Source organism: Helianthus annuus, chromosome 7, assembly GCF_002127325.2.
Source record: "Helianthus annuus cultivar XRQ/B chromosome 7, HanXRQr2.0-SUNRISE, whole genome shotgun sequence".
NCBI classification, from domain to species: Eukaryota; Viridiplantae; Streptophyta; class Magnoliopsida; order Asterales; family Asteraceae; genus Helianthus; species Helianthus annuus.
Genome location: NC_035439.2, coordinates 132,850,849 through 132,922,937, shown reverse-complemented (window position 1 = coordinate 132,922,937; position 72,089 = coordinate 132,850,849). Strand labels below are relative to the sequence as shown.

The 72,089-nt window shown below is 39.4% G+C and overlaps 2 protein-coding genes, 1 long non-coding RNA gene and 1 other non-coding gene across 5 annotated transcripts; 2 read left to right on the top strand and 2 right to left on the bottom strand.

Moving 5' to 3' along the window:
• Positions 1–28,010: 28,010 nt before the first annotated feature.
• LOC110867340 lies at positions 28,011–29,593 on the top strand. Its single transcript, XR_002551532.2, has 2 exons — positions 28,011–28,237; positions 29,296–29,593. It is a non-coding gene; the product is annotated as an uncharacterized LOC110867340 (long non-coding RNA).
• Positions 29,594–34,195: 4,602 nt separating this feature from the next.
• LOC110868655 lies at positions 34,196–39,835 on the top strand. Of its 2 annotated transcripts, none has more exons than XM_022117884.2 (9): positions 34,196–34,449; positions 35,249–35,559; positions 35,663–35,696; positions 36,630–36,830; positions 37,393–37,482; positions 37,590–37,655; positions 38,494–38,585; positions 38,908–38,955; positions 39,550–39,835. In XM_022117884.2, exons 2-9 carry the CDS (start codon positions 35,249–35,251, stop codon positions 39,665–39,667), a joined length of 960 nt encoding a protein of 319 aa, XP_021973576.1. In that variant the 5' UTR covers positions 34,196–34,449; the 3' UTR covers positions 39,668–39,835. The 2 variants fall into 2 exon arrangements, with proteins under 2 accessions (XP_021973576.1, XP_021973577.1); XM_022117885.2 differs by having other exon boundaries at positions 34,196–34,454.
• A 6,208-nt stretch (positions 39,836–46,043) lies between these two features.
• On the bottom strand, positions 46,044–46,116 carry TRNAE-CUC. The gene has a single exon. It is a non-coding gene; the product is annotated as a tRNA-Glu (tRNA).
• Positions 46,117–46,554: 438 nt separating this feature from the next.
• On the bottom strand, positions 46,555–49,356 carry LOC110868656 (phosphoenolpyruvate/phosphate translocator 2, chloroplastic). Its single transcript, XM_022117886.2, has 9 exons — positions 48,975–49,356; positions 48,282–48,404; positions 48,044–48,196; positions 47,890–47,975; positions 47,719–47,803; positions 47,523–47,642; positions 47,372–47,449; positions 46,907–47,036; positions 46,555–46,828 (listed from the first exon to the last, which is right to left on the bottom strand). The coding sequence occupies exons 1-9, from the start codon at positions 49,323–49,325 to the stop codon at positions 46,746–46,748; spliced, it is 1,209 nt and encodes a 402-aa protein (XP_021973578.1). The 5' UTR covers positions 49,326–49,356; the 3' UTR covers positions 46,555–46,745.
• Between the last annotated feature and the right edge of the window lie 22,733 nt (positions 49,357–72,089).

The window sequence follows — 72,089 nt, the reverse complement described above, 5'->3', positions numbered from 1 at the left end:
ATTCCTTAAAGTGGGATACCAGTTTTGACATAATGCATCTGTCAGGTGTACGCCTACACCCCGTGCTTAGGTCGTGGCCATTTCTTCGAATGATGCCAAGGATATCCGGGACATGGTCATTTAACCCCCAAAGGCCATACACCAAATAATACATATCAAACGGGTCATGCAAATACATTAATCACAGTTCGATTTAAATGACTACACACACCCGACCAAGCGGTACTTTTATAGTACCGTATCCCAAGCCCGTATAGAGAAAATAAGTTAAGAGTATTTACCTGAGCAAAGTATAAATCAAATACAGCAAGTGCACGTAGCTTTTACTGGGCTCCTAATCTGGAACGAAGGTTTTTAATAACCTATTAGAATCCTAACGGGTCTTTAATTAAGCTTAGACTTAGACCGGTTAGTTTTCAAAAGGAAGACATGGTTCAAACGCATGATAAAGCGAAGACCGGTTTAGAATGTGGTTTTGACCCTACAAGCTTGAATACTTGTTTAATATGGGTAACTTAATCACATTCTGGATTTTGAGACAAAAATGATATGGTTTGACCCGTTTCGGCTAATGTATGCAAACTAGTTACATAGGCCGATCCGAACGCAAAACATGCGTAACGGGTAACCATAAGAGTCATGAACATGTTCCATAAGTTAATATGCCTTAAATAAGTTGTGACATCAGTAGGATATCTTCTATTATGCCCCAAATGAATTTAAATTCAAATTACGCCTCGTAAGGGCATTTTGGTCATTTAAAAGGTTATAAAAGAGTTTAAATATAATTCTGAGTTTCGGGTCTGATGTAATCAGTAGAAATACTTAATCTACTTAGTTATATCAGTAGGGTATAACTTATATGTGAAATTTATCCTTTATAACCAAACTATGCATCTTAAGGGCATTTTGGTAATTTCACATAAGCCCAAAAGGTCGAAATCGGAAATCTGAGCTTAAGACCTTTGCTTACTATTAGAATGTAAATATTTACTAAAAATATCAGTAAGCATCAAACCTCATAATTATAAAATGGTTTTAATACATACTACGCATTAAAAACGCTTAAAAAGGCGATTTGGAGCCATTTCCGGGTTGTCAAAGGAAAGCTGATATCTTTATTATTCCAGAAGGCTCAAAATACTTTTTTTATCATATTAGATCAGTAGAAAAAGGTTTGGGGTCAAAAGGATTTGTAAAACTCATTTTATAGCCCAAAAGGGGCAAAACCGGCAATTACCGAAATAAGCTTAGAACTCTATGTTATGCTCATCCTAAAAATAAATAAAAATCTTCAAAAATCCCGAAATATTATATTACATCAGTGGGTAATAAGTTTGGTATCAAAAATTAGGTTTAGATAGGCTATATGCTAATTATTCGGTTTAATTACTAAAAAGCTTTCTAATTACGCTAATGAGCATAACTCCTAATCTAAACCTCAAACTGATGTCAAATTTTAGGGACAAGTCTATAAATCAGTAATGAAGGTTTTTATTCTTTCACTTTATCAAAAATCACATTTTAGAGTGATAAGGGCATAATAGTCAACATTTAAGCATTTAACGGAATCATGCATATGAATCGGATAACTAATGAACCAAGTTGTATAATCTCAGAGGGTTATACTTATAGGTAACTTGGTCCTATCAAAGCTCTAAGGATATCCGGGACATGGTCATTTAACCCCCAAAGGCCATACACCAAATAATACATATCAAACGGGTCATGCAAATACATTAATCACAGTTCGATTTAAATGACTACACACACCCGACCAAGCGGTACTTTTATAGTACCGTATCCCAAGCCCGTATAGGGAAAATAAGTTAAGAGTATTTACCTGAGCAAAGTATAAATCAAATACAGCAAGTGCACATAGCTTTTACTGGGCTCCTAATCTGGAATGAAGGTTTTTAATAACCTATTAGAATCCTAACGGGTCTTTAATTAAGCTTAGACTTAGACCGGTTAGTTTTCAAAAGGAAGACACGGTTCAAACGCATGATAAAGCGAAGACCGGTTTAGAATGTGGTTTTGACTCGACAAGCTTGAATACTTGTTTAATATGGGTAACTTAATCACATTCTGGATTTTGAGACAAAAATGATATGGTTTGACCCTTTTCGGCTAATATATGCAAACTAGTTACATAGGCCGATCCGAACGCGAAACATGCGTAACGGGTAACCATAAGAGTCATCAACATGTTCCATAAGTTAATATGCCTTAAATATGTTGTGACATCAGTAGGATATCTTCTATTATGCCCCAAATGAATTTAAATTCAAATTACGCCTCGTAAGGGCATTTTAGTCATTTAAAAGGTTATAAAAGAGTTTAAATATAATTCTAAGTTTCGGGTCTGATGTAATCAGTAGAAATACTTAATCTACTAAGTGATATCAGTAGGGTATAACTTATATGTGAAATTTATCCTTTATAACCAAACTATGCATCTTAAGGGCATTTTGGTAATTTCACATAAGCCTAAAAGGTCGAAATCGGAAATCTGAGCTTAAGACCTTTGCTTACTGTTAGAGTGTAAATATTTACTAAAAATATCAGTAAGCATCAAACCTTATAATTATAAAATGGTTTTAATACATACTACGCGTTAAAAACGCTTAAAAAGGCGATTTGGAGCCATTTTCGGGTTTTCAAAGGAAAGCTGATAATTTTATTATTCCAGAAGGCTCAAAATACTTTATTTATCATATTAGATCAGTAGAAAAAGGTTTGGGGTCAAAAGGATTTGTAAAACTCATTTTAGAGCCCAAAAGGGGCAAAACCGGCAATTACCGAAATAAGCTTAGAACTCTATGTTATGCTCAGCCTAAAAATAAATAAAAATATTCAAAAATCCCAAAATATTATATTACATCAGTGGGTAATAAGTTTGGTATCAAAAATTAGGTTTAGATAGGCTATATGCTAATTATTCGGTTTAATTACTAAAAAGCTTTCTAATTACGCTAATGAGCATAACTCCTAATCTAAACCTCAAACTGATGTCAAATTTTAGGGACAAGTCTATAAATCAATAGTGAAGGTTTCTATTCTTTCACTTTATCAAAAATCACATTTTTGAGTGATAAGGGCATAATAGTCAACATTTAAGCATTTAACGGAATCATGCATATGAATCGGATAACTAATGAACCAAGTTGTATAATCTCAGAGGGTTATACTTATAGGTAACTTGGTCCTATCAAAGCTCTAAGGAATTCCTAAATCATGCTCAAACGGGTCAGAACTGAAAGTCAAAGCATAAGTCGAACTATGCGACTTTCGGTCCCGAACCAAGCTTAAACTAAAACTTGTCGAGTTGAACATGTTTAGACATGTTCTTACATTAATTACCAAGTTATATTAATGTCAAAACAGGTTGCATAGCTTCTACATTGCTAATTATGCATTTATTTGAAAATTAGCTTTCTGTTGACTTTTTGTAATCAAGTTTGACTCGACAATTGACCCAATTAGAGTGGGAATCAGAGGGTGACCTTTTAAGGGTTTAATGCCCACATAATTACCAACTCATAGGTACTTTCAAAATGAAATTTGACTGGAGCAATTAAGATTAATGACGAAGTCAAACCTTAATTACGACGCTTTGACTAAATGCTAATAAACTAAGCAAAACTGAATTAAAGGAGGTTAAGTATACTTACAATAGTCCTAAGCACGACTAATGATCACTAGGAAAGGTGCTTGAGCTCCAGGAACCTCCAAGAAGTGAGTTGTGAAGTTTCAAATGAAAAACCCAACTTATGGCCTTTATATAGGTTTCTAAATTCAATTTGATCATGCCAAACAAGTCTATGAATGAATCCAGATGATTACAAGTGTCCCTAGACCTTTTAAAACCATCAAACAAGCTCCAGGTATTGAAAACAACCTTCATAAGTCGGTTAAATGGACTGAACTGGCAGCTGTGATGAAAATCTGATACTAGGGGACTCTGGCGGCCCATGTAAGGATCCATAGGGATCTTACGCGCCCCGTGTGGGGGTCTGATCCGGTTACAAAGTTTCAAATATTGCACATTTGGTCCGTGGTCCTTCCAAACTTGATTTTAAGCTCATTTCTTGCACTTTAAACCCCCAAACTTGACTTTTAAGAACTCCAAGTTATAAACCAACTTTATTTAGTCCCCGGTTATTCATACGTTCACCGAAAAGTCTTAAATTTCAACGTTGACGCTTTTAACCCCCCGTATACGAATATTGTCATAACTTTCTCATACTTAATCGAAACCTTGTGAAATTTTTATCACACATTCTTGTGAGTATAATTAATAATTACAAAGTTTCGGGTTTGCTAAAAAGATCCCTCAGAGGTATACTTTAAACATGTTGACACATTTAGCCCATGTAGTTTGTAATTCCTCACTTTCTTTCACAATTAGCTTCGTATGATCCATGATTTATTCGTTTAAGGGTATAAACATCATGTAGGGTTATTGAAAGATATATTTATTCATTGTTGACATTTTGAATCCTTTTACACACATAGATTCCTTGTTTGTCAACTTTAGTCCTTCTAAATCAATCCTTTACACGTTTTAAGTCCATGACACGTGTCGATATAATATTGGACATGAATTTTTGAGGTGTTACACAAGCTCGTCTGTAATTATTACTTTGGTATTTTCATACTATTGAATTTGTAATAATATTTTCTATTCCAAGACTTCCGCTGTGCTATTTTGTGTATGATTGACCATGATGATACCAATCTTGTGTCACGATACTCCCCACCGGGCCCACCAGATTATGTGGAAATATTGGGGTGTGACAACTTGCTTTCGTAGGTAGTAGCTTAGAAGTCTTGGATACAACAGAAAAGCATTATTACGAACACTTTTTTTCAATTTTTTCACATTTTTCACATTAGTCAACAAATCAGAAACTAGTGCTTGTGATAATTTGTAATCAGATTTTGTTAAAATAGCATAACCCAAATACTGAATGTTTAAAGGTATCTCATTAAATGCGGTGGTCTTAGCTGAGAGACAAGTTAAAAAAGTATGAAACAAAAATTTCATTGGCGGAGGGAAGTTTGGTTTGTACATAGTAACTTCCTTTAATTGTGCATCATACCCTCTTTCAATGAACTCTGTATGAAGTTAACGTTTTTCAAAGTTGGTCTTACCTCCCAAGTCATCCAAATCGAATGTAGTGGAAATTGTAGATGGAGAAATTCGTATCACACTTTTCCCGACCTTAGATGTGATGGCAACTGGATTATTATCTTCAGACTCTATTTCAGCATTAAACCAAAATTGTCGGAGTGTTTCCGTATGAAGCGGAGCATCAGCAGTAAGGATTGATTTATATTTTGATGACGTTAAAAGGTCAATTATTGAGTGAAAGCTGGTATTTCTGTTGGTTTTCTCGAAGATGGGGAGGTAGTTGTGAGGGTTTTTGATGTTCAGAGACATGATCGGAGAAGAAGGTGATTTGGGGATGAAACAGGGTTTAAGTTGGAGGGTTTTTAATATGTTGGAAACTGCTTTTGAGAATTTTGATTTCGAGACGGTAGTGGAAGAAGCTCGATTTAGGGATGAAGCAGCGTTTATATAGAGAGAAAAAATGAAGGCTGACGTGGCAATACTTACAAATATTTGATGGCTAAGATCTGTCCACGTCAGAACCTCTCTTGTGACAACCGATGACAGTTGTTTGGAAACCTCTGTTGGCCGACTACAGAAGTTGGGAACAATGTGAGTCAAACAGTCGTTAGATAAACAGAAGTTATGAGAACAAATGATAACTTTCGGCAGTGATTTTATTTTTAGCTAACATCTGTCCACGTCAGAACCTCTCTTGTGATAATGGATGACAGTCAGTAGTGTAGTAAATCAACAGTCATTAGGATACACAGAAGTTATAATAACAAACGATACCTTTCAGCAGTGGATGTATTTTTAGGCAAACAAAGGTTTCAAAAACAGTTATTTTCAACAGTTGTAACTCAACAGTCGTTAGTCTAATATCTGCTATTAGCCTAACCACTGTTAGTATCAAAACCTCTGCTGAGCATTTTAAGATTGAATATCATATGTTGTTCGTTAACATCTGTTGGCCCATAGCAGACCTTTGCATCTTCAGACATTTATTCATTAGCAGATGCTCTCTTTTGTCAGACTTTAGCTACAACAGACATTTTACAACAACAAATATTGACTCTTTGTAATTTGGTCTTACCGCAAATTCTTCCAAAAAATTGTTATTGATGAACAAATATTCTAGTTTATTTTGTCTTTACAATCATCTATTCAGCCTTAAACCAACCTTTAATCCTTTTAAACCTCTGTTGACTAACAAACATCTGTTCAGACACAATTCAACATCAACATAATCTAAACCAAACCCGGAGACAATTACACATCAACATCAATATCAGTCTGCAATCCTTAGATGTTATTCAAAATTATATAATAATACTTAGGAATGACTGAAATAATTAAAATGAAGATGCGACAAAAAAGATTAATAGTATTAAAATTTATTCATTTATTCAGTAGTAGTAAATCAACAATCGTTAGGATACACAGTTGTTTCATAAGAATGTTCGAATATATGATAAAAACAGCATGCTTATACAAAGGTCTACAATTACAATGTTCACATACTGTGCAACATCTAATCTAATGGACTAACAAACTCCCAACATCTGCTATTAACCTAACCACTGTTACTATAAAAACCTTTTGTTGGCTCAACATATTTTGAATATCATCTGTTGTTCTTTAACATCTGGTCTCCCATACAGACCTTTCCTTCTTCAATCTTTCATCATCAGCAGATGTTCTCTTTTACCAGACTTTAACTACAACAGACCTTTTACAACTCCAAATATTGACTCTCTGTAATTTGCAGGAGCAAATTCTTCAAAAATCTGCTATTAATGATCAAATTTTATACCTTGTTTTATCTTTGCACTCATTTGTTCACCCTTAAACCAACCCTTGATCCTATTAAACCTCTGTTGACTTACCAAACATCTATTCACACACAATTCAACATCAACATAATCTAAATCAAACTCAAACACTAAATAAGTAAAAGTAAAATGCAACAACAAAGATTCATAAGATTAAAATTTATTCATTTATTCATGACATTAAAAGACTAATAATTACATAACATACTGAACAACGAAACTTTCAAATCTAACAATAAAATCAAGAATTAAGAAAGTTTAGCTTCAACTCCACCGATTGCTGAACCTCTCGATGCATGTCCTTCAGCATCGCCATGAACTCCACGCCTCTATCACCACACTCTATATTACTGACGACACAAAGCTCACGAACGGAAGTTGAAGGCATCCGCATCAGATTTCTGGAAACCTACTCTCTCGTGAACAGGCCAACTTGCAGTCCATCAAAACATCTCTTCAGCTCTCGAAGAGTAGCCCTATCCTCATACGCCTGTTCCTCAATTTGCCTGATAAAACATTGCTTTAAATCATATGTTTTGCAGAAGTGTATGATGCCATTTCAATAAACTATATTACTCAAGTGATGTGAAAGTATGATATCTTCGTAGGAAAACGTGATGAAAAATAGGTGAAGTGGCAATGAGTCTATATACTGAAATATCTAACAGTGAAAGAAATCACACTTAAACTCATTTTACGTTTAATAATCTAATCAATCAAAACGTGTAGATTTAATATTAACATATTAATTTATATTTCAAAACTGCAGTCTTTTAATGCAAAAACTTTTTCAAACCCCAACTTTTATGGGAAAACTATAAAATTAAATATCAAGAAACCGAAGGGACAAATTTTAGAACTTCAAAGAAAAAAACAGATTATCATAATTACAATTAACCTCTTCATTTACCATATAGACGCGTTTTTCAACTCTATAAAAGACCGATGATTACTTTTGATTCAAAACATCAACAAATTGTCTTACAAATCACTGTCTGTCAAAAACCAATCAAAATCAGAAAATCTAACAAAAATCTATATGGCAAACTTCAGCTTCTACCACTGGTCAGACACCAACGATGTTAAAATACAATTCTCGATGTGGTCACTCAAAGAAAAAAGAACAGACGCAGAACAAAACAGGAAAGTCGACATAATCAATGACACTAATTACAACAAAACCTGGAACAGCATAACATTGCTCGATGAAGTCCTCCACCTGTTTGAATGTCACTGTCAATAAAAACTATCAACATTATCAACACTTGTTTCTTCATAATCAAATTAAACTACAGGTAATCAAAATAAGAAACAAACCTAAAATGCAAAGGTCTCCTCTCAACGAAGGTAGCACATATAACTTTTCACGATACTGCACCAATCTACACTTTGTATAAAAGAAGAAAATTTTACTGACATAAGAAAAGCTGAGTTTTGATTTAACGATGTTGGAACAATGCAACTCTCCCATCAAAGAAGGTAGCACATGCAACTTTTCACGATGTTGCAACAATGATACTGCAACATCGATGTTGAAAGGTTGATGTGTGAAGGGAAGCTTCATTGGGACGACGATGTTGGAAAAATGATGCTGGAACGATAATGTGTAAACAGAAGTTCAAACACATGATATTGGAACGATGATGTGTAAACATAATCAACAAATGTTCGAACAAAGAAGTGTAATCAGAGATTAGCCGGCTGAATCATGAGAGCTATGCATTTGAGAGAGATACGCTCGCAGATATGAGCGAGAGAGATAGAGTTGAAATTTGAATGTGGAGCCAGATTCATATATCTTATTTATAGGGTTCGAATATTTGGTTTGAATTTTGAATTTTGAATCTGGAGCCAGAATTTTGAATCTGGCCAGAGCTTTACTTTGGTTACGATGAGCAGAGGTTTGAATGTAAAGTGAAGAGCAGATGTTTTAATTGTGAATGAAGTATAGATGTTATTGGCAGAGGTTTGATTGAATTTCAAAATGATTTTATATATTAGGCTTTATGACGCAGTAATGACATAAGAAAAACATCGTTGGACAGCCTCTCTGGCTGCCTCATCAGCTTTTCTTATGTCACTCAGATTTCTCCTTTTATAGAAAGTATAGATAATTAATTCAGCTGCTTCACTCATTTATTGTTTATAACTTCTAAAATATGATGTTTTATAAAACGATGAATATGTCATTAGAACGAGCATATTTTTATCTACATTTTGACCTAAGTTTCGTTAAAACGGAGTAAGGTCAATTATAATTTATTTTTATTATTTAATTATTAAACGGTTCCTATGTTCGTCTAGATACCTCATATTTCTAATTGTCAACTTACTCGTAATCTACCCGTTTAATAATATAAGTTTTATATACTTTATTTTAATATAAAAAATGGAAATGTTACAGATTACACGCCTCTCTGATCATCCGGTTTTCTAAAAATTCCCCAACAACATGTTGAGAGTGAAAACTAGCACAATGCAAAGAAACCCATAAGCAGTAAAGATGTGAAATTGACATTCTGTGATTATCTAGCGTTGATTATAACCTTATTGTGAATATATAGCTCATAGGCCTTGCAACCTCATGAATCTGAAAACTTGATGCTTGAAATTTAATATGTAAATAAACCTATAGGAAGATGATTTGTGTCGAAGGTTTTGCGAATGTACGTTTTAGGATCGATTCCGATGCACTTGAATACTCCGTTGATTGTGTAGATCTCGTATCGTGTGCGGAATCCAAGTACGAGAGTGGATTGAACAATAACAAGCTAATTATAATATGTTTTCAATTGATTGATGAACAATACAAAACCGTGAAAACAAACCGACAGAGTAACAGCTCTCAAGTCCTCAAAGATACAAATGAAATAACAAGACAACCTATTTATAGACACACTTGATCCACACATACCAACTACCTACGGATGGACACTTTAGCGCGGACCAATATTCCATGCGGACCTACTTCTAATTGCAGACGGACTCATAAGTGCGGATGAACTCTTTTGGTGCGCACGGATCAACAACAATATGAAACCCCAATTTCACGCCAGTTCGTGCGGACCTACTAACTCCATCCGTGCGGACCTAGATTGACTTATATGTTCTTCAGATTAAATCCCGTATTGTCTCATCTGTTTGCTACGATACGTGATTGACAGAAGCGATAGATGTGACAATCCAAACTTTAAGGTCAGAATCTCTTAATCACGCGATCCTGTTTCTCGTTATTCTTCTTTCACATTCCTTACGATGATGAAGATTAGTAAAAAAACTTGTGACTGTAACGATATTGCTAAATGTTTAATACGTACGAGTATGTGGATATAGTTGGCCGATTAGTTGGATTAGTTGTTACGTAAACACATGGGCCGATTACTTAAATTTTAATTATCAACATACCAAAACCATATTGGGCCGAGTGAAGCCCAAAGAAAACCGATGGATTGTTATGTTTTTGGGGTCGGTCATTAGGAGATATAAACACATAAGGGATACGTAGATTATTAGCACAATACATCCAAATCTTATATCTTTCAAGAAAACAAACCCTACCCCCCTCTATTCCCTGATTTGCGACGCACGGCAACAGTAGAACGCCCCCCCTGTCGTGATCATCATCACCATATTCTCATCAGTCTTTCGGTTAGTACTTCTTATGATTGTTGAACTTGGTTGGTTGTTTTGGTTATTGTGTATCTAGGAGAAATTTACGTGCAATATAACATGCATATTGTGTGATCAGGAACTAGTGGCATCAGTATTATTGTTTTGATAAATATATACTTGAATAGGGTTGTATGTTGTGGTAGCCATTTGAGTTGAGTTGAGTAGACATATACATGTGGTAACATGTGTAGGCACTGTATGCATGGGATTGTGGATCGATGATCAATGATAGTATATGACCTTGGTATGTTGATTGTGTAATTATTATGTATGACTAAAGACCACTCATATAGATTTAATTGGACCGCACCATATTAGGCATGTATCATTTAATCTTGTCTTATATATTAATCTTATTCTATGTGTGTTGGTTGATTGTGATGTGTGCCTTTTTGTCAAGCAAACCGATTGTGACATTCATAGCTTTTGGTGGTCCAATGCATGTAAGGAAAAGTGGTTTGACAAACTTGTCAACTTTGAATGAAAGTGGCTGCCATGTGTGTGCCTAGATCTAATCAAGAAATAGCATGATTATCAATTGTTATTTTGATTTAAGTTAGATAATCACTGTTGATTAATGGAGATGATGTAGAATGATGTATAACAAAGTATGATCATAATAATTGTTTTGTATGGAATAATACTTCTTTTGTATTAAATGATAGTGTTGAACCCGTGATTAATTTCATGATTATTGTTCGTGATTATAGCCTATTTTATATCGTAGCACATGATAACTATAACGATGATGAAAACACGATTATAGTTTATTGTTACTTGTTCCTGGTCACGAGTAGATTGTTATGATTGGTTAGACTAATCTCAGGTTTAGTATGATTCAGACTTTCCAGGTGTAGTAATTGATGAATAGGTTATGTATGTGGATGGATAAATGATTTAGAGATCATGCTGGGATTAGTTATGTGTGAAGAAACGTATGTGATAGTTCTGATGTTTGTGACTCAACCTTAATATCAATAGTTTAGGCACTTCACATCCAGACTGCAACCACACGAGCCCACTAGCGGGTTGGGGAGTATTTTTGGGTAGTTCAGTCCTTGGTCTGGAACACTTCGGGCCGCACCCCAAATGCCGGGCCGCAAGCCAGCTGGTTGCACGGTTAAAATCAGGCCACACATTTAAACGGGTGAGTAGGATGGGACTCCTTCTTGGTCAGTGGGCCAATCGTGTTGGGCCACACGTATCCTACGCGGTGATGGGCCGCGCAGCTGAAGATACTATCAGGTGGGCCCGAAACCAACTAGGCCACGAACTGTTTTGGATTAGGGTTACAGTGAATTACATTAATCCTAAGTGAATTCTTAACATGATTTGTTACATACTTGTGTGTTGAAGGACTTAATATTGGATGTCCTGCATGCATGAAATCATGAATCGAACTTATCTATTAACAGAATACGTGTCAAGTGGTTATTTGCTAATATTGGGGTTGATGGATTAACTAGTATGATTTGAACTATATGTGTGTACTACGTGTATCTTGGCTGTGTGATATATGCGCAATGAATACATAAATTGATTGTACGTGAAATATGTGGAATATGTTCACCAAAGACTGATTGTTGTCAGTAACTATTCTAGGACGTGTTTGAACAGTTGATAAACGAGTACTTAATCTTACCGAGCAATCTAAGGTGAGTTCATCTCTTGAGCATGCGTCCCGGTGGTTTGGGACAGTCAGTGGGTATCCCAGGAAGGGATAAGTCTTTTGGGTAAAAAACGGGAATGTTGGATAATATACTCTTCCTATCACCTTTAAAGTCCCTCCGTGTTGTTTGGTTACCTGGGAGGTAACATGGTATTAGTTAGTAGCGCTATTTAGGTTTGGCAACCTCACCCCGTACCTGGGAGGACGGGTGTTGAACTAATGACCTAGTCATGACCAATGCTTTGATAGGAGCATTGGAGAAAGGGCAAAATAATCAGAAGCCGTCTTGTATTGGGGTATTATCAACATTGTTTTCAACATTACTTTCGGAAATTAAATTCAATGGATTAACTAAACACTTGGTAACCAACGTTTTCGTAAAACTATGAACTCACCAGCGTTGTCTGATACACTTCTTGCATGCTCGCAGGTCGTTAGATTATATGGATTTGGAACTTGCTGTCTGAAGTAGCTGGAGTGGTCATGGGTCATGCTGATTGGATACGAATGATGGGTTTATTGATTACATACATTTAATTTGAAACAGTTAAACTATGATTTCTTTTATTTGCTTCCGCTGAACATGTTGGTTTTCATTTAAACTTATTGACGGTACTTTTCAGTAATAACTGATGATTTTAATTATCAACTTGTGATTGGTTCAATATGATTAGTGGCTCGTTATTGGTTTGTCACACGCTTAGTAGGGTTTCCCATGGGTGGTATCTTGGGGGTGTGACAGTTTGGTATCAGAGCCACTGGTTATAGTGAACTTGGTTTTAAAACGTTTTTATAAAACCAGACTATAACCGAACCGTACCGAAATCGACCATGACACTCTGCTCCAGACTGCAAGGTTCGTTTCTCATTTACTATTGCATTGTATATCTAGTGTACACTTATGTATAACATTATATGTGAATGCATACTTGGCACAACAGTATGAGCCCTTATGTTACCAACCCCTGTTATGTGAACTGTTAGTGTGAGACTACCCTTCGACTATTGTGATTCTTGATCCTGTAAAACCTTTCGTTTGCTATTTGAATGTGGGGAACCTTTTAGCGCAAGTTAAGAGGCACCGAGATAAGCATGCAAATCACCTTATTATTATGGGTGCACACATAATAATAACGTGAGGTGCATGCAAGTCCCAGTGAGGCTTAACAAGCGTGAGAAGGGTTCTGCCCTATTATGTGTAAACTTGGTAGTTTGTAGATTTCAACGTGATACTTGACTTGTACCTCATTTCGACTCTTTAAATTTGTTCCCTCTCCTTATATATATAGAATCATGAGTGGACGAGGACATGGATGTGGTCACATCGCGATGACCCAAGCTGAGCTGACAAACTTAATTAACACACGTGTAGCTGAAGCCCTAGCGGCTTACCAGGCTGGTCAACCTGCGAATCAAAACAATCCACCTGCTCCACCTGCTTGTACGTACAAGATGTTCATGGACTGTAAGCCACAGACCTTTAGTGGGACTGAAGGGGCTGTAGGACTCCTGCGATGGTTCGAGAAGGCAGAATCGGTATTTGCAATGTGTAACTGTCCTGCTGGGGACAGAGTGAAGTATGCTACGGGCACACTCGAGGATGGTGCCCTGACATGGTGGAATACCCAGGTTCAGATGTTGGGTATTGAGATGGCGAATGCCACCACTTGGGATGATTTCAAATAGTTGATGCGAGAGGAGTATTGTCCTCGTGATGAGGTTCAGAAACTGGAGAACGAGTACTACAATCTGAAGATGGAGGGATCTGAGATTGAAGCATTCACTAGGAGGTCTAATGATTTAGCAACTTTGTGCCCTAACATGTCTCGACCTCCACATCGGCGAATTGAGTTGTATCTCAAGGGCTTGGCACCAGCTGTTAAGGGGTACCTTACTGCTGCAAACCTAGACAATCTGCCCAGTATCGTCCGTTTGGCACATAAGATTACTGACCAAGAGGTCGAACGTGGCAACTTGCCGCCACGTGTTTCTGCTACTAACTCGACTGCTACAGCTACCACACCTGCTAGTGATCACAAGCGAAAATGGAATGATACTGACAAAGCAACCAGTGCCAGCCAATCTCAGAAAAGGGCAGACAACAGCATCCACCGTAGTTTTAGTCAGTCGTCTTCTATGAATCAGAATCAGAGCAACAATTCAAATCAGGGTTCTTACGCGGGAAAGCTACCAAAGTGTGATTAGTGTATGTTCCACCATCGCGGGCCATGCACCCGGGTATGTCATAGGTGCAACAAGGTGGGCCACATGGCTAAAGATTGTAGGGTCTGGCTCCCAAAGCCGCCGCAGCAACAGGAGAGGCAGCAGCCCCAACAGAATCGGGGAAATCAAAAGGGGTGCTTTCAGTGTGGTGATGAGGGTCATTTTAAGAGGAATTGCCCTCAGCTTAATCAAAATGCTAGCAACAACAACAATATTGGGAATGACAACAATGAGAACAATGGTGGGAACGGAGCACGTGGAAGAGTATTTACTATTGGCGCTGGGGGAAGCTCGCAATGATGGCAATGCTGAGACCGGTACGTCTTGTTTGAACGATCTTTTTGCTTCTGTTTTATTCGATTCTTGTGCCGATTGGAGTTATGTGTCTTTGGGGTTCAGTCTCCAGTTAGGACTGACTCCCACCCCTCTAGTAAAATAAGCATGTAGTAGAATTAGCTGATAGTACATCGATAGTAGCTTCTCATGTTCTTTTTGGTTGCAAACTTGATCTCATGGGTCAAGTGTCCGACATTGACCTACTTCCCGATACCCTTGTAAGTTTTGACGTGGTCATTGGCATGGACTTGGTTATCTATGCGTCAAGCGGAAATTCTCTGTAAAGAGAAAATCGTGCGTATCCCTCTCCCAGTGGGGAATTCTTATCAGTTCAAGATCATCGTGGTGGTGCCATTGTTGGCATCGTCTGAGTCATGAAAGCCCAGAAGTGTCTACGAAAGGGCTACTCTGCTATTCTAGCTCCCGTCACCAATTCGCAACCTGGAGAAAGGAAGATCGAGGATCTTCCAGTTGTTCGTGAATTTCCTGACGTGATTTCTGAAGAGTTACCTGGTTTACCTCCACACCGTCAGGTGGAATTTCAGATTGACCTTATGCCATTTCAGATTCCTTCTGGGATACAGCAATCCCTTGGGTTTGCTGGATACTATCGCAGATTCATCATGGGATTTTCGAATATGGCGCAACTTCAACCTCCTTAGCATAGCGGGGAGCTGTGAATTCATGGGAAATAAAACAGGGGAACGTTTCTTCAGCTTTTGAAACCCAACCCTGCAACGCATTGAACATCACTTCTATCCGAGGGTACTGATGATCTGGCGGTATACCATGATGGTTCGAATCAGAGTCCCAGTTACACATCGATGCAACATGAGAAGGAGATGGCTCACGTGGTGGACTTATAGGAAGAACTGCATGAGTCACGACCTACGGTGGAAGCCATGGTCTTTGGATTTAAGTTGGAGGCATTACTTGGACGGTACCAACTGCACTACCTAGACCGATCACAAGGGCCTCCTGTATACCCTTGTTTCGAATGAGCTAAACATGTAACAACATCGCTGGATGGAGATATTGGACGAATTCGATCGTGAAACCTGGACGTGCACGAGCTTTGCAGCCTGCTATCGACTCTAACATACCTGATCAGACCCGACTTGCCCAAACTGAAGAACAGAAGGAAGAGAGTTTTCAGGATTAACCCATGCGGGGCATGGGGAAGCAACCTTTGGCAGGTCGGACGATATATGCTACTTCATGGAACGAATATGGACCTCACTATACAGCAACCTTAGGGAACTGGTGCAGGCGAAGCACACGGGCCTCGATACCCTATTCATCTGAGATTCGATAGGATGTATTAAAGCCTGAAGACCATGTACGAATGACCGGGCCTAGAGGCCCACGTAGCCACGCATGGGAATGATGTTTGACTTGTGGGAAAGTCAAGGTGAGATATTAGCAATTAGAAACACATATATGGAAAATGAAAACAAACTGCCATGGATTTTGTCACTAGTCTACTTACAACTCGAAACGGAAACATTATCACCTGGGTGATCATTGATGGACTCAAGTTACCAGCACACTTTCTTGCAATCAAGAAAACTGACGAGACTTCACGGTTGTCAATGTTCCTCTGAGAGAGGCGGCTTTTAGGTATGAGGTGCCAACTCCTGTTATCTCTGAATTTGATCGATGCATGAATTATGTCAGGCAATACACAACACCATTGGCTCACCCTAGGAGGGTGTGGAATGCTTGGGAAGCATGGCGAGCTTAACTGACGTCACGATGGACCATTCGACAGTCTGGAAGAATCGGTAGCGTAACCTACAAACGCGAGTTACCTGACGAATTAGATAAAGAAGTGTCTGTTCGACGCAACACTTGTGATACCCTTGTTGAGAAACCCACTGTTAACACAGTTGAATTTCAATCGTGAGAGTTCGTTGGAACTCAAGTCGTGGACCGGAGTTCTCGCGGGAGCGTGAGGATCAGATGAAGCTCAAGTATCCTTAACTTTTTCCTGTCGATTAATCTAAATCTGATGCAACCAGTGAATTTCGGGGCGAAATTCCTTTCAAGTTGGGGATGATGTGGCACCTGAGCAAAATCCGCAACAATCTTGATTTATCACTTCATTCCTTCATGCTTACTTGTCAAATTTCGGGACGAATTTTCTTTCAAGTTGGGGATGATGTGACAATCCAAACTTTTAAGGTCAGAATCTCTTAATCACGCGATCCTGTTTCTCGTTATTCTTCTTTCACATTCCTTACGACGATGAAGATTAGTAAAAAAACTTGTGACTGTAACGATATTGCTAAATGTTTAATACGTACGAGTATGTGGATATAGTTGGCCGATTAGTTGGATTAGTTGTTACGTAAACACATGGGCCGATTACTTAAATTTTAATTATCAACATACCAAAACCATATTGGGCCGAGTGAAGCCCAAATAAAACTGATGGATTGTTATGTTTTTGGGGTCGGTCATTAGGAGATATAAACACATAAGGGATACGTAGATTATTAGCACAATACATCCAAATCTTATATCTTTCAAGAAAACAAACCCTACCCCCCTCTATTCCCTGATTTGCGACGCACGGCAACAGTGGAACGCCCCCCCCCCTGTCGTGATCATCATCACCATATTCTCATCAGTCTTTCGGTTAGTACTTCTTATGATTGTTGAACTTGGTTGGTTGTTTTGGTTATTGTGTATCTAGGAGAAATTTACGTGCAATATAACATGCATATTGTGTGATCAGGAACTAGTGGCATCAGTATTATTGTTTTGATAAATATATACTTGAATAGGGTTGTATGTTGTGGTAGCCATTTGAGTTGAGTTGAGTAGACATATACATGTGGTAACATGTGTAGGCACTGTATGCATGGGATTGTGGATCGATGATCAATGATAGTATATGACCTTGGTATGTTGATTGTGTAATGATTATGTATGACTAAAGACCACTCATATAGATTTAATTGGACCGCACCATATTAGGCATGTGACTGTCTCATCATTTAATCTTGTCTTATATATTAATCTTATTCTATGTGTGTTGGTTGATTGTGATGTGTGCCTTTTTGTCAAGCAAACCGATTGTGACATTCATAGCTTTTGGTGGTCCAATGCATGTAAGGAAAAGTGGTTTGACAAACTTGTCAACTTTGAATGAAAGTGGCTGCCATGTGTGTGCCTAGATCTAATCAAGAAATAGCATGATTATCAATTGTTATTTTGATTTAAGTTAGATAATCACTGTTGATTAATGGAGATGATGTAGAATGATGTATAACAAAGTATGATCATAATAATTGTTTTGTATGGAATAATACTTCTTTTGTATTAAATGATAGTGTTGAACCCGTGATTAATTTAATGATTATTGTTCGTGATTATAGCCTATTTTATATCGTAGCACATGATAACTGTAACGATGATGAAAACACGATTATAGTTTATTGTTACTTGTTCCTGGTCATGAGTAGATTGTTACGATTGGTTAGACTAATCTCAGGTTTAATATGATTCAGACTTTCCAGGTGTAGTAATTGATGAATAGGTTATGTATGTGGATGGATAAATGATTTAGAGATCATGCTGGGATTAGTTATGTGTGAAGAAACGTATCTGATAGTTCTGATGTTTGTGACTCAACCTTAATATCAATAGTTTAGGCACTTCACATCCAGACTGCAACCACACGAGCCCACTAGCGGGTTGGGGAGTATTTTTGGGTAGTTCAGTCCTTGGTCTGGAACACTTTGGGCCGCACCCCAAATGCCGGGCCGCAAGCCAGCTGGTTGCACAGTTAAAATCAGGCCACACATTTAAACGGGTGAGTAGGATGGGACTCCTTGCTGGGTCAATGGGCCAATCGTGTTGGGCCACATGTATCCTACGCGGTGATGGGCCGCGCAGCTGAAGATACTATCAGGTGGGCCCGAAACCAACTAGGCCACGAACTGTTTTGGATTAGGGTTACAGTGAATTACATTAATCCTAAGTGAATTCTTAACATGATTTGTTACATACGTGTGTGTTGAAGGACTTAATATTGGATGTCCTTCATGCATGAAATCATGAATCGAACTTATCTATTAACAGAATACGTGTCAAGTGGTTATTTGCTAATATTGGGGTTGATGGATTAACTAGTATGATTTGAACTATATGTGTGTACTACATGTATCTTGGCTGTGTGATATATGCGCAATGAATACATAAATTGATTGTACGTGAAATATGTGGAATATGTTCACCAAAGACTGATTGTTGTCAGTAACTATTCTAGGACGTGTTTGAACAGTTGATAAACGAGTACTTAATCTTACCGAGCAATCTAAGGTGAGTTCATCTCTTGAGCATGCGTCCCGGTGGTTTGGGACAGTCAGTGGGTATCCCAGGAAGGGATAAGTCTTTTGGGTAAAAAACGGGAATGTTGGATAATATACTCTTCCTATCACCTTTAAAGTCCCTCCGTGTTGTTTGGTTACCTGGGAGGTAACATGGTATTAGTTAGTAGCGCTACTTAGGTTTGGCAACCTCACCCCGTACCTGGGAGGACGGGTGTTGAACTAATGACCTAGTCATGACCAATGCTTTGATAGGAGCATTGGAGAAAGTGCAAAATAATCAGAAGCCGTCTTGTATTGGGGTATTATCAACATTGTTTTCAACATTACTTTCGGAAATTAAATTCAATGGATTAACTAAACACTTGGTAACCAACGTTTTCGTAAAACTATGAACTCACCAGCGTTGTCTGATACACTTCTTGCATGCTCGCAGGTCGTTAGATTATATGGATTTGGAACTTGCTGTCTGAAGTAGCTGGAGTGGTCATGGGTCGTGCTGATTGGATACGAATGATGGGTTTATTGATTACATACATTTAATTTGAAACAGTTAAACTATGATTTCTTTTATTTGCTTCCGCTGAACATGTTGGTTTTCATTTAAACTTATTGACGGTACTTTTCAGTAATAACTGATGATTTTAATTATCAACTTGTGATTGGTTCAATATGATTAGTGGCTCGTTATTGGTTTGTCACACGCTTAGTAGGGTTTCCCATGGGTGGTATCTTGGGGGTGTGACAATAGACATATGCACTCACATTTTGAGAAAACACTTGCGACCAGAGAACTGACCCTTAGATTTTAATAAGGAAACTAATTTGACTTTCTTAAAATATATGAATGGTTTTGACATGAAATTCATAATAAGAAAGCATTCTTTAATCAAATTGATTGTAATTTGAATAAGTAATCTCACCAACTATTTGTGTTTTGCACTTGATTTTACATGTTCTTCAGGTACAGGTACATGAGTTCGGCTTGAGGATTTTGGCTTATCTTGTGGTTGTTGATGCAATTGTACAATAAATAATGTTTTAGACAACTTTTACAACTATGTGGGACCATTTGTATTAAGATCCATAAGGGATCAAACAACTAAATTATGTTGTGTTTACGTTTAAAACTTTAAATGGTATGTTTTAATTAAGTTACATGTCCAAAAATAAATATTGCATCATCCACAAAGATATTTATGGGTACCAACCTCCGTCACCGCCACATTTGTATTTCCGCTATGACGTTAATACGAACACTAATCAAGAGACTGGTATCGTAGCTCTGATACCAATTAAAATTATGTGAAATGGATCGTATAACCTCATGATTAGTGTAAAGATATCTTCAAGATGGAAGTTTTGGTAAGATAAAAAAAATTCGGTAGAAATTTCGACAGCATAATGACGCCATCACAGATTTATTAATACCAAAAGACTTCACATCAATATATAGCCTAAAGTTATCACTAACAACACATGTCTCATCTATATATATCCTAGACTCATGCGTTGGGAGCTACAACGCATGACCATGTGTTTTACACCTTTCAATGTATGGCACATACATTGTACATCTCACAACGTATGTATATAAGTCAAACGCAACACTCAACCGTTGACTAAACTTATACCTTAATACTTTTACACAAAATACAAAAAAAAATACACACTCTATCTAGCCTATTCGCACAATAACGGGCACACAAATATGCATTAACAAGTATCAGAGCTACAAGATCGAGAGTTGTTCGAAAAGAAGAAGAAAAGGCGGATTGACCACTATCCAGCTCAGAATCTAAATTTCACTTCAGGGGCTGTTCACAAAGAAGGTTGTTATCCAACCCATAATCTGGGCGATTTCAGCTCATGTGATGTGATAAAGACAGGGATGTTATCACCAATTGTTGGATTTGAGAATGTGTGTTTGTGTGTGTTTTTTTATAAAACAATATAGAAATTAATCAAAACAGTAATAATAAAAATAGCAAGTCAATACACAACTGGGTTTGGGAAATTATTATTGAATGGTTCAATTATATTTCAAATATGATTTAAGAATAATTAAAGTACAATTCATTCCCCCTCACCAGGCGCAATCTCTCTCTCGCTCTCTCTCTTACTTCTTATGCTTTTCTCTCTCTAAGTCAGAGGATATTCAGTTGTAAGAGTTACATTTACATCATGTGTATTGTTGTTCTATATAAAAGGAGAGAACTGTTGGTGACTCAGCCATTAAAGCAACCCTAAACAACCTAATAAATGATGTAACTGTCAGTTGTTTGCAAAACTGCTAGACAGTAGGGAAAAACCACTGTTACATTGAAACTACGGATAATATAAGGAAAACTGTTGGATTCCAAAGTTGTTGGAAGAATCCCTGCACTTTTGGAATCAAGTACGTCTGGTCTTCTGAGTTGACTGTTCTCTGGTCTTCAGCTTTAACTTGTTAACTCAGGTGTTGACTTGTTGACCAGCACTTTACTATTCCAGCACTTGTACTTTGTCTTCCAACACTTTAACCCAGTAGTTCTTGTTCCAGTAGTTTGGGTTAGTTGTTAGTAAAGCTTTCAAGGGGGGAACTTCTAGTACATTGATTTGAACTTTAACCTTATTCCATGAGGCAGGGAAGATGATTCCCTTGGGTTTTTGCTAAAATCATTAGCAGATCTTATATAACCCAACACCGATCGGGTAACCAGACACAGTCTTTTTCGTTTACTAGGATAAGAATGGAATAGCCGATTAGGCTTGTTTTTTGGCATGGGAATTTGGACCAAAAGTGCGGATAAGGAAGACATGAGAGATCGGTCAAAGCAGGTGGCTTTTTTTCTTTGTAGGTGGGAACAGGTTGTTGGAACGTGGTTGATCAGAAGTATTGGGGTTATCCAGAAAACATAAAAATTATGGCACTAGTACCAGCAAAGGAAGAGAAGACTATGTGGATCCAAAAGAATTAAAGATGGCTCTTGCTTTTCTTTTTGAAGCCATATCGGAAGAGTTTGTGCTACAATGGCATCTTATACAAATGCATGACAAGTTTGGGATAGGCTTAAAACTAGATTTTTGGGGGTGGATCGGGTAAGAACAGCAAGGCTACAAACATTGAATAAAGAACTTGAAACTTTGCAAATGAAGAAGAGTGACTCGGTTGATGATTTTACAAGCAAAATGAGTGGGCTAGTGTCAAAGGCAAGGAGTCTTGAGTTAAATCTTGAAGATAAAGTATTGGTGAGAAAGTTATTTGATGTAATGCCCAAGTCATTCCTTCAAGTTGTGGCCTTGATAGAACAATGTTTTGATTTGGATACAATGTCGTTTGATGAAGTTGTGGAAACTTGAAAGCCTAAGAAAAGGCTACTAAAGGACGCTATGAAGAAGATGACTGATGTATTGCAAAATACATCTTTTATTCGTGTAAAGTTTGTATAATTTTCGTTATAGTTAGTTTTGTTTTTCGTTAGAATATGTATACTATTGATCAAATCGTGTTTTGCAGGTCTTGATGTTCAAATATGCGAGAAACCGAGTAAAACGAGTTAAAATATTGAAGTGTCAAGTCTTGAAGCATGTTGGAAAGGTTGAAGAGTTGAAATAGAGTTTAAAAGCTGAAAAATCACTTTCTGGCACCCCATCACCCACTGAGCAAGTTTCTGGCACCTGGCGAGAGTCTGAAGTTAATACATGAGCTGAAAAACAAGGTGGCACCCCACCACCCAGTCCCTGATTTTCTGGTGCCCAGCCAGAACGTTCTGATTGGTAATTATTATGAATTTAGTAAAGGGTTTTTATGGAAATTGATATATAACCATCCTTAACTTAAGAATAAACCCTAATTCGACTAAGGGGAGTTTTGGGCAATCATTGAGCATTCTTGGAGCTTTTTCGGAGATTCTGAAGCCTAGGAATCATCAGTACGAGTTCGGGGAAGAAGACTTGAAGATCTAATCGGGTTTTTTAGTTCTTTATTCTTGACTTTTCGACGAAACTTGTTATGATGAATTCATGTTTTGTCATCTTTGAATTGTTTTCATGTTTTAGTATGCTTGGCTAAACTTATAAACCGCCTAGACTTGATGAATGGATTAATTTAGAGTTTTTACCGTTTATGTTATTTGCACGATTGTTATGGATTAATTGTGTTTTGTAAAAAGTTTGATTTAATGGTTTGATGTGTATGCATGCTTTGAGTTGGTTTATTGTTATTATTTGCTTCGTATGATTCTTAGTGACGGTCTATATCACAACATAGAGTCATATTAGGGTTTAGGATTTCGGTGAGTGTCTATATCACATAAGAAAACCTATACTCTTTAGGGAGAATCGGCCGATAACCCCTAGAAGTAATTAGTAATAATTTGCTAAGTCTTAGTGTTCTACTAGTCCTAATACCTGGAAAGTGAGGGGCTATTGGTAGGTCTTACCCGGCGAATTGCTTTAGATAGTCCTTGGAAAAGGTCATGTCTTGGTTTACCTGTCGGTCTTATTAGTCTATCAAGTCAAATTAATTACTTCAAACTACCCTAGATCTAGGATTGGAAAAGAATAGGTCAACATTAGGGTACTTACACAATAATTAGACAACTGGGAAGGCGTCTAATAACCGGTAGGATTAACGGCCTAGGTAGTTCCACAGGTTTCTCCTTGAGAAGGGTCGAGGGGCCTCGATGGTTCTTAATAGGTTTAGTACTTTAAGATCCCGGTTCCATAACTCGTGCACTTAACTTAATCGGTAGTCTCTTAAAAACAATCCAGGATTCTTGTCTAGGTGGTCTCGTTCTCATATAAGAAAAGTCCTCAGTCTTTATTCGTTTTTAGTCTAGTTCTAGTTTAATTTAGTAGTTTAATATAGATTTCCTAGATTTTCCGTAACCCCCCCCCCAAACAATTAAACAAGTTAAGTCGTGTCTGTCAGTGTCTATTAGAGTCTAGTTTACGTGATACATAGAGTCGTGTGGTTCGATACTCGGACTTTCTTAGGCTATACTACATTGACCGGTACACTTGCCGGTTGTGTGGTTTAGGTTTTAGAGAGTCTGTTTTTATAAATTTAAAGCTTTGTAGTGTCTAGCTTAGGGAGTCTAATTTAGTTAATTTTTATAGTCTGTTTAGCACACATCAAGTTTTTGGCGCCGTTGCCGGGGACTCTTGGCGATCGCGTTTATTAGCTTTGATAGAACTTATTTAACATATACGTGCTACGTGTTTAGTTTGTTTGAGTCTTTTATTTGTGTTTTTATTTTCGTTTGAGTCATAGTGACTAGTGTTGCTTTTCTTACATTCAGGTTTTTGCTGATAGTGGATGCCACATCTGCGTTCGCACGGACCGCCACCGAAGCCACCAGTCACCGAGTCATCATCATCGTCTCGTTTGGGCCAAGGCCCACAGGTTGGTATTTCATTCACGTCCCAGTTCCCCAATTTCGATTCCACTCCATTACCCACCCCACCCCATTCACCTAAAACCTCACCTAAGGCTTCTCCACCCGATAGCCCCACCTTTAGCACCTCTAGCGTCCCAGAAAACCTAGAAGAGATGGCCAACCCTAGGCAAACTGTTCACCAACAAGCCACCCAGAATTTCACCGGCCTCGCTTCACCCATCACCGTTCCACCCATAGTTAGCGAGAACTCATGGCAGATTCCATCTTATGCCATGCAAGCCATCACCAATAGCATCCAGTTGCACGGTCGCGAGGAAGAGGATGCACCGGCCCACATAAACCAGTTCTCCCGTATTCTCGCCACTTTTAGCCTTCACGGTGCACCCAACGATGCCACCTACCTACAGCTTTTCCCATTCTCATTAGCCGGCCGTGCGGCTACTTGGTTGGACTCTCAACCAACCGGTACCTTCACCACATGGGCGGGGCTTCGTCAAGCCTTTTTGAATAAGTATTTCCCGCCCGCTAAAGCCTCACGTCTTAGAGACCAAATCCACTCTTTTCGCATGGAGCCCGACGAGCCTTACTACCTTGCTTGGGAGCGATTCCAAAACCTGTGTGCTCGTTGCTCCCAGCATGGTCTTTCTGATTGGGCGTTATGTGAGAAATTTTATAACGGTCTCACCCAAGAGACTCGTGATAGGTTCGATACTAATGCGGGAGGGCATATGATGGGTATTCTTACTGTTGCTGAGTGTTTAGAGCGTTTTGAGGCATTTGCTCAGTCTCAATCCCAATCACGATCCGATCAGCGGTATCAAGTGGTAATTTGAATACCACTACTAGTGCGCCCGCCCAAGGGGTGAACCATGTCACCATGGATCCTAGTTTAGCCGCTGTGTTGGAAAACATGTCTAGGGAGCTTAAGGAAATTAAGGCTAAGGTAGACAAATGTGAGTATTGTCGAGGGGGTCACGACACGAGTGCGTGTCCACTGCTAGTAGGTGAGGAGCAAGTCGATTTTGTAGGAGGGGGTCAAGGCAGAGGTCAACCTAGTGGGTTTGGTAATAATAACTTTGGTTCGGGTTGGCGTAGTAATAATAATAATTTTGCTTCTAACAACAATTTTCGCTCAAACGGACCCCCTGGGTTTCAAATAGCTCAAAATCCAAATAGGGGTCTAGGTTCACTCTATGGTGGGGGTTCAAACGGGCAGGTTAATGATGGGGGGTCAAATAACCAAGGTCAAACAGGTCAAGGTTCAAGCTATGATCTTGGGGGTAGTTTAGAAAGGATGGAGTCCATGATGAGTCAATTAATTGTTAGGGATCAAACCACCCAAAAGAAGCTTAGCGAACATGACCTTATGCTTAAGAATCACCAAGCTGCTTTCCAAGACCTTCAGAGGGTTGTAGGTGATATGTCTAGGAAGTTAGAGGAGAGATTACCCGGTCAGTTTGCGGGTAACACCCAACCGAACCCGAATGCTCATGTAAAGGCCATTACCACCCGTAGTGGCAAAACCGTAGGGAACCCGAGCGTAGAGGAGAGAGTAGTCGATGAGGATGGAGATATTGTAGACGAAGAGATAGAGATGGAGGCTCCCGGCAAAGTGCAATCGAGGCTGCGCCCAGCAAGTACCGCACAGCCCGGTGAGTCTCAAGGTGAGAAGAGAGTAGAGAAACCTCCTATAGATGTTAGACCTTCACCTTTAGTGAACCATGCGTACGTTCCGTTTCCCTCACGCCTTAAGAACCAAAAATACTCAAGGGAATACGGACAATTTCTAGACATCTTCAAACAATTGAAGATAAATCTTCCGTTTATAGAGGCACTTCAATCGATGCCTAAGTACGCGAAGTTCTTGAAAGATCTCCTTAGGAACAAAGAGAAGTTAGGGGAGTTGTCGAATGTCCCATTGCATGGAGGGTGTTCGGCCGTTGTCTCGAATCAGCTTCCCGAAAAGCTTACCGATCCCGGTGTTTTCACAATTCCTTGTCTATTCGGTAGTAACACCAATACTAAAGCCTTAGCTGACCTAGGTGCTAGCATCAATTTGATGCCCTTTTCTCTCTACGAAAAGTTAGGCTTAGGCGAGCTTTCACCCACCCAAATGACATTATCCTTAGCTGATAGATCCGTGAAACACCCTAGGGGCATAGTCGAGAATTTGCTTGTTAAGGTGGACAAGTTCGTTTTTCCGGCTGACTTCGTCATTCTCGATATGGAAGCCGATGAAAACGTACCGTTAATTTTAGGACGCCCGTTCTTGAACACCGCTAAAGCTCTCATAGATGTCTTTTCAGGCACCATCACACTTAGAGCGGGTGAGGAATCGGCAGTTTTTAAGGTTATGAATTCGAGAGGGTCTAGTGATAGAGTGGAGGCGGTATCGTCAGTAGGGGAGTGTGAGAAGGACGAGAAAGATGATGAGAATGTGATGAGTGATCCGAGTCTAGAGAAGGTGATAGGACTCAAGTTTGGGGATCCACCGGATAGGAGAGTAGAGGAACTAGAGGAGAGAATCGTGCGTTTAGAATCTAAGATAGAGACACTGAGCAAGGCTCAGTGTGGGGATGGAGTTCGATATGAAGAGTATAGATTCAAACCGCCAAGTGAGGAGTTGAGAGGTTATGAGAGAGATAAGGGTGTTTGGGTTGATTCGGGCAATAAGTATAATGGTGCTACAGCCCGTGAGTGTGTGTTTGGAGGTGAGCTGCATCTCTATGATCCCCCATAAGTATGTGAGAAGTTGTTACTCATTTGTAGAGTTTGTACCGTTTGTATCTTCGCAATTTTTCGTAATTTTCGGTAGCTAACAGTTGTTTTTCGTAGTTTTTCGGGTCTTTGTTTGTGTTTTGAGTCGTTTGCAGGAGGGCATCACCGAGGTTTTGCAGAAAATTGCGAGGAAAATAAGGTTCCAAGTAAGTTTTAAGTCTTAGAAAAATTTCGGTTGGTTTTTGAGAGGTTTGTGAAAAACATATAATTTTTCTAAGGTAGAAAAGCAATAATTTTAGACACTTTCTGTTGAAAACGCTCTGGCGGGCCGCCACCAACTAACAATTTTTCTAGCCCGGGCCAGAGCGTAGTCGGGGTTACGTTTTCGGAATTATACACCGTGCTGGCGGGCCGCCACCAACCATTGAAATTCCTGGTGGGCCGCCATAAGCAATATCTGAAGCCCAAATTATTTGAAAGCTAAAATGTTAAACCCACCCACCTCCCAATTCCCCTTTACGCAGAAACCCCTTACCATCGTTCATTGCCACCTCCATATCCCCTTACCCCACCGCCAACACCCCTGTTCCCCTACACCTCCACCACTCTTCTTCATCACATATCACCGCCGACCACCTCCTTACCTCACAACTCTCCACCGCCGTAATCCCTTACCCCCTTTATCACCCACCGTACACCACCGATAATCACACATTCAATCCCCCTTCGCCGGTAACCTTCACCCCCTCTCCCACCCGCCGCCGTTCACAAAACCCTCACCCCTTCACCACCCATCGCCGACCACCCCTTACCTCGCCACCGCCATCACACAGCAGATTTATTCCACAATCCCACCATATCTCACTTCAAATTCGGAGTTTCACTTGGGGAATCAACATACAACCGAAAATTTTTCTTATTTTTCTCTTGTTTCTCACCAATCCAAGGTATGTCCTCCTGCAAAGCTGTTCTTGTATTTTAGTTAAGTCCAGTCGAGTCGACAGATGGGTTCGGTTGGCCATTAAAGTCTCGTCTAGTCAGTCGAGTATTGTGCCGAGGCAGTTAGTGAGTCTTGTCGAGTCTATTACGGTGATGTTGGTCGAGTCATTATTTATGCTAGTTTAGGTCAGTTCATTGGGTTCATGTTGAGTCTGTTAAGGTTAAATTGCTGTTTGTCAGTTAGTTGTGTCGGGTCATTGTTGGGCAAGTGTCGGTTAAGCTTCGTTGAGTCAAAACTTGGAGTTGTTTTCGAGTCACAAATGTTATGTTTCACGTTGCCTATTTGTGTTGTTTCGGACAAGATTAATGATACGAGGGGGGTGATTGTGTTGTTTTGCTCGGACACGTATTTTAGTTGGGACAGGTTTTAACATGGGCGACGGGGTGGCTTGATTTGTTTGCTTTGAATATTGCGGGCATAGTTGATTTAGGCGTCGTAAAGCTCAAGTGTGGGGATACGGGTCGAAACTTTTTGAGTTAAAAATGTATTTTCTTACCACACTCTCGATCCGTTTCCGTTGCTTCCACGCTTATGCTTTGTTTGATGAGTAATCGGCGGATTGCTTGAGGGCAAGTAAAGTGCCGGGAGGAGGTAGGGTTGTAAGTCTTGTATTTTGCGTCTAGCTTAGGTCGAGGTCTAGTCTAGTCGTTGTTTAGTTTAGGGTCCGTTAGGTCGTGCGTGTCATTTTTGAGTCGTGTTAGTGTCGTCTAAGTGTCATTATGCTTTGTTTTGCGTACTTTATTATTGATACCACTCGCCCGTACTCAATCTCCATTCGGGCGAGGTTCGGTTATGCTTAAAAAGAGATTTGCAAAAATCGCTTTAATGTCACTTTGTTTATAAACTACGACCGTGAACGAAATGCTATACGGCCGTTGTTTTTGTATATATTTGTTTATGTTAAAAAAAAACAAAAAAAAATGAAAAAAAATTCAAAAATACCAAAAATAGTTTGTGACTAATATTCTGTTTGCTTCGTGTTGCCATTATTGAATTGTTTTGCAGAATGTCACGTGCAGGAACTTCAAGTCGGACCAACAGGAAACGAGGCTGAGACACTCGCTCAGGAAAGGGCCCAGTGGGACACAGGCGGGTGATGAGGTGTTGGATGATGCGGAGTAGAGCGAGGATGCAGCGAGGAGGACAGCTTATATCTTTTGTTTATTTTTATCTTTATGCTGTTTTTAATCCTCGTCTATTGGTTTGTACTTAAATACATTAAACAAGTTGGTTGGGATTTTGGGGTTGGTTGATATAATTGTGGATGGTTGTTGAACGTGATATTATATATTATCTTTTGCTAGTGTTTGGTGTTTGCGTGATTAGGTTGGTATTTGTAGCCGCTTTCGTTCGCGTGTCCGAGGTTAGGAGTTGTTTGCTGAGCACGTATCGAATTGGAGGGCTTATGTGGAAACGACTGGCACTTTGACAGTCTCACATACTCAGCTAAGTCGTTTCCCTTTTTGTTGTTGTACATTTTTTTATTTATTTCGTTTGCAGTTTTTATTTTTAGGTTGTTGTTGAGTCGTATTTTCGTTCTTGCATTAGGGACAATGCAATCTCTAAGTGTGGGGATGGGATACATGTAAATATCGAGTCTAAAATATGAAAAATACAAAAAAATTAAAAAAACTGAAAAATCCAAAAAAAAATTGAAAAAAATAGAAAATGTCTTTCGAATAAAAAAGAAGTTTGCATTTTTAAACGAAAAATGATAGAAAAGATAATTTTTTGCTCGGGTTGAAATAATAATAATATGAGATTATAATAAATCAGGCTTGCGTCTAGTTAGGGATATGTGGATAGGCCCGGGTTTGGTTTTAAGTCCCTTTGAGCTAATATACCTTAATTGTCGGTTTACTAGTGGGTTTTCGCCTGGGAAATATGGGAAATTAAAACCGCCAATAATAGTATAAGGGGCACCGTTATAAGTTAAAACCGTTAGAGTTTGTGATTATGGAAAAAAAATAAAAATAAATAAATAGAATAAAAAGTGAGCTAGAAACTAAATGAAAGTAATGCATTCCTATGTAGTTTGGGTTGGGGATAGCGACTCTACAGCCGAATTACCGCTAGGGTGTGTGAAATCGACCGTGCTAAAAAAAGAAAAAAAATAAATAAATAAGTACCGAAACCTAAGTAATCTGTGGTTGGGGATAGCGACTCTACAGCCGGATTGCCACTTGGTTAGGGAAAGCACCGTCTAGTCTCACGGAAAAAAAAAATCTGATTGTAAGCTCTCTTGGTTTTGATATAAGACGGTTGGGAATTGGTCCAGTGATCGTTCCTTTAGTCCTATAAGCTTGAGGCGGGAGTAGGTGGACTGTAGATTCTAGCGTGAGACCCTAGGTAGACTGACCGCACTTAAATTAAATTCACATGATAAGGGCTTAGAATTGGATTCGGGTTTAAGGGGACAAGTATATTCGCAATCGCAGCTAACGCAAGTTTTGGTTTTAATTAAATATACCTATGCTTTTGACCTGAGTGAATATTTGTCTATGATTCCGTTGCATAATTCTTTTTCGAGGACGAAAAAAGAGTAAGTGTGGGGATGTTTGATGTATTGCAAAATACATCTTTTATTCGTGTAAAGTTTGTATAATTTTCGTTATAGTTAGTTTTGTTTTTCGTTAGAATATGTATACTATTGATCAAATCGTGTTTTGCAGGTCTTGATGTTCAAATATGCGAGAAACCAAGTAAAACGAGTTAAAATATTGAAGTGTCAAGTCTTGAAGCATGTTGGAAAGGTTGAAGAGTTGAAATAGAGTTTAAAAGCTGAAAAATCACTTTCTGGCACCCCATCACCCACTGAGCAAGTTTCTGGCACCTGGCGAGAGTCTGAAATTAATACATGAGCTGAAAAACAAGGTGGCACCCCACCACCCAGTCCCTGATTTTCTGGCGCCCAGCCAGAACGTTCTGATTGGTAATTATTACGAATTTAGTAAAGGGTTTTTATGGAAAGTGATATATAACCATCCTTAACTTAAGAATAAACCCTAATTCGACTAAGGGGAGTTCTTGGGCAATCATTGAGCATTCTTGGAGCTTTTTCGGAGATTTTGAAGCCTAGGAATCATCAGTACGAGTTCGGGGAAGAAGACTTGAAGATCTAATCGGGTTTTCTAGTTCTTTATTCTTGACTTTTCTACGAAACTTGTTATGATGAATTCATGTTTTGTCATCTTTGAATTGTTTTCATGTTTTAGTATGCTTGGCTAAACTTATAAACCGCCTAGACTTGATGAATGGATTAATTTAGAGTTTTTACCGTTTATGTTATTTGCACGATTGTTATGGATTAATTGTGTTTTGTAAAAAGTTTGATTTAATGGTTTGATGTGTATGCATGCTTTGAGTTGGTTTATTGTTATTATTTGCTTCGTATGATTCTTAGTGACGGTCTATATCACAACATAGAGTCATATTAGGGTTTAGGATTTCGGTGAGTGTCTATATCACATAAGAAAACCTATACTCTTTAGGGAGAATCGGCCGATAACCCCTAGAAGTAATTAGTAATAATTTGCTAAGTCTTAGTGTTCTACTAGTCCTAATACCTGGAAAGTGAGGGGCTATTGGTAGGTCTTACCCGGCGAATTGCTTTAGATAGTTCTTGGAAAAGGTCATGTCTTGGTTTACCTGTCGGTCTTATTAGTCTATCAAGTCAAATTAATTACTTCAAACTACCCTAGATCTAGGATTGGAAAAGAATAGGTCAACATTAGGGTACTTACACAATAATTAGACAACTGGGAAGGCGTCTAATAACCGGTAGGATTAACGGCCTAGGTAGTTCCACAGGTTTCTCCTTGAGAAGGGTCGAGGGGCCTCGATGGTTCTTAATAGGTTTAGTACTTTAAGATCCCGGTTCCATAACTCGTGCACTTAACTTAATCGGTAATCTTTTAAAAACAATCCAGGATTCTTGTCTAGGTGGTCTCGTTCTCATATAAGAAAAGTCCTTAGTCTTTATTCGTCTTTAGTCTAGTTCTAGTTTAATTTAGTAGTTTAATATAGATTTCCTAGATTTTACGTAACCCCCCCCCCCCAAACAATTAAACAAGTTAAGTCGTGTCTGTCAGTGTCTATTAGAGTCTAGTTTACGTGATACATAGAGTCCTGTGGTTCGATACTCGGACTTGCTTAGGCTATACTACATTGACCGGTACACTTGCCGGTTGTGTGGTTTAGGTTTTAGAGATTCTGTTTTTATAAATTTAAAGCTTTGTAGTGTCTAGCTTAGGGAGTCTAATTTAGTTAATTTTTATAGTCTGTTTAGCACACATCAATGACATTTATGGAAAAATTATGTTTTTTAAACCTGACAAAAGGCACGGGTGTAAAGTGGCGATACGAGTTCAAATCGAGATGATTTTGGACGTGGCTGAGGTAGAGGTTGTGGGGCCCAGAAAGGTCAAGATGATGAATAGTTCCAACGGGATAAGAGCGACATTAGTTGTTACAAGTGTCATGAGTTCAGACACTTTTCAAACGAATATCCAAAGAAAATAGAAGAGGTAAACTTGACAAAGTACGAAGATGGAGAACCGACATTGTTGTGAAGGTCGATATGAACATTAAACGATTAGGGGCTGATTGTTAGACTTAATCATTATGTTCACGGGTTTGCCACGGGTCAGATTTCTAGGTCAAGTAGAATTACTGGTTTATGTAAACAACTTTTATGTCAAGTTATTATATTAGATAAGATAAAATAACCAAGAAGATAAGGTTACAAATTGCAAGCCTTGTCGTGCAAGTTCAGTTAAAATTTTGCAGTTTTCAAGTTGTTTGTTTTAGTACAAAACAGTTTTGTGTCCTCTTTTGATATTGATTTGTTTAACAAGTGCTCATATTAAAGATAAAAAAAAACTCAGTGTAATTTTTTAAAAACCCAATTACGTATAAAAAAATTACTGACTTTTAAAAAGATGGAGAAGTTGCATGTAGTTTTCTGAATTTAATAAACACCGAAATTACATTTATACCTATGTGCTATTAAATCAATTATTAAAAGTAAAACAGAATTTACAAAAATACCTCTAATGAATTTTATTAAGGAGCAATCTTTTTTATGGGTTAAAAGTAGATCCAGATTTTGAATCATAAACTGGGATAAATGGTGTGAGTTTAATGATAGAGACATTTTTTTTGAAAGTTAAATTTCATTCAAACATGAACGCCACAAAAGGCCCTCAAAACGGGGACCGGCGGGCCAAACGAAATTACATCAAGTTTAAAGGATAATTACACCAATCATTCCAATCGATACCTCTCAATTTAGATCTATGCCGAAGCCAAAAGAACGACACGGACTTAATAGTTTGCATAACTTCAATAGCTCTCCGAGACTTCCCATTAAAAACTCTAGAATTCCGCTTGTTCCAAATAACCCACATTGTTGTAAATATGATGCCTCTTAGAATGTATCTCTCATGTTCCGTCTTCGTTTGAGTCTCCGCCAATGTCAAAAGATCTTTCACATCAAAAACAAAAATAGGGCTTAATTTACACCAAGACCCGATCCGAGCCCATAGTTCCGAGGAGAATAAGCATCCTGTAAACAAATGGGTCGTCGTCTCCGGATCCGTATTGCACAGAACACACGAAACGACTCCACGCTTAATTAGCTCTACTCTAGTTGGAAGACGGTCAAGATCGGCTCGCCAAACCATAATTTTACATTTCAACGGTGTCCAACCTTTCTACTTCATGTTCGAAACGATTGGGGCAGTCGCTTTAGTGGAAATCAATTTCTTAGAAATTTCTATATAGAAATTTCGCCGTTTAAAAATAATCATCTAAAATTACAATCTAATGGTCTAGATTTCTCACACTTTTTAGAAAAAAAAAAAAACTTAGACTAAATCAACAATACGCCTCTATACCACCCACATTTGATCCTTTACGTGAATATCATTATCATATCAAGATTTATTATGCAATGAGTCATCGTTATTGATTGATGTACACGTGCACATTGTTGTCAGACTATCTAGATGGCGCATAGTTCGGCACTTTCGGATTTCTCCGATCTGATAGACGGTTGGGCGTTGATTCTTGTCGGGAAAAAAGTCGCGCTTTCATTCGACGTCTTTTTATGATTCCGATTGATAGAGCTGCCCACCAAGTGTTTGTTTTAATTCCTCTGTAAGGTCCAACCCTCTCAATTTGCCATTTATATATGGATTTGCTTTATATTTATCTGTTTTGCATGCAATAGAGTTGTTAGCCTTAGGGATTTGTTTTCATGTTCATTTGTTTGTGGAATTTACCCCTCAATCTTGCAATTGAATGTCATATTGTTATGTAGCTTGGTGGTTTTTATTGATTGTGAATGTGGGTTGATCATCTTATAGGATATTGTGGAATCAAATGAAACGTTTGTAACATTGCCAATATTGTCTGCTTCGCCCATTAGGAGTTTACGAATTTGTTTTTGTTACTCGGGTAGAGTACTACTTCCAACTGACACCTGTTACGGCTTCCATCTGAGCACGCTTAACTATGGTCTATGAAATTATCTTTTCATCTTCATCTACAGCCGTTGCGTCTAACACGCGTTGGTGATATTTAAGGCGGGGCGTTCCTTTTGTCGCAATATCTCTCCCGTTAATAGAACAGAACATAACGATACGGGATTAGCCTAAGGTGTTACAAGTCTTGATTCCTTATAAACTTATGAGGGTCCATCTTTAAGTTGATCGTCATCATTCAAGATGATCAATTATATGCCTCGGGTCTTAGTCTAGTAATGCATATATTTTTATGCCTATTTTCTGCAATCGTATGACATGCAGCTTGTTGCCCGTTTACTTGCCATTCTTATGTAATTTTTCTAACGTTAATGAATATTTATTTACAAAAAAAAAAAAAAAAAATCATATGAATGTAACAAGTTTTTTTTTTTTTTTTTTAAAAAATATATAAGCAATGTGTGCATTTGCAGATGGAGGTTACATTGGTTAGTGACGACAGTACTAGTTTAAGTTACTGGTTAAGATGGGAATTTTTTTTCTGTTTGCTATCAGTCTTGACCTCCACGATCGTAGCGTCGGTCCTGATATGGAAATATGAAGGTTCAAGCAACTCAGAAAGAGCGTATTCTTTGTATGACGGCGAAGCATGGGTGCCATGTGTGAAGGGACTGAGTCCTGTTTGGTTATTGGCTTTCAGAATCGTTGCATCCTGTTTGCTTTTAGCCGCTTCCATTGCCGATGTTGCTACTCACGGGACTAACCTGTTTTACTACTATACTCAGTCAGTCAATGTTTTTTTTTTCTTCTTCATATTGTCACTTAATTTATTAATTTGTATGTTGGTTTCATGAGTTATTAATTTGATGTGTTTGTGTTTTGGATAGGTGGACTTTGATTTTGACCATCTTCTATTTTGTGGTATTTTTTTTTTTCGTTTTTATAATTCTCGTTTCTTGTCATATTCCCATCAATTATGTTTACATTCCCAGACATCATTATACTCGAGGCGCGGGGTTTGGTAGTAGGTGAAAACCAAAACAGGTTTAGGTTGAAACATGTCATTTTTTAGTACTGGTCAACGTGGGTTTGGTTGACTTGCAACCCCCCCCCCCCCCTTCCATTTTATTATGTAGAGTAAAATGGCATTTTCGTCCCTAAGGTTTGGCCACTTTTGCGACTTTTGTCCAAAGGTTTGTTTTTCCGCATCTGGATTTAGAAGGTTTGAAATCTTTCCTTTTTCGTCCGACTCGTTAACTCCGTCCATTTTTCTCCGTTAAATGAGGGGCACTTCCGTCTTTGTAGACATTTTTATTAAAATAAAAAGAAAGAATTAAAGATCCACCTTTGTTGACTTTCTCCCCACCTAAACCCTTCAACCATCGCAAAAATGTGAAAAAGACGAAAGTACCCCTGACTTGATGTTAAAAAATTGATGGAGTTAACGCGTCGGATGAAAATGACAATATTTTTAACCTTTTGGAACCAGATGCAGGAAAACAAACCTTTGGACGAAAGTTGCAAAAGTAGCCAATCTTCAGGGACGAAAATGGCATTTTACTCTATTGTTTATATAATAAATTAATGTATTAGTGATAATTATAAGAACAATGTTATCACGATAATAATCTTGAACTTTGAATAAACCGATTTAACGAGATAACTTTCAACCCATTTGACCCATTCCCCCTTTTAACTCACTATTTCTATCTGAATCATGTGAGCCGCTTGAGATAAAACACAAAAGTCCCCGTTCTCTAATTAATTGGTCGAAATTCAATTTTTCCTACATTTTACCTTCAGTAATTTAAATATTAATTTCCTTTAACATAAATTTTATTTCATTTAATTCAGTTTGGATCACTGCTATCCACTTGTGCATGTATGAGGCAACACAAAATATGCAACGCTCATAGTAGACATACGGATGCAGAGAAAGGAATGTACACGCGACTCACCAAAACAGGAACAGATAACGCGGTTAACGAGTTAGGCGAATGCTATTTCTCACAAGCAGCTGCTTTTTGGGGTTACATATTTCAAATCATTTTCCAGGTATTTTAATTTCTAACCCCTTATATAATTCAGAGTGAATTTCAAGAATTGTCCTTTATCTTTATACCCATTTTCAGGCGCTGTCATTTATATTCAAAATTGACGAGTTTTGTCCTTTATGTTTTCATATCATACACGTTTTGTCCTTTAGGCCTAACTCAGTTAGTTTTTCAGTTAAATTTGGTCATGTGCTTTGCACATGAGGGCTTTTTTGTCAATTCAAAGGTTGCAGAAGCTTTGAGCTGTAAATCTGTCGTTGAACTTACCTTTAAATTGACAAAAATGTCCTCATGTGCAAAGTATATGATCAAATTTAACTGAAAAAACTAACTAGGTTAGGCCTAAAGGACAAAACGTGTATGATATGAAAACATAAAGGACAAAACTCGTCAATTTTAAACATAAAGGACAGCGCCTGAAAATGAGTATAAAGATAAAGGACAATCCTTGAAATTCACTCTATAATTCACCAATATTACCCTATATGTTTTAATGTAAAACGGGTCGAAAACTCAAGTTTTAGTGTTTTACATAGTATTATTATCTTGTTTGTTGTACGCAGATGACTGCTGGAGCCGTAATGCTGACGGATGGTGTTTACTGGTTTGTTATCTTCCCGTTTCTCACCATTGTGGACTATGAAATGAGCTTTGTAAGTCTACACGTTACACCATGTGGGTTCGTGAACTCATATTATGGGGGATACATGGATAATCACTTGCTAACTTATTTGACGGTTTTCTTATATTCTTATACCAGTTGACAGTTGTCGTACATTCGCTCAATCTTGTTTTGCTGCTAGGAGATACAGCCATGAATAGCCTGGTAACTTTCTTCATCGGCAATTTTTTTTACAAGAGGATTTTTTTTTACATAGTATACATTGTACAATATAACCTTGATAAATGAATACCATCATGACCAGAAAAAACGTACTTGTTTATTGGGGTTGCATAGTTGTCAATAAAATGAAGAAACACGGAATCACCGCCGGGATGATTGGACCGCTTTCTCTGAGAGGGTGGAGAATCACACCTTGTTCTTCCTCTTGAACCTAGATCTGCAATGGAGAAGAGAAGAAAGTGGAGCTGTAGAGATGACCAGTAGGGGAAAGAATCCCCTGTTTCCAGTAACAAAAGTGTGGCGGCTCCATATCTTCTGCCCTAATAATGAGGTGAACACCTCTTTATATAGGAGATATGGGCCTCCCCTAACCTCAATGGGCCAGGCCCAGTTAGGGGTTATCTCTACAAGTCCCCAGCCCAAAGTAGTGTAAACTACATCGCGTTGGGCCTCGCGGTTGGGTTAGTAAGCAACAATAATAAATAATTAATATAAAAGAAACAAATAACGGAAATGTCCGACCGCTCGGGTCGGGTCTAATACCATACCCCATCACATAGTTATCAATAAAAAGGTTTTGAGGACATGAAAGGGGGTTGAGAAGCGGAGAAAATTATTCATTTGGCGAGGATATTCATTTATCGGGGTTATACCGTACTTTCTTATTTGTACATGGGACAATTTATTAGTTTATGTACAGTTAATAAACGATGTTTTTTCATCGAGGCAAATGAGAAAGTACATAGAATTATTCTATGTTTTCCATGATGTTTATTTTTGTCGTTTTGTATTTAAAAATAACATGAAAACCTTGTTTCAGGGGTTCCCGTGGTTCCGGATTTCGTATTTCATCTTATTCACTGCGTTTTACGTGATGTTTGAGTGGATTGTACATGCCTTTGTGGCCACATGGTATGTTTGTTGTTAGAAGCGGCGATTTTAATCCACTTGATAATGAATGTGCTGATTTGTGGTATGTTTTTACGGGCCAAAAGTCGCCCTGTTAAATCACTTTCTTAAAAACCATTGATTGTTATTATAATTCTTTAGTTTTCATCATATTCAACACACTATTTGTCCATAAAAACTGGTACCAACCAGTTTTGACCCGTACTAATATTTATTATTGTGTGACCCGAACCTTTTTTGACCTTTTACTGCGCGTTTTCCATGTATGTGTGCTGTTTTCAACACATTTTTTTGCTAGCTTATGTTTTACTTCTTTTCGTTTCAGGTGGCCATACCCATTTCTTAACGTATCCGAGCAATACGCTCCAATGTGGTACGTCGCTCAAACATCTAAACCATAATATATGTATGGTATCAAAGTTCACTCATCTTGATTAGGGGTGTAAACGAGCCGGGCCGAGCCCGAGCTCGACCAGGCTCGAGCTTGGCTCGTTAGGTTTTTATGAAGCTCGAGCTCGAGCTCGGCTCGGTTCGAGCCTACTTTTTTGAGCTCGAGCCCGGCTCGCGAGTAAAACCCAAAGCTCGAGCGCGGCTCGAACTATTTTGAGAACAACCTTAAACGAGCTAAAAGCTCGGCTCGTTCGAGCTTTTAACCGAGCCGATCACAAGTAGCTCTCGAGCCTCTAGGCTTGTTTACACCCCTAATCTTGATAAAATAGGTCATCAAACGGTTATATTTTGTCTCTTTATGGGTAAAACAAAAAAATAGCCAAAAAAGAACGTAAAAACTTAAAAAATTATTATTCTTTTCAAAAACTTAAAAAATTATTATTAAATCAATACAAGTTTTGTGATCACACGTTTTTTGTCCATACAAAAAAAAAAAAAAAAAAAAAAACTATGTCACCGCGTACAAAAAGTTGACTTATATAACAGTAACCCAAACCGCGTGTCAAATGTTGCACAGGTACTGGATGGTTGCGGTGTTGCATCTTCCATGCTATGCTATGTTTGCAGTGTTGGTGAAAACAAAGTATTTTATATTGTCTCGGTGGTTTCCTGAGTCTTACAATTGTTTAAGATGACATCACCAACAAAATGTTTAACAACTAAAAGTTGTCCTTCATAATGTATTGATTTGTTCTATGTTGGTTTCACAACTCCCTCATAGCTCTTGAGTCTCTTGAATTTTCTGTTAAAAAGATGTGATTTTGTACATGTTTAAATGGTATACAAAAATGTGTTAATTAATATTCCCACATCTTAGGATTCTAAGAAAAAAGGTATTTAGTTATTTATTATTATTATTATTATTATTATTATTATTATTATTATTATTATTTTTTTTTTTTTTTTTTTTTTTTTTTTTGTTAGAAAGGCCTCTATTTTGGAATCTGTTTAATCTTTAAAAAGCTTAAGCTGGTCTTGTTTGACAACTGGGTTGACTCGCTGAGTGGACTCGTCCTATGTCACGTCCTATGTCACTCGACTCACCCTTTTTTCCTCATTCTTATGTCATTGATGATGACACGTTCTCACAGAGAACCATTACGTTATTAAGTTATTGTAACAGAAAAAAAATTTGTATGTATTGGTCATTAATTAAAAAGTACATTTATTTTCAGTAAAAGAAGGCATGTGACATTGTTTTTAATATTATTTATCTATTTCAAAGTTTTCTTATAATCACCCAATTGGAAAAATGAAAATTTATGCCGTGACCAATTAAAAATCACATTTGTTAATTTGTAAGACAACTTACTCTATTAAGTCGGTTATGTGCCCCTTCTGCGATGATTATAAGGAATCGGTGGATCATTTATTCACTGCATGTTCGGTGGCTATTTGGGTGTGGGCGGCTGTCAGTGTGTAGTGTAACATTCCCCCGATCTTCGCTTTCGAATTCAAAGATTTAATGGAGATCCATAATTCTCTCCAGGTCGGGAAGAAAGCTAAAAAGATTATCCTTGGATTGGTAATTATTCCGTGTTGGTGTATTTGGAAAGGTAGGAACGAGTTGGTCTTCAATCAGATCAGGAGAAGTCCGCAAGAAATTATGGTAGAGATTAAGTCGAGAGGATTTGGGTGGGTTAAAAATAGATCTTCATGTAAAAATATTAGTTGGAATGAGTGGTGTAAATATCCTACGTATATGTTGTAATTTTGCCCTTTGTCCGTTGGGTCGGGGGTGCTGTTTTTGTTTGGTCTTTTGCCTATTTGGATCGGAAGTTTGTTTTAATGAAGTTTTATTTAAAAAAAAAAACAATTTGAGAACGCCATACATTGAAAAAAGATACACAAAATTTGTTTATGTGAGTTGTATCTAGAAACTTTATGTTTTTTAGTTGCCTTGACTTGTATATAAAAGACTAAATTAAATACTCCTAACAATTAAAAAAGTTATGTGGTTTTAACATAACCCAAAGTTTTCGTTCTTATTTTATGTGAGTTCTTTGTCTGAAATAGTGTTAACGTTTGTGAGCTCTCTATCGAGTTGTTAAAACTTGAATTTTTTCAAGCTTTACTGACTCGATGACTTTCTCTTACCAAGCTGGATTTGAAAGTGTTGCTACTCTCATTACTTGAGAACTTGGTTATACACAAACTGAATTGAAAGTATTGATGTTCACACCAACTTGTTACCTTCTTCAAAATGTCATGTGCAAGATAGGGGTTTATATCATAGTGGGTCTTCGGACGCTGGGTTTCCTTTGAAATTGGTGAAAGATCGGGTCACTAGCGTTGATTGTGGCCGCTGGCGTGGGTGACCTTTTGCCTATGGGTACACCTGAGTGACCGGGCTTTGTTGGACATTCAAAAAAAAAGTTGAATTGAAATCGTTCATCACGAGACTCAACTCGCATGTGTTTTATTCGGATACTTCTTAAAATTATTAAAAAAAATAAACAAATTTACTAATACTGAACTCATCTTTGTGAATTTGAAATACATTCCTATATGAAAATATGTTAAATAACACACTTTATATTGCTTAACTACCACTTGAGAAAACTAACTAATAAATAACAACTATTTGAATGCTTAACTACCACTTGAGAAAACTAACTAATAAATCACGAATATCTGAATTTTGTATAAAAGTGTCGCATCAATTGATAATAGACAAAATCTTTTGGTATTTATTTGAATTGTTAATATGTGTAATCTATAAAACACACATCATTTACTTGGTTTTTAATATACTTTGATATGTATCGACATTCTTTGATGTCACCTTCATGATAAAAAAAAAATTGCACCAGGTTTTAGAATATAAATCGTCATTTTACTTGCCTAGTATTTGTTTGTTCTATATAATTAATCCTTTTATCTATACAAAAATCTGTTTCACCGCGTATAGAAAGTTAACTTATATTACTGTAACCCAACCCGCGTGTCAAATGTTGCACGGGTACTGGATGGTTATGGTGTTGCATCTTCTATGCTATACTATGTTTATAGTGTTGGAGAAAACAAAGTATTTTATATTGTCTCGGTGGTTTCCTGAGTCTTACAATTATTTAAGATGACATCACCAACATGTTAACAGCTTAAAGTCATCCTATATAATATATTGATTAAAAGAATGTTCGATGTTGGTTTCACAACTCTCTCCGCTTTTGGTCTCTCGAATTTCGAATTTTCAGTAAGAAAGACCTCTATTTTAAGATTCGTTCTAAAATCCATAAAAAAAAGCTTAAACATGCCTTGTTTGACACAAACAAGTTTTTGTCTTGTTTACCATCATCCTGGGTCAGCACACGCCGCCAGTAGTAAATGTCGTCACAAGTGGTTGACTAGCGAGTCAGCTCGTCCCGAGTCAACTCAACTCATCCATCTTTGTCATCCCTATGTCATTGACTCTACATTCTCGTAAAGAGAACCCTTAAGTTATTGTAATCAAAACAAAATGAATCTTTTGGTTACTAAATAGAAAATACATATATAGTTTTCGGTAAAAAAAAAAGGTATGTAACATTGTTTTTTGAGTTAAATGACATTTTAGTTCATGTGGTTTGGATCATTTTGCAAGTTTAGTTCAAATGTTTCATTTTTCCTCTATGGGTACAAAAAGGTTTCATTGTTATCATTTTAGTCCACTTGGTTAACTTCATCATTTTTTACTGTTAACGAGAAGGACAATTTGATCATTTTATATGTAATTTTGTTAACTAGAAGGGCAATTCAGCTATATAAAATGATTGAATTGCCCTTCTCGTTGAAAGAAAAAATGGATTAACTTAACCCAGTAGACTAAAATGGCAACAGTGAAACCTTTTTGGACCCACAGAAGAAAATGAAAAATTTGGACTAAACTGACAAAATAACCCAAACCACAAGGACTAAAATGACATTTAACTCTTGTTTTTTATATTATTTTCTATTGTAAGTAAGTTATTGTAACCAAAACAAAATGCATCTTTTGGTTACTGAATAGTATATATATTTCACTAAAAAGGTTGTGTAACATTGTTTTTTATATTATTTCTATTTTAAGGTTTTCTTATAATCACCCAAATTGGAAAAATGAAAATTTATGTCGTGACCAATTGCAAATCACATTTGTTAGTTTGTAAGACTATGTGAACTCGTTTATTCAACTTAAGAACGCCATCTTAATTATAATTATTATCAACTTTAAGGTCATACTATTAGAAAAAAAAAAGTAATTACAGAAACTTTATGTTTTTTAGTTGGCTTGACGTGTATGTAAAAGACTAAATACTTCTAACAATAGAAAAATTATGTGGTTTTAACAAAACCCAAAGTTTTTGTTCTTAATATTTTATGTGTTTTCTTTTTTAAAAATAGTGTTAACGTTATAAAAATTTCAATTTTAAGTAATCTACGGCTTTACAACATCTTTCTAAGCTATTTTTATGTAACATTATCTAAGGTTTGTTTATGAAAAAAATATAAAAAGAACTTGTGTAAAATTTAAGAATGTTAATTCTTATTTTGTTATTATTCGTAATTAGGGGTGATTGTCTATGTTGGTTTCGCAACTTCCTCCACTTCTAGTCTCTTTAATTTTCGGTTAGAATGAAGTGATTTTGTACATTTTAAAAATGGTATACAAAAATTTGTAAATTATATTCCCACTTGATCCTAAGCAAAAAGGTATTTATTTATTATTGTTGTTGTTAGAAGGCCTCCATTTTAGAATCCACTCTAAAATTTCATAAAAAGCTTAGGGTGTAAGGGGTGCTCACCTAAGAGGTGAGTCCCCTCTCTTACGCCCAACCAATCCTCGTGTGCCACGTCAACTCCCCTCTTAAACTCCCCTAACACCCTAAATTGATGGCGGCACTCCCCTCTTAGGTGAATTGGTTTTTTTTTTTTTTTTTAAAAAAAAGGAAAATCATTGATTGGACCGCCCCTCTCTCTCTCCTCCCTCTCTCTTCGGTGAGCCGCCACCGGTCTCTCTCCTCTCTCTACCTCACCGCATGGATGGCGGTGTTCTTGCCGAGCGGTAAAACGGATCACCGCATGGGGTTGCCGAAGGCACCCCGTGCACCCTTAAGCAGGTTTTGTTTAACATACAAAAATGACATGACATCATCTTGGGTCAGCACAACCGTCAGTCGCAAGTGCGACTTCCCCATGCATTGATTTCTTGCTAACTCGGTTGACACCAACTCAATTCATCTATTTCTATTATCCCTATGTCATTGATAATACGTTCTTAGAAAGGATCCTTGATTATTGTTATAAAACAAAATGTATATTAAAAATATGAGTAAACTGCCATTTTGGTCCCTGTGGTTTGGTCACTTTTGCCACTTTAGTCCAAAACTCAAACTTTTTGCATCTGGGTTCATGTGGTTTCAGTTTTATTGCCATTTTGGTCCAAAAATGAAATGAGGTCATATTTGTCTTGTAAAATCCTGCAATTTTGTCATTTTACTCAGGGGAAAATCAGGTCATATTTGTCTTATAAAATATGGTATTTATTTATAAAAAAGAAATGATCATTTTTCCCATGCGGAAAAGGACAAAATAGCAGGATTTTATAAGACAAATATGACCCGATTTCATTTTTGGACTAAAAAGGCAATAAAACTGAAACCACATGGACCCAGATGCAAAAAGTTTGAGTTTTGGACTAAAGTGGCAAAAGTGACCAAAACACAGGGACCAAAATCGCAGTTTACTCTAAAAATATTTTTATTTTGACATAAAACAAAATGTATGTTTTGTTACTAATAAAAAATATATTTATTTTCAGTTAAAAATGTACGTAACATTGTTTTTTATATTATTTTCGATTTTAAGGTTTTCTTATATTCACCCAATCACCCAAATTGGAAAAATGAAATTCATGTCTTGACCAATTGAAAATCACATTTGTTAATTTGTAAGACTGTGAACTCATTTATTCAACTTCAGAACGCCATCTTAATTATAAAATTATTATCAACTTTAAGGTCATACTTTAGAAAAAAAAATATATAAAATTTGTTTTATATGAGAGGGGATCTTGACACTTTTTTCTTTTTAGTTGGCAAAACACTAACTACGCCTAAGTCCTAACAACAAAAAAAATTACGTGGCTTTAAAAAAACCCATGTTTTCGTTCTTAATATCTTATATGTGTTTTCATTTTTAAAAATAGTGTTAACATTATAAATATTGCAATATTGATACAACTTTTAAAATTTATTCTAATGTAACATTTTCTTAGGTTTGTTTGAGTGAAAAAAAAAACTTATGTAAAATAATAGAATGGATTATTCTTATTGTTATTATTCGTACTTAGGGGTTTAAATGTTTTCATTCGTTCGTGAGCTCTCGGCCGAGTTGTTAAAACTGGAATTGTGCCAAACTTTACCGACTTGATGGTTTTCTTTGATGAAGCTGGATTTGGAAGTATTGTTACTTGATGACTTTATTTAGAACTATGATTGATCAATCTATTGTTGTTTAATATGACATGAAGCAAATAACTATGACTGATCAATCCATTATTGAATAATATGATTTCGGTTTGCATACTTACTTTGTTCAACAAAAATATATATTATGTTTTATTCTAGTCGCCAAGAATAACTTCAAATAATATTTCCAACTCATTTTAGTCACCAAGAATAACTTCAAATAATATTTCCAACTCATTTTTTTCGTTCCACTAAAAACACACGTTTGAATCTTTTTTTTTCTACTTGATTCGAAGTGGCCCTTTCTTGAACTAACTGCTTACGTAAGATCGTACCTGACCACAATGACATGATCAATATGAGACACAAAACCATGTGAATGACCACAATAAGACGGTCAATATGAGATACAAAACCATGTGACATACATGAAGAAGTGTTTATGTCAAAAGGCTTATTTGGGGGACAAATTTTAAGATCAAATACAAATAAATGGGTTGGTTCTTCAATATAAAAAGTTTCTAGCATTTATAATAACTAGACTACATTAAAGGTAAGCATTTTGCTATTATAAAAAAATTAATTCCGTTGCAGGGACTTGAACCCGGGTCTCTCGGGTGAGAGCCGAGTATCCTAACCAACTAGACTACAACGGATTTGTTGATACTTTATTTTCATTATTATATTTGTCGTTTAATGTTAGTAGCTTATTAGAGGTTAATTATTTAAACAAACAAATAGGAAATCGTATAATTCTATTTCACCGAGATTTATAAGTTTTTTTTGGTCATCTATCATATTTGTACTTGTTCATAACTTCAGGAAATTTATATAGGTGTCCCTCCCCGTGAATTTGAAGGTTCAAATCCCACGGTGGACAAAGATATAGATTTAGAAGTGCGAATAGCTGGAGTGAGTTAACTGGTCAAAAAAATAAACCAATACGTGTCTACCCTATACACCACCATGAATATTGGTTCTATACATTGACAATGGAGGCGGTTTGTTCGACAATTATGTTAAAAGAGCGCTCGAAAAGATCATGACATGAGTACTCTGCGGGTGCTTAGACATGCGATGTGTGACCGATGGTAGATTAGGGAGTCTATGTTTGGATGTTTATACAAAAGTAAAAAATGGTCAAACAATTACAAATGCAGTAGACTAATCATATAACTATATAAGTACCTCACTATAGAAATTGTTTAAAGCATACATATAGTTATCCATAATTCCATATCATGAATGCTATTATATGCACAATTAATCTAAAGTGAATCACAAGTCAAGCAGCCTTTGGCTTTGGATTTGGCTTTATCCGCTTCACCCTCGAATACAAGAAGACTCCAGCAAGGGCCAAACCAGTTCCTGAAATCAAAGAAGCCCAGTTCCATAAACGTCGCGTTATACAAGTTAAATAATGTATCTAATCGTAAGCATTTGTACCAAGTGAATTGACGGGAGAAACTGGTGTCTGGAAGAAGATAACAGATGACACGATGACCACCACTCGCTTCACACAGTTCCCCACAGCATGTGTCACCGGTGAAACCATTGATAGAATCATGTACGAAACCTGCTTGCCCAAGACACATTTTGCGAATGTGATGACCTTTTTTCAAAAGCGTTTTGATCTACGCGCAACCTGTATTACTATATACATATGCTGACGTGTTTGCCAGTTGTGTAAAACAACTGACGTGACATGCCATATTTGTACAACTTATGGCATGTCACATCAACTAGTATGACTAACAATTTATGACACGTTATCATTCTTACACAACTGGCATGCCACGTCAGCATAGGTGAAGTGCAATACAGGTTGCACGTCAATCATTCTTACACATTTGATTTAACGCGTAAAAGTGAAGTTTCCATGTATTTTAAAGCATTATCGTTAAAGTGTACCTGTTGATAACTATGGAAGCAGATACCAGTGAGGACAAATCGCACTAATAGTTCTCTTACATTTAAACCTTGACTCGCCTAAAGGAAAAAAATGTTACAAACATCTCAAGATACATAAAAATGGGTAATATATTTATATGATTATACTCACAGCAAACTGCAGGTGTTCAGGAGTAAGCTTGAATCCTTCTAACAAGAATGCAAAAGGGATCAAAAAGAAAAAGGAGATGATCGTCATAACCGAGAAGAGATTGATATTATCCAAAGCTTCCTGTCCATGTCAGCTTAGCTAGTTAACTCATACTTTATTTAACTATAGATATAATGGTTGGTTAATGAAAGTTTACCTCTTTCCTGACCATAAATATTTTGCTAAGCACATTACGCGACTGGTTGGTGACGTTCGAAGCCATTGCACTCGCGAAACCAATCCTGTAACACTCACATGTGATGCTCAACTCTTGACTCTATATATTCTACTATTCTAGTCAATTTGACTTAAAGGTTCGGTTTCAAACCAGTTAAATGAAGCCTCGGTGAAGGACGCTAATGCCACACCACCCACAATAGGTACAAGAGACGAAACAACCCACATTGACGGTCTCTATGCAACGAGTAAGAACGAATTACAATCATTTAAAATCCCAATATGAATTTATACGAATTACTGACCTCGGAAAGTAGTAGGACAGAGAAAAGAACAGTGAAAAAAGGCTCCATAGCTTTGATAGTGTGAGTGAAAGAAACCGCAACTTTTCCTAGACTTATATTCGTCAAGAGATTGCCCATTGTATGTGCTACTGCCAACGTTAAAACGGGTACAATCTGACATATAAAACCATTTCAACATGAGGTGTAGATGGACACATTAAACATTCATAACGCGGTGAGTTAATTAATATAAGTTTACCTGTGATTTATGAAACTTCGGTCTTGGATGAAGTTTAAGTGTCCACATAATTAAAACCATGAGAGTACCGCACCCAAACTGGAACGTTGTAAGCGTCGTTGGGTACGGGAAAACCTTGAGTACCTATAGGAAATCAAAAGCAGTATGTACAATTAGTTGATGATATCTTTCATTAAATTGTTTGATCACATTTTTCTGCATTTATTCTTTCCATTTATTCATCAAAAGCATGTGGTCACAATTGGAATATCTTAAAAGTTTTATATTTTCTTTTTTTAACACTAATTCCTAGATGTTCTAAAATGTTGGAAATGCAGTGTTTATTCACCTTTCATAAAAAAATTAATAACAAATTTCAATAATGTATAGAAGTTACACCAAGTCATATGTTATATTATCTACAAATAACTTACATATGTGTAGGTATACGATTAAAACTAAATAAACATATGAAAAAAAATACTAGTTTGGCGCGCTGTTTTATATACATAACATACACATTTGCATTTAAGCAGAACAAAATAAACATGATAACAAACGATATAGATTTGTTTTTTTTTTTTCCTTACAATATTTTAGTATTCTGTGACGAACCTAACCCAAAATGCAGATGTATAGGATAAAAACAAAAAATATTTGTAATGATAATACATATCAAAATTACATTTATGTAACAGTAAGAGGGGAGGCAACCTGCTTGTTGAAGATGTTGAAGTAGATATTCAACAGGTACCATACTCCAAACATGGCTGCAAGTTGCAAAGTCCGGCCAATTTCAGCCGCATTTGAAGACTCGCCAGAGGCTTCAGAAGCGGAAGCAGCAGCTCTGGCAACCACGATATCATAGTGAATTCGCTTCTTCAAAATTGAAGAACTATTAAAGATTGAGTAAGAGCGAAAAGAGGGAACCGAATAAGTTGTTTTGTAGTTGATGCTGCTTGGTGAAGCACATTGTATGATTCTGGGTTTGATGTTTTGGTTGATATGGTTTAAAGTTGTTGATGTTAGAGTGGAGCTAGAGAGTGTTAATGCACAACTCTCCATAGTTTGTTTGTGGAAGAAAAAACAAGGAGACTAGACTTTGATTGTGTGTATATATAATAATAATATTTATATACATTTATGATTGATGGGTACCTTTAACTCACCATACATGTTTTTCTTTAATAAAAACGTGACTAGCATTTATGTTTGTTTTTCCGGGTTGGGATTAGAGAGGCAAATTCCAACACCATTTAGAGGTATAACATCAAATCAGTCCGGTTTTATGTTGTCATGTTTATAATGTTTAATAAATGAGTCGTGTTTAAGTTGACGTACTTATTAACATGTTTATCAAATGTGTTAACCCGTTAAGGCTTTTTCATGATCTGTTTAATTTGTTTTTTTTACAACCCACCAACCCTATTCACTCGCTTACAGCTGGTTAACTCTACTTGCATCTGTCGCCCCTAGGAGCCAAAAAAGAAAAAAAATCAGGGAACCCATTTTTATACATTTTCTTTTCCTAACAACTCATTTTAAGGTGAATAAATTTTCTTTAGAACTCCTTTCTAAGGCTGGACGGGGTGCCTTTGGTGACCTCATGCGGGAGCAAGTTTGCCGATCGGGAATGTGCCGCCAACACGCTTTCAGTGAACGGTGTGTTAGAATTGGATACCAAAGAACGTATTGAATCAAAACTCGTTTATTGATAATTGGTACTCTTAGGGTTACAAATAAATCCTTCTATTTATAAGCCTAATAACTTGTTCAACAAGTAAACCTATTTGACTCAAACTAGGATTAAAAAACTATCTCAAAAAAAACCCCAAGTTTATATCCCGGTCACTTTTTACCCGAACTTTGTAAGTCGGTCACTTTTAACCCGAACTTACGCATAATATGCAAGATTAGTCTAACAATCACCCCCCTAATCTTGCAATACCGGGAAGATATCTCATCTTGATAATCTTCAGTCGTGGCACGACTTTTGTGAGGATGTCAGTCCGTTGCACATCCCCGCTAATACGTTCCACTTTTTCCTTCTCTTGCAATAAGTTCTCGACTTTCAAACTTGTCTCTTCATTTGATAAACCGAGCATCCATTTAAGTATTAAATTGCTGAAAAACTGATCTGTCGCAGACTCGTCGCTAAAAGCTGTCACTGGCTGATCAGATTCTGTCGCTGTCCGGTCAGATTCTGTCGCTAACTGGTCATTCTGGTTGCTATATGTCTGCTGTGTCGCTGACTGCCCAGATTGGTCGCTAATTCCTGTTGCTGACTGATCTGTTTTGTCGCTAACTTCTGTCACAATAGAGGCTGGTTGGTCGCTAATTTCAGCCTTGTCATCTTTAGTTGGTATGCAAACTGGAGATACAACCTCAAGATTAATCTTGTAAATGCGATTAGGTGAACGAGGTACCTTCATTAGCAAAGTTCCGTCTTGCTCAAACATCCAAAGTATACCGTTTTGGATTGCGATCTTGTACCCTTTCTCGTCCAACTGCCAATGCTTATTATATTACTTTCAAGTGCTGGAATATAGCAAACATCTCGCAACACCCTTTGTTCCCCAGATTTTCCTTCTAAGACGACCATCCCTTGTCCTTTAATCTCTACGCTTGATCCGTCTCCAAACTTCACTTTTCCCTTGATGTTGTGATCGAGATTAGTGAACCACTCCTTTTTACCGTCATGTGGTTACTCGCCCCGTTGTCAAGAAACCATGTATTGAGTTCACTTGGGCTCGAAGCATACATCCTTGGAATAATCCTTTTCTTGTCTAGAAAAACATCATTAGCCTCTTCAACGTGTGTTTGCAAGTAAAGAACCGGTTCAACCCTTTGAATAAGATTGTTTTCCTCGTCCTCGTCCTCGTCCTTTTTACGTGTAGGACAATCCGAAGAAAAATGCCCTAATTCATCACATCGAAAACACCTTATCTTAGAACGGTCCTTCTTTGGTTTTTGATTCGGTTCCTTGTCTTTGTCTTGACCCCCGATTTTTCCTCGACCGCGACCTCGACCTCTTTGACTAGACTCGGCCGTTCCTTTGCCTCGATCGTACCCTTCCCTTTTTCTAGCTTTCCATTCCTCATAAGTCAACAGTAACTGATCACTTCTAACCGGTTGCTCCTTATCTTCATGGTTGACGCGTTCTTCATAGGCTATAAGACGACCTACGACATCATCAAATCCAACTGTCTTAAGGTCAATGGATTGCTCGAGAGACGCAACCATGTGAATAAACCTTTTCGGCAAACCATGTAGGAACCTTTTAACCAGTTTCTCTTCTTTAATCATTGTTCCAAGAGAAGCAGATCTAGAAGCAATCCCTGAAATCTTTCCTGAGAACTCAGCGATCGTACTTGGTTCTTTCATCTTCAAACCCTCAAATTCCGACATTAAGGTTTGAAGTCTTGCTTCTTTCACACGTTCAGCACCTTGATTGCGAGATTTCACCGCTTCCCACATCTCTTTTGCTGAATCATTGTTACCAATTTGCAACACTAGCTCTTCGAGTAACCCTTGGAATAGCAAAGCGATTGCTATAGAATCTTTGTGAGTATCAATGGTCGTTCCTGAGTAAATCACATCCCATACCTTGTAAACCTTGAAGATTACCTTCATCTTCATAGCCCAAACGGTGTAGTTTGTATCCGTAAGCATTGGACATGGAAGACTAGGCATCGATTCCTTCGCTAGAGGTACCCGATTCACGTTATCACCCATCCTTCGGTTTCTTCTAGTGTACGTTAACGGAGTGCTAGAACTTGAATCAATTTTCTAACCTCAAATTGATTCCTCCCGAGAATAAAAATCCTGCTACTTCTTTTTTAATAGCAGATTTTAAGAAAAACAATAAATTCTTTAATTGTTTTGTTCTTTCTGTCGTAACTTAAAAGAAACCTTTTGTTACCTTTTTCTTTTAAATTTTAATTTATAACAAAATAAACAGTGTTCTTTTCCTTTTATTGTCTTCGAAAGAAAATAACCAAAACAAATAAAAGAAACCCTTGTTGACTTTTGTGGTTTCTTCTTATCAGTAGTACCTCAAAGAAGAACTAATAAAATAAGGCTTTGGTTATCCACACATCCCCCTCAATTTATCCACACATCCCCTAACCCTATACACCCCTCATTGCCCTATACGCCTGAAAATGGACCCACCTGATAAGCCCCTCATTGCCCTATACGTTTACTTTTTGGTTACTTTTTCACACTTCCTATTAATTGTAAATGATTGGGTGTCAGCCAATGATTGCCCAATCATTGGCTCTTTTGTGTGGAATAAAATTGAGGGGGATGTGTAGGTTTTCATTGAGATGAAATATTATTTCAAAAAAACTTTATATATATTTTTTTAAATTGTTGTTAAAATAAAAAAAATATAAACATTTATATTAATTATTATTTATTGTTATAAAAGGAAGGTATATAAATGTCATTTTTTATTTAATATATTTAGAAAAATGGCAACATTTTTATTATAATTATTATTATAAAACGTCAATATTTTTTTTAATTACTATTATAAAACTTCTACATTTTTTATCAAGTGTTAGTATAAAACGTCAACTTTTTTTTAAATTAGTATTATAAAACTTCTACATTTTTTATTATAAAACGTCAAATTCTCTATAATCCAAAACGCAAATGTAAGTGAACATTGTTTGATAAAACTTCCGACATTAAGGTTTGAAGTCTTGCTTCTTTCACACGTTCAGCACCTTGATTGCGAGATTTCACCGCTTCCCACATCTCTTTTGCTGAATCATTGTTACCAATCTACAACACTAGCTCTTCGGGTAACCCTTGGAATAGCAAAGCGATTGCTATAGAATCTTTGTGAGTATCAATGGTCGTTCCTGGGTCAATCACATCCCATACCTTGCAAACCTTGAAGATTACCTTCATCTTCATAGCCCAAACGGTGTAGTTTGTATCCGTAAGCATTGGACATGGAAGACTAGGCATCGGTTCCTTCACTAGAGGTACCGGATTCACGTTATCACCCATCCTTTGGTTTCTTCTACTGTACGTTAACGGAGTGCTAGGACTTGAATCAATTTTCTAACCTCAAATTGATTCCTCCCGAGAATAAAAATCCTGCTACTTCCTTTTTAATAGCAGATTTTAAGAAAAACAATAAATCCTTTAATTGTTTTGTTCTTTCTGTCGTAACTTAAAAGAAACCTTTTGTTACCTTTTTCTTTTAAATTTTAATTTATAACAAAATAAACAGTGTTCTTTTCCTTTTATTGTCTTCGAAAGAAAATAACCAAAACAAATAAAAGAAACCCTTGTTGACTTTTGTGGTTTCTTCTTATCAGTAGTACCTTGATGAAACAATGGTTAACCGGGCAGGGTTAACACACTGGTCTCGTCAAGAAGGGTTAATCCCTTCCTCTCGAGGATCGCTGGCTGGATCACCGGTGGTTGATCTCCTGCACAAGGAAACAAGCCGTGACTCGTAACAAGGAGGATGGGGTGGGGGGTGCTCCTTGTTACCACTCTCCGGCATGAGAATCAGTAGTTTGCTCGAGAAGCAAAGTAAGATAGTAGTAGTAGTGAGAGAGTTGTCAAGAGATACCTCAAACCTGGTTTGGGGTTGGTATTTATAGCCGAGGAGTGAAGGAGGATGATGATGGATGGACTGACGACGTGCTGCAACTTTGCACGTGTGTCAGGCTTGTCGGTTGTGGAGGTTACGCCACGTCAGTCCATTGCTTACGTAGCTCTGACAGGTAACTGCCATTGGTGCCACTTGCACTGTGGTGTCAGTCCCACTTATTGAGTGCATAGGACGCGGTGCAAGCCGCATCGCTGCATGCGGTAACGTCTGAAGTTACCGCGTCTCCTACTTGTGATCAAGGAATACGCGAGATGCGGTGCTAGCCGCATCGTCATCCGCGGAGACTATTTGCCTGCATCCCTTGTCGTGACGAAAATGCCCATATGGTGCGGTGCCAGCCGCACCGTTATGTTCATCTTCTTCTATTCCTAAGGTAAGGCTTTCTTGTATTGATAGAAGTGTTCACTGGATGCGGTGCGAGGCCGCATCGCTGTGAATACTTCCGTTTTCATACACCAGATGTGATGCTATGTCGCATCACTCTACCGTTCTCATGTTCCATGTAAGTCCTCCTTCGTTACTAGATAGATTGGATTCAACCCTTGTGCCGACGCGTTCTCGCATGGGCACAAGTAGGTTGTTAGCTAGTGGGGGTTTTGATAAGGGTAATGGTCACTCGCGGTCGATGCTGACGCGAGATCTGGGACCATACCCCTTCAAGTCCCCCCAGTCTAGTGTTGCTGCCACATACAAGTTGTATGTGGGAGGAGTACTGGACTATGGTGTTTGGAAGGTAGTTTGGAGTCTGGAGAAGATCCTAGACCATGTGTGGTCTTTTCTGTATGTAAATCAAGCTGGAGGTCTGGAAGGGTCATCTGACGCCTCTTCCGTATCGGTGAAGGAATTTCGTCTGATGCGAAATTCTCAGCCGATTTATGTCACCAGGTGGCTTGCCACCTGTTCTTGTGCCGAAGGTCTCTTGGAGACTTTGTTAGTAATGCTGCACAAACTTCGAACCAACCTCTGAGATGGTGGTTTGAAGGTATGCACAGGCTTTCAACCTCTGAGAGGTGGTCTTGTCTTCAAACCAATTGTTGAATTGGTGCATGAAGAAGAAAAGAAACTTTGGATCAATCTCTGAGATTGGGATCAAAAGTAGTTGATGCTTGTAAGTGCTTTGCTCAAGCTCTATGTTCAGCATCTAGTCATGAGATGACAATCCCTTTTTTGTTGGGTTTTCGTGTTCGTCGTCATAGCTCTCTAGTAACCGCACGTCCTTTGCGGTTACCTCGTTGCGTCATTGTTGGCCATGTTTGGTCGAACAATGTAGATTTGTACTATGGGTAAATAAACATGGTCATAGGCAAGGGTATGCCCACCATTGTTTATTCTATGCGGCCCATAGGCGGGCAAACAAAGTCATAAGCAGACTTGTTACCGCTGTTCGGACGCTTGCTGTTCGACAAGGGCTTGTTTAGAGCGCTTATCTGCGTTCTTTCTGGAGCCACTTACCTTCACGCTCCAATACCGAGTTTGCCTTGAAGTAGCTTCGCTCGGTGATGTGGAGTTAGCTTGGCTCTTCCGTAGCAACCATTCTGCGGAAGCTATGGTTATGTCCGTAGCTACTCGTGAGTATCTGCGGTTTTGCATTCCCATATTTGCTCGAAGCGTGTGTGTTGCTCGGATGGAGCTCTTGAAGGTTCAGGAGACAGGGTTGCTGATGTGCGCGCGCGTACATTCCCTTCCTTCCTTGCGTTAAAGAAGGTGTTCATGTACCCTCTGCGGTTGTGAACCGGACAGGAGGGATTTGAAGCTTGAAGAGAATGAAGGCGATGCGGTTTACCTGTGTCTGAGATGCGGTTCAGTCCATAGAACAATGCTGGTTCTGAGCATCTGACACACCTGAACGGGCTCGTGTGTGTCATGTCCGCATACTCCACGTGTGCTCGTGGGTAGTGCGGATAGGTATTATACCCCCTTATAGTGTAGAGATATATATTTTTACCTATTTTTAGGGGTATGTTAAAAAACGACATGCGGTATGGGTTATGGTGCGGTACACCAGAGAAACCGCATGCCGCTTATAATTGGATAACGTAGTCGCTTTTTGTTGCATACGTGGCTGATCTCACGTGTGAGTTGGTGGAAGTTGGTGAGATCTTCCTGGCATGTGCTGAAATGAAAGGACGTTTGCACTGCCCGAGGCATTAAATGCACTGTAGCAAAGAGTGTAAACGTCTCTTTTGTCAGGCGCGTGGGCGGCCACGCGCGCGTGATAACCGTCAGCGAAAACGGCGCTTGACACGTGGTGTCACGCAATTCGCTCTTTTTGAACGTGATGATTCGTTTTCCCCCTCTGCATTAATTGCGATGGGTATATAAGGGGAAACCGTTCGTGGTTTCCCCTCACTTGTTCGAAATTTCAAAAATTTGCCGGTGAGAGAAAACTTGTTCTTTGTCTTCTCCGACGATATTTTTTGAAGTTCGGTGAGGTTTTTAGTTTTTTCACTCACGTTCTTTCATTTCCTCGATATTTTCTGATGGCTGAACCATCAAATCCACACAACGTGGAGGGTGAAAACCCAGAGCCATCCTCGCCGGTGGCGGCGGAGGAGGAGGAGGGAGGAAACGCCGGTGGTGGTTGCCCGGTGTTAAGGTGGACCAAGAAGTCTTTTGATCGTCTAATGCTTGACGTTCAAATGCCCCCTGAATATGGGGCAGTCTACCCATCGGAAGGTGACACCGGTGCCGATGCTCCGGCCGGTTATGTGACGATGTGGGCAGATTTTTTTGGTGACTGTAATCTCCAGTTACCTTTGACTGTTTTTGTTGTCGAGGTTTTGGAGTGGTACAAGGTCCACATTTCTCAACTGAGTCCGTTTGGTATGATCCGGATTCGAAATTTTGAATTCACCTTTCGTGCTCTTGGTATAGAGCCTACCGTTGGAGATTTCCGACGGTTTTATCAAATGACGGTGTCCTTGGGGTTCTTTTCTTTCCGTCAGCGAGATGGTAGTCCCAACCTGATGACTCCTCCCAAGGGGATGACGATGTGGAAGAAGAAGTTCTTTTACATCAAGGCTGCTGCCATTGTTGCAAAGATGACATTTCGGAATGTGACCGAGACGATCATAGCAGAGACCATTGCGGTCCCAAGTTTGAAAACTGTGGAGTGGTTTCCGCAGTTGCAGACCATTGAGTCTGTGAAGTTGACCAACACACAGTTGTGGGTGTTGCGCATGATGTTGTCAAGGAGGAACAAGAAGTCGAAGCCCGTGGTGCGGGAGAAAAGTGGTGGTACGTACTTTTCATTTGTTTAACTTTCTTATCCTTGTATGCGTTACTGACTTGTGCGTTTGTTATCAGAGGACGCTCCCGTATGGAGGATGTTTGCCCCGGATTTCCAGGGTCAGGTGGAAAAAGTTGTTTGTGCGGATGGCGAGGAGGAGTTTAATGTTATCATTCGAGATAACTTCCGGGTGCCTACTGAAGCCGCATTAGCGGTTGAGTTGCCGCGGGGCAAAGGTATGTTTAGGAATCCTTTATTCTTGTGATAACAATAACGGTTGCACTGACTCACCTCTTGCATGGTTTTCATGCAGGTGATCTTGGGGCCTTAGGGGACCCTGATGCGAAGGGTGTGCCTAAGAGGCAGACGGTGAAAGGCGTGCGCTTTCGCCAAAAGAAAATATCGGAGGTCCCTGTTGTGCCTCATTTGGTACCGCAGGCGGCAGGTATCTCTCACTCTTCTTTTCGTAGATACTTGGATTATGTGATAGTATCTGATACCCTTGAGGGTTTGGGTACAGCTGCGGGCTCGCAGTCTGGTGCTGGGAAAAGGCAAGTAGAAGAGACGGCTGCTGGTGCCGGTGGACCGAAACGTCGGAGGTTGCAGTCTAAGAGGACTGTTCCGACATCGAAGAAACCTGCGGTTACTGTTGGTAAGTGTTATTTAGCTGGTCTCAAGTGTGATGTATAACATGTGTTTTGATAGCTATTTGATTTTGTATTGCAGAGCTTCAAGATAAGGATTTCTCTATCTTTGATGCTCCAGAGTCACCCCCGCATGATGCGGGTGCGGGTGTGACTGAGGAAACTTCGACACCTCCTGTCAAGGTGGTGCCCGAGTCAACCGTGCGGAAGGACGGTACCGCAGAGAATGTCGCGACTCAGATATTCGATACCGTTGACTCGTCCAACAATCTGATCTCTCCCAATGAGGGAGATAATTTGAGTGTGCGGTTTGCTGATACTGGGAAGCAACAGTCTGATGCCGAACCGCAAAAAACTGGTGCTGAAGCACGGCAGCATGATGCTGAGCCGCGGAGGTCTCCTGCTGGTGAGAAGGGTACCGGTTCGTCTGCCGGTGGTGCGGGTTATGATGGGCCTCCAATTCAGCCTGGGGAGTCTGAATTGGAGTATTACTACCGCACCTATACCCAGGGTCGAAGTACTGTTTATCACCGACCCCCCTGGACTGTTATGCAGGGGGATGATATTTCCAACGACCCTTCGGCATGTAAGGAGATTCTGGGTGGTCTGGGCACCCCCTTCGAAGTTGAACGTGCCCGTGCCGCACCTCGTGAGCTGCGTATAAACCAGCTCTCAACAATGTTAATAGGATCTTCCATTGTGGCGAATGCCATTTTGGAAGATTACAAGGTGTTGGGCCGCCGCGAGGAAGAAGCTGCTCGCATGCGGGCTGAAGCGGAAAAGTTGGTCGAGGCTGCTCGTGCGGGTGCGGAGCAGCTTGAGAAGGATAGAGCTGCTTTTGAGAAGCAGAAACAGACCGCGGAGTGGGCTGCCTCTGCTCAGCTGAAACAGGTTCGTACTCTTGCCAAACTCCTTTCTGATGAACGCAAGAGTTGGAACGAAAAGTTGTCCAATGAGCATAAGAAGTGGAATGAATCTTGGGCTAAGCAGAATGACACTCTGTTTCGTGCTCGGCAGGAGTTAACGAATGCGAAGGCAGCGAATGTTGCCTTGGGCAAGGAAAAAGCTGCAGCTGAGGCCATTGCGGTTAAAGCGCAGCAGGCGAAGGCCGAGGCCCTAAAGGCGCTTGAAGAGGCCAAGGAAGCCGGGGCGCGTGCTGCAAAGGCCCTTGAAGAGGCCGAAGAGAAGGAGAGCCGTTCTTCTAAGGCTCTTGAAGAGGCGAATGCGGAGCGCATTCGTTTGGATAAAGTTGTTGCCAGCCTTCAGGTATGTTTCGTTACCTCTGTTGTATATTTCCTTCATTGTTTTGAAAATGTTTATCGAGTAAACTGTTTTCTGTTTTTTGACAGGCTGAGGTTCAGGCCCGGGAGGTCGCGGTTACAGACCTTACTGCCCGCGTGTCGGTTGCGGAGGAGCGGGCTGATGCCGCTGTTGAGGCCAAGGATGCCTTGGTGTCCTCTTTTGACCAGCTGAAGGCTGACCGTGAGTGGTTGCGGACTCACGGTATCGCGCGTGTAAGTATCCGTTGCCTTTATATTTGCTTGGATTATCATCTGAGACTTATGAGTTTTTTATTGCAGATTGTTGAGGCTATCATGGATGCCCCTGAGACCGCAGCTGGCTTGGACTTGGTCAAGCAGCGTGCTCGTGACGCTGGTTTTAAAGCTGGTTACAACCGCTGTATTTCCCATATGAACGTCATGTCTATAGGCGGTGATATCGAAGAGCGATCCGGCTTTCGGGACGTGGATACCGAGTCGCTTCTTAAAGCGGCCGAAGTCTCCTTTTATGATACGTCCCTTGCCTGTGTAGAGGAATTGGACAATTGTTTGGAGGCTGCGGACTATGTTGATCGCCTGCGGAGGCTTTATCCGGATGCGGAAGAGGAAGATCCCGCTGGTGGTGCCGGAGGAGATGCGGGAACCAGCGGTACAAAATAGGGTTTAGGTTGGCTAGTGTGCCTCCTTTTTGTTTTCCTCTTGTATAGAATAGGAACTTTATGTAAATTCATTAAGCATCACGTGGGTGCTTGAATTTTTTGAATATAAAGTTTTTTGTTCAGTTTGTACAAGTGTTTTTAATTCTTGCATGTCTGAACGTATGTATGCGTAACTGTACCCATTTGTGAATGGGGTCAAGTATACTCCATACTCTTATCGTATGAGTACGTGTCAATTCTGTTATTTACCGCGTTAGGGTTTTAGAATTGTGTAAGCTTTGTAAAAGCTTATATATCCGGAACTCTACCCATTTGTGAATGGGGTCAAGTGTACTCCATACCTTTGTCGTATGAGTACGCGTCAATTCTGTTATTTACCGCGTTAGGGTTTTAGAATTGTGTAAGCTTTGTAAAAGCTTATATATCCGGAACTCTACCCATTTGTGAATGGGGTCAAGTGTACTCCATACCTTTGTCGTATGAGTACGCGTCAATTCTGTTATTTACCGCGTTAGGGTTTTAGAATTGTGTAAGCTTTGTAAAAGCTTATATATCCGGAACTCTACCCATTTGTGAATGGGGTCAAGTGTACCCCATACCTTTGTCGTACGAGTACGCGTCAATTCTGTTATTTACCGCGTTAGGGTTTTAGAATTGTGTAAGCTTTGTAAAAGCTTATATATCCGGAACTCTACCCATTTGTGAATGGGGTCAAGTGTACTCCATACCTTTGTCGTATGAGTACGCGTCAATTCCATTGTTTGCCTTTTTGGGCTCAGGAATTGTGTTAAGTGTTAAAAAAAACTTGTTTATCCGGCCAGATAATTATGCAAGTCTTTTTGCCTTCTGCTGGCCTATTACAATATTTGTGTGTGGTTACCACTTTGTATGGGTATCGCGAATGAAGATTTTGCCAATCTGTTTTTGGGATACCGCAAAGTGGAAAACGCATTTGTAATAGTAGTAACAAACAATAATGTATAAAATTGCTTATTTATTTATTTGCAAATGGCCTGCGGCCCGATAGGTTACATAGAGAAATGTAAGAACATGGCTTACATATAACAGCGTCGAAGCTGTTGTGCATTCCATGTTCGTGCGATAGGTTCGCCTTCTAGCGTTTGTAATTTGTACGCGCCTTTCCCTAAGACCTCTTTGATGAGGTAGGGTCCTTCCCACTTGGGGGCGAGTTTGCCTGGGCGCTCGGCATTAGATGCCTCATTGTCGCGTAGGACGTAGTCTCCTGGGTTGAAAGTACAAACGCGGACGCGCGTGTTTTAGTACTTTTCAAGTTTGGATTTATATTTGGCCTCGTTGATGGCAGCGTTTTCGCGCCTTTCTTCCAAGAGGTCCAAATCGATCCTGCGTTCCATGTTGTTGTCTAGTTTTTCAATAGCCAACATTCTAGGAGAGGGGAGACCTACTTCTGCGGGGATCACCGCTTCTGAACCATAGACTAGGCTGAAGGGTGTTTCCCCATTGCTTGTTTTTGGGCTTGTACGGTGAGCCCATAAGATACTTGGGAGTTCATCGACCCAGCCACGCCTGGCCGTTCCCAACTGCGCCTTGATCCCTTCGACTAGGCTTTTATTGATACTCTCAACTTGGCCGTTCCCTTGCGGGTGTGCGACTGATGAGAATATGTGCTCAATATGTAGTTCTTCTAGCCATTTTTGAAATTCGTCGGCAGCGAAGTTGGTGCCGTTATCGGTGACAATGCACATTGGTAATCCGAAACGGCAGATGATGTGTTCCCAAATGAACTTTCTTGTTATCATAGCAGTGGTTGAGGCGAGCGGTTTTGCTTCTATCCATTTTGTGAAGTAATCGACTGCTACTATGATAAATTTGATCGCACCCGGAGCGTCAGGGAAGGGTCCCACCACGTCAATTGCCCATTTCTGAAAGGGCCATGCGGTTGTGACGGGGACTAAGTTGTTCTTTGGCCGCAAGGTTTTTGGAGCATGACGTTGACAGTCAATGCATTTGCGCAACTCTTTGACGGCGTCCAGGTGCATGCCGGGCCAGTAGTACCCGGCATTCATGATTTTGGCCACTACCATGCGTGGTCCAGCATGTATGCCACATATGCCCTCGTGTATCTCTCGGATGAGGTATGTGGCGTCCTGCGGGTTGACGCATCGCAGGAGTGGCCCGAGGTATGACTTTCGGTATAAGATACCGTCTCCCATTTGATAATGGCACGCTTTGTATTGTAGCTTGCGTGCCTCTGATTTGCTTTCGGGAGTCACACCTGATTGTAGATATGCGATAATAGGTCTCATCCATGATGTTGTACCGTATTGAATGACATTGACTTGGCGTAGGGGTACCGAGGGGTTTTGCAGAATTTCGATGCGTATCTCCTTTGCCAAGTGTTGGAAGCTGGTAGATGCAAGTTTTGATAGTGCATCTGCGGACTTGTTTTCGCTTCGATTAATATGTCAGATATTAAACGAAGCGAATTGGGATGTTAGTTGCAGGGCTTGTTCAAGGTAGAGGATCATGATGTCCCCTTTTACGGCATAGTCACCGCGTATTTGTCCCGCAACCAACAAAGAATCGACGTGCGCTTCCAAGTGTTGCACACCGAGTTTGACTGCTAAGCGTAGTCCCGCTAACAGGGCCTCATATTCTGCCTCGTTGTTTGTGCTTTTGAAATCGAGGCGGATTGCATATGTAAGCTCTTGGCCGTCAGGGCTGACGAGTCGCAGACCTGCACCCGCACCTTCCTCGTTGGAGGCACCATCGGTGAATAGTGCCCATGTTTCTGAGGAGGATGGCGTTGGTGCAGGAGTTTGTGCTTCTTCGCATTCTTGGATGCGATTCACCGGTACTTCGGCGGCGAAATCAGCTAAGATCTGACCTTTAATCGCGGGGCGCGGTTTATAGTGTATCGTGTGCGCGCCCAGCTCGATTGCCCATTTCGCTAATCTCCCAGAGATGTCGGGTTTGGATAGGATCGGGCCGATCCTGTAATTGGTTAGCACTATGATGACGTGGTTTACGAAGTAGCGTCGTAACCGTCTTGAAGCGTGCACTAATGCTAGCACCAATTTTTCCATTATTGAGTATCTCGTCTCTGGGTCGTTGAGCATCTTGCTGATGTAATAGATGGGTGTTTGAACCCCCTTTCGCTCCACTATCAATACCGCACCCACCGCGTTATCCGCGGCGGATAGGTATAATATGAGTGGCTCATCCTTGCGTGGTGCGGTTAGAGTTGGGAGTTGTATCAAACACTCCTTCATTTCCCGGAAGGCCTGTTCAGCCTCTGCGGTCCACTGGAATGGTTCTTTCTTTGAACAGCTCCGCAGGGTCTTGATGAACGGATAAGACTTAGCTGCATGGTTGGCTAAGAATCTGTTGAGTGCCGCTAGCCTGCCGGCTAGCCGTTGCATATCTTTCATCGATGAAGGCGATGGCATGCGCTCGATCGCCTGGACTTTCTTCGGGTTTACCTTGAATCCATCTTTAGTCACGATGAACCTCAGGAATTTGCCTTCTTCCATTCCAAACGAGCATTTCCCTGGATTGAGCTTTATGTTAACGCTTCGCAGAGTTTGGAATGTTCTTTCAATATCCGTGAGCATGGTATCCTCTTCCATGCTCATGACGACCAGGTCGTCCATGTAGATTTCGACACTTTTGCTTATTTGCCCGCGGAAAGTGTCGTTCATCAACTTTTGATAGGTTGAGCCCGCGTTGCGCAACCCAAACGGCATCTTTGTATAACAGTAATTTCCGGTGGGAGTCCGGAATGACGTTTTGTCTTCATCCTCGATTGCCATTTGTACTTGATGGTACCCTTTGTAGCAATCGAGGAAACACTTCCACCTGAATGGTGCGAGATTATCGACTTTTTCGTCGATTTCTGGAAGCGCGTAACAATCCTTGGGGCAGGCTTTGTTAAGGTCTTTGTAATCGACGCACATGTGCCAGCCCCCGGACGGTTTTTCTACCATGACCGGGTTGGATAACCAAGTCTGGTATTTGACTTCCCGCAGGATGCCTGCGGAGAGCAGTTCTTCGATCTGCTCTTGCATCGCCTGATTTTTAGCTGACCCAAGGTGGCGTTGGCCTTGGATCACTGGCTTAATACCTGGCAAGGTATTCAAGTGATGTTGCGCAATATCACGTGGGACCCCGGTCATGTCTGCGGGTGTCCACGCGAAGATGTCTTGGTTTCTAAAGAGAAGCTCCTTCAGGTGCGCTTTGGTGGTCGGGGACAAGGTGTGACCCAATGTGACCTTTTGTTCTGGGTATCTCGCGTTGAGAACCCATTTTTCTGGTTGGTCGTTGGGAGTGGGCCTTGCGACCTTGGTCGGACGTACTTCGTCCGACATCATGACGTCCCTGCGGGCATAGATTATCGCGACCCCCGATTCGGTTGGGAAACCAACCGCAGAGTGGGGGACGGACGTAATCATATTGAAATCTCCTTGGGATTCTCTCCCGAGGAGTACGTCATATCTGGAGGTGTGAGGTAAAACCATGAAGTTTACCTCTTCTGTCCTTGTGCGATTTCCGCTGGAAAGACGCACAGGAAAAGTAATTTGGCCCAGGGGAAAGACAGTTTCCCCTGCGAACCCAGCCAATGGGTAATCTACTGCTTGCAACCGATCTTTGTCCTCCTGGTCGAACTGGTTGAAGCATTGTTCGTAGATTATATCAGAAGTACTGCCCGGGTCAATGAATAGACGCTCGGTGCAGTAGTGTGCCAGTTGGCCTGAAATAACGACGGCGCGCCTACGCGTGGTCCGCCTCGGACTTTTGGAAAGACGACTTGCTCGTCTTTCCAGTCATTGTCCGGCCTTCTCGCCGCTTTGCGCGGCCTGCCTTTGCCTCCATGGATCATGTGGGTGGAAGCCACGTACATGGTTCTCTTCCCGGAGGAGGTACCTTCGCCATGAGGGGTGATGCGTTTGGTGGGTTTTTGCCCACCTGGCAAAAGGTGTTGCAGTTTCCCCTCCTTTAAGGCCCGCTCAATCTCCAGCCGGAGACTGATGCAGTTGTTGGTGGTGTGGCCCGGGTCCTTGTGGTACTCACAGTAGAGTGTGAGGTCCTGATTTTTCTTGGACTTCATTGGTTGGGCCGGTCGCAAGAACTGTGGGTCCGCAAGGAGGACCTCACTTGGCGACATGGTGATCTCGGTCCAGTTGCGGTCCCGAGAATCTTTTTTTGATGCCCGACTGTCTCGGGCGGGGTTGTAGTTCCTTGGGTCGAACGTGTTGGTTCGCGGGAAATACGGTTTGGAAATATCACGATTTCCAACGTCCCGGTTGCGTTTATTGTTACGCTTGGACCCTTGGTGGGACGTTTCGGCTTGGGGCTTTGCCTTTGCCACGTGCGGTTCAAGTGACCGCTGTGTCTGGGCGTATGTCTTGACCGCGGTCATAACATCCTCCCATTTTTTGGGCAGGCCCTCCTTGCCAGAGATGGTCATGATCATCTCTCTGTCTTTGACGGCCCGGATGAAGTGGTTTCGTGCCATCTGGTCTGCCACGTCACCTATCTCCAGGCACTCTTTATCGTAACGGACGACAAATGCCTCGAGGGATTCGTCGTCCCTTCGCCAGATGTTCATGATGTCCAGCGAATCACGTTCGTGGCGTCGCTGCTGGCTAAAATGGGCGAGGAACTTGGTACGCAAGTCCTCGAATGAATCCAGTGATCCCACTGGCAAAGAATCGAACCATGCCCTGGCCAGGCCCGTAAGGGTCTGGGGGAAAAAATTACACCAAGTGGGTTCATCCCACTGGCCGTTGATGCCCGCGCCCATGAAGATGTTCATGTGGTCGTCCGGGTCGGTCGAACCACTGTATTTCCCAACGTTGAATGGGAACTTTGTCGTGGTGACATGGGCGTTGGCGATCCGCGTGCCGAATTTGGAATTTTCGGCCGCTGCCTTTGGTCTGTATGGTTCATTCGCAGGGCGCTTAGCCGCCCTGAGGCATGTGTTGCGGTGGTGACTGGGAGGAACGTATTTGCGCCCTCCCGGTCTGCTGCTGGTGTCATGTGAATCCCCGCGGTAGGTACAGTCTTCAGGGTCGGTATGACCGTACCCTTCGGTGTATGGTTGTGGGCCCAATCGGCTCTGAATGCCTGGGCCGCGTCGGGAGGTTGATCGCCTCCTGTCCTCGCCATGGGGGCCAAGGCGGGTATGCACTGGTCCTCTGGTGTGGGACCCGTATGAGGAATCGTCCTCGTTGAGGGTGTGGACCGAACAGTAAGACGATCCGCGGTCTTCACGTCGGCTTCTTGAAGCCGGGCGTGAATGTATCATGCCGTCGTATTGTAAAATACGCTCAGCAGGGGTGTGCGGTGCTGGGGTAGGCCCAGCTTGTATATTCGCTTCCGTACAAGCGCGATTGTATGCTGCTGTCAGCAGGGCTGCCTGCTGCTCGTACCAGGTATGAACGGTCATGCCTAGTGGGATCACAGATGCGAACTGTGATAAGTCATGTCCAAACATAAAGGAGGGACTCCTTTGTGTGGACGTGTCGATGTGTCCGGGTTGGGAGGTCGAGGCATTGACCCCTACCGGAGGTGGGATTGAGGGATTTGGGTTATCCGTAGTGTTGTTTTGGTGATCAGTCATGATCTTGAGAGAGGGAAAAGGATAGATGAGAAAATGCTAAGAGTAGCGGTGGGCGCCAATGATGAAACAATGGTTAACCGGGCAGGGTTAACACACTGGTCTCGTCAAGAAGGGTTAATCCCTTCCTCTCGAGGATCGCTGGCTGGATCACCGGTGGTTGATCTCCTGCACAAGGAAACAAGCCGTGACTCGTAACAAGGAGGATGGGGTGGGGGGTGCTCCTTGTTACCACTCTCCGGTGTGAGAATCAGTAGTTTGCTCGAGAAGCAAAGTAAGATAGTAGTAGTAGTGAGAGAGTTGTCAAGAGATACCTCAAACCTGGTTTGGGGTTGGTATTTATAGCCGAGGAGTGAAGGAGGATGATGATGGATGGACTGACGACGTGCTGCACCTTTGCAGGTGTGTCAGGCTTGTCGGTTGTGGAGGTTACGCCACGTCAGTCCATTGCTTACGTAGCTCTGACAGGTAACTGCCATTGGTGCCACTTGCACTGTGGTGTCAGTCCCACTTATTGAGTGCATAGGACGTGGTGCAAGCCGCATCGCTGCATGCGGTAACGTCTGAAGTTACCGCGTCTCCTACTTGTGATCAAGGAATACGCGAGATGCGGTGCTAGCCGCATCGTCGTCCGCGGAGACTATTTGCCTGCATCCCTTGTCGTGACGAAAATGCCCATATGGTGCGGTGCCAGCCGCACCGTTATGTTCATCTTCTTCTATGCCTAAGGTGAGGCTTTCTTGTATTGATAGAAGTGTTCACTAGATGCGGTGCGAGGCCGCATCGCTGTGAATACTTCCGTTTTCATACACCAGATGTGATGCTATGTCGCATCACTCTACCGTTCTCATGTTCCATGTAAGTCCTCCTTCGTTACTAGATAGATTGGATTCAACCCTTGTGCCGACGCGTTCTCGCATGGGCACAAGTAGGTTGTTAGCTAGTGGGGGTTTTGATAAGGGTAATGGTCACTCGCGGTCGATGCTGACGCGAGATCTGGGACCATACCCCTTCATACCTCAAAGAAGAACTAATAAAATAAGGCTTTGGTTATCCACACATCCCCCTCAATTTATCCACACATCCCCTAACCCTATACACCCCTCATTGCCCTATACGCCTGAAAATGGACCCACCTGATAAGCCCCCCATTGCCCTATACGTTTACTTTTTGGTTACTTTTTCACACTTCCTATTAATTGTCAATGATTGGGTGTCAGCCAATGATTGCCCAATCATTGGCTCTTTTGTGTGGAATAAAATTGAGGGGGATGTGTGGGTTTTCATTGGGATGAAATATTATTTCAAAAAAACTTTATATATATTTTTTTAAATTGTTGCTAAAATAAAAAAAATATAAACATTTATATTTATTATAATTTATTGTTATAAAAGGAAGGTATATAAATGTCATTTTTTATTTAATATATTTAGAAAAATGGCAACATTTTTATTATAATTATTATTATAAAACGACAATATTTTTTTTTAATTACTATTATAAAACTTCTACATTTTTTATCAAGTGTTAGTATAAAACGTCAACTTTTTTTTTTTAAATAGTATTATAAAACTTCTACATTTTTTATTATAAAACGTCAAATTCTCTATAATCCAAAACGCAAATGTAAGTGAAAATTGTTTGATAAAACTTCCGACATTAAGGTTTGAAGTCTTGCTTCTTTCACACGTTCAGCACCTTGATTGCGAGATTTCACTGCTTCCCACATCTCTTTTGCTGAATCATTGTTACCAATCTGCAACACTAGCTCTTCGGGTAACCCTTGGAATAGCAAAGCGATTGCTATAGAATCTTTGTGAGTATCAATGGTCGTTCCTGGGTCAATCACATCCCATACCTTGTAAACCTTGAAGATTACCTTCATCTTCATAGCCCAAACGGTGTAGTTTGTATCCGTAAGCATTGGACATGGAAGACTAGGCATCGGTTCCTTCGCTAGAGGTACCCGATTCACGTTATCACCCATCCTTCGGTTTCTTCTACTGTACGTTAACGGAGTGCTAGGACTTGAATCAATTTTCTAACCTCAAATTGATTCCTCCCGAGAATAAAAATCCTGCTACTTCCTTTTTAATAGCAGATTTTAAGAAAAACAATAAATCCTTTAATTGTTTTGTTCTTTCTGTCGTAACTTAAAAGAAACCTTTTGTTACCTTTTTCTTTTAAATTTTAATTTATAACAAAATAAACAGTGTTCTTTTCCTTTTATTGTCTTCGAAAGAAAATAACCAAAACAAATAAAAGAAACCCTTGTTGACTTTTGTGGTTTCTTCTTATCAGTAGTACCTCAAAGAAGAACTAATAAAATAAGGCTTTAGTTATCCACACATCCCCCTCAATTTATCCACACATCCCCTAACCCTATACACCCCTCATTGCCCTATACGCATAAAAATGGACCCACATGATAAGCCCCTCATTGCCCTATACGTTTACTTTTTGGTTACTTTTTCACACTTCCTATTAATTGTCAATGATTGGGTGTCAGCCAATGATTGCCCAATCATTGGCTCTTTTGTGTGGAATAAAATTGAGGGGGATGTGTGGGTTTTCATTGGGATGAAATATTATTTCAAAAAAACTTTATATATATTTTTTTAAATTGTTGCTAAAATAAAAAAAATATAAACATTTATATTTATTATTATTTATTGTTATAAAAGGAAGGTATATAAATGTCATTTTTTATTTAATATATTTAGAAAAATGGCAACATTTTTATTATAATTATTATTATAAAACGTCAATATTTTTTTTAATTACTATTATAAAACTTCTACATTTTTTATCAAGTGTTAGTATAAAACGTCAACTTTCTTTTAAATTAGTATTATAAAACTTCTACATTTTTTATTATAAAACGTCAAATTCTATAATCCAAAACGCAAATGTAAGTGAACATTGTTTGATAAAACTTCCGACATTAAGGTTTGAAGTCTTGCTTCTTTCACACGTTCAGCACCTTGATTGCGAGATTTCACCGCTTCCCACATCTCTTTTGCTGAATCATTGTTACCAATCTGCAACACTAGCTCTTCGGGTAACCCTTGGAATAGCAAAGCGATTGCTATAGAATCTTTGTGAGTATCAATGGTCGTTCCTGGGTCAATCACATCCCATACCTTGTAAACCTTGAAGATTACCTTCATCTTCATAGCCCAAACGGTGTAGTTTGTATCCGTAAGCATTGGACATGGAAGACTAGACATCGGTTCCTTCGCTAGAGGTACCCGATTCACGTTATCACCCATCCTTCGGTTTCTTCTACTGTACGTTAACGGAGTGCTAGGACTTGAATCAATTTTCTAACCTCAAATTGATTCCTCCCGAGAATAAAAATCCTGCTACTTCCTTTTTAATAGCATATTTTAAGAAAAACAATAAATCCTTTAATTGTTTTGTTCTTTCTGTCGTAACTTAAAAGAAACCTTTTGTTACCTTTTTCTTTTAAATTTTAATTTATAACAAAATAAACAGTGTTCTTTTCCTTTTATTGTCTTCGAAAGAAAATAACCAAAACAAATAAAAGAAACCCTTGTTGACTTTTGTGGTTTCTTCTTATCAGTAGTACCTCAAAGAAGAACTAATAAAATAAGGCTTTGGTTATCCACACATCCCCCTCAATTTATCCACACATCCCCTAACCCTATACACCCCTCATTGCCCTATACGCCTGAAAATGGACCCACATGATAAGCCCCTCATTGCCCTATACGTTTACTTTTTGGTTACTTTTTCACACTTCCTATTAATTGTCAATGATTGGGTGTCAGCCAATGATTGCCCAATCATTGGCTCTTTTGTGTGGAATAAAATTGAGGGGGATGTGTGGGTTTTCATTGGGATGAAATATTATTTCAAAAAAACTTTATATATATTTTTCTAAATTGTTGTTAAAATAAAAAAAATATAAACATTTATATTTATTATTATTTATTGTTATAAAAGGAAGGTATATAAATGTCATTTTTTATTTAATATATTTAGAAAAATGGCAACATTTTTATTATAATTATTATTATAAAACGTCAATATTTTTTTTAATTACTATTATAAAACTTCTACATTTTTTATCAAGTGTTAGTATAAAACGTCAACTTTTTTTTTAAATTAGTATTATAAAACTTCTACATTTTTTATTATAAAACGTCAAATTCTCTATAATCCAAAACGCAAATGTAAGTGAACATTGTTTGATAAAATAACACAAAACACAACACTTTCATACAAAATGTAATACAATACATAGCCGAAACCCTAAACCCTAAACCCTACACACTAAATCGCTAACTATTACATATTATTACTTAGATTCACACGAACCCGTTGTGTATCTGAATCAGGTTCTCAAACAAACCGTGAAATCGAACAGTTTCTTCGTACAACTGTGGCTAATGGAAATGCACGAAAAATATGATGAAGAAGTTGATTCTCGATTTGATGAACCTGTTCTTATGACAAACCCTTCATCAATTGAGATTTTAAATACAAGGCAATGTCGTGAGTTGGGAATAGAATCGGTTATTTCATCGCGCGTCTGAACTGACTTTTAAACCGGACGGAATCTACGAAGAAACTGTTCGATTTCACGGTTTGTTTGAGAACCTGATTCAGATACACAACGGTCTCTTTGCTTCGTCCACTAGAACTATTTGTCACACCCCCAAAATACCCCCAATGGAAACCCTAGTAGGCGTGTGACAAACCAATAACGAGCCACCAATCATATTGAACCAATCACAAGTTGTTAAATAAAATCATCAATTATTAATAAAAAGAGCCATCAATAAGTTTAAATGGAAACCAACGTGTTCAGCGGAAGCAATTAATAAACCAAAGTTAAATTGTTTCGAAACCAATATATATAGTATTAATAATTCAAACAGATGAATCCATCCAGTCGACCCATAACCACTCCAGCTACTTCAGACAGCAAGTTCCCAGATCCAAGACATCTAACAACCTGCGAGCATGCAACAAGTGTATCAGACAACGCTGGTGAGTTCATAGTTTTACGAAAACGTTGATTACCAAGTGTTTAGTTAATCCATTTTAATTCCGAAAGTAATGTTGAAAACAATGTTGATAATACCCCAATACAAGACGGCTTCTGATGATTTTGCCCTTTCTCCAATGCTCCTATCAAAGCATTGGTCATGACCAGGTCATTAGTTCAACACCCGTCCTCCCAGGTACGGGGTGAGGTTGCCAAACCTAAGTAGCGCTACTAACTAATACCATGTTACCTTCCAGGTAACCAAACAACACGGAGGGACTTTAAAGGTGATAGGAAGAGTATATTATCCAACATTCCCGTTTTTACCCAAAAGACTTATCCCTCCCAGGAATACCCACTGACTGTCCCAACCACCGGGACGCATGCTCAAGAAAGATGAACTCACCTTAGACTGCTCGGTATGTTACATTACGTTACCCGTTCCAAGTTGGTCAACTAAACCCTACCATGGTTACCAAAGACCTTCAGTTTCGTATACACACAATTCACATATCCTCCACACACAATACACAAGTAGTGTACCCATAAATCACATATCATCATGCTAGTCGCAACAAAGGATCATGTAACGCAACAATACATAACAGCATGTAACATACGTACATTATCATGCAAGTTGTGACCGTAAATCATACAATCCAAGTAGTAACATACTTCATGATATCACATATTCTTTATACACATTACACATTTAGGTCACGAGTAATTTCATATCGCAAACATACTAGACGAACAACACTTG

Excerpts from the sequence above, each read along its gene's own strand:
- LOC110868655 (XM_022117884.2), top strand. The coding sequence starts at position 35,249 with ATGGAGGTTACATTGGTTAGTGACGACAGTACTAGTTTAAGTTACTGG. Across the intron at positions 35,697-36,629 it reads TGACCATCTTCTATTTTGTG|TTTGGATCACTGCTATCCAC; the intron begins GTATTTTTTTTT and ends CATTTAATTCAG. Across the intron at positions 38,956-39,549 it reads GAGCAATACGCTCCAATGTG|GTACTGGATGGTTGCGGTGT; the intron begins GTACGTCGCTCA and ends AATGTTGCACAG.
- LOC110868656 (XM_022117886.2), bottom strand. The coding sequence starts at position 49,325 with ATGGAGAGTTGTGCATTAACACTCTCTAGCTCCACTCTAACATCAACA. Across the intron at positions 47,643-47,718 it reads TATTTATGGTCAGGAAAGAG|GAAGCTTTGGATAATATCAA; the intron begins GTAAACTTTCAT and ends TGACATGGACAG. Across the intron at positions 47,037-47,371 it reads GCTTCCATAGTTATCAACAG|GTTTCGTACATGATTCTATC; the intron begins GTACACTTTAAC and ends TTGGGCAAGCAG.